The 72089-nt window shown below is 36.8% G+C and overlaps 1 protein-coding gene and 1 long non-coding RNA gene across 2 annotated transcripts; both read left to right on the forward strand.

Moving 5' to 3' along the window:
• The first annotated feature begins 1714 nt into the window (after nucleotides 1–1714).
• Nucleotides 1715–4441, forward strand: LOC130466099 (uncharacterized). Its single transcript, XR_008926124.1, has 4 exons — nucleotides 1715–2201; nucleotides 2284–2564; nucleotides 3223–3287; nucleotides 4266–4441. It is a non-coding gene; the product is annotated as an uncharacterized lncRNA (long non-coding RNA).
• A 28528-nt stretch (nucleotides 4442–32969) lies between these two features.
• Nucleotides 32970–38838, forward strand: LOC130465594 (uncharacterized). Its single transcript, XM_056834416.1, has 2 exons — nucleotides 32970–32978; nucleotides 38191–38838. The coding sequence occupies exons 1-2, from the start codon at nucleotides 32970–32972 to the stop codon at nucleotides 38836–38838; spliced, it is 657 nt and encodes a 218-aa protein (XP_056690394.1).
• The last annotated feature ends 33251 nt before the right edge of the window (nucleotides 38839–72089 follow it).

Genomic DNA, 72089 nt, shown 5'->3' on the forward strand with positions numbered 1-72089 from the left:
GTTCACACATGAATACTTAGGGTGCGTTCTGTTCACCTTAAAAAAAAAAGTTTCAGTTCCAATAAGTTCAGATAAGTTCACACATGAATACTTAGGGTGCGTTCTGTTCACCTTAAAAAAAAAGTTTCAGTTCCAATAAGTTCAGATAAGTTCAGATAAGTTTCAATAAGTTCCAAATAAGTTCAGATAAGTTCCAATAAGATTCAATAATAATAATAATAATAATGATAATAATAATAATAATAATAATAATAATAATAAATAAATAAATAAATAAATAAATATTAATAAAAGTAATAATAAAATAATGAATAATGAATAATAATAATAATAAATAATAAAAATAATACTTAATATTAAATAATTATTCTTATATTATTATTCTTCTTCTTAATATTATTATTCTTATTATTAGTGAAATATTACTATTATGATTATAAATAACCCGACACGATATAACCAGAACCGATAAGAACCCAAATTCGGCGAAAATTGACTCATTACATTCAAACCCGATTTACCCGATCTGACATGAAGATGACCGATATGATTCTCAAATCCGTTTAAACCCAACCCCTTTTCAGCTCGTTCCCTTTTAAACCCGTACCTGTTAATACCCGAAACCGTTTCCTACAAATTTTATTCCTACAAATTGAAACCTATAAGAAAAAAAAAAAACTTTATTTAAAAAATTTAAATAACATCCCAATACAACTCAAGTTATAATCGATCTTTTCTACTTAAAAAGTGTCATTTGTCTAACACTTTTTGAAAAAAAAAACATTAGTTAATTAATACAGAAGCGATCAATCAAAATTACAACAACAAAAATAATAAATTACAACAACAAAAATAAGTCCAGCTTCGAATTAGAAGAATATTAGGATCATGGGTTTTAATAGGAAGATCAAAACCATAAAAAAAGAAATTAAGAAGAAAAAAAATTACACTCTATGAACAGTTTGAACAACAAAAACTCGAAGAAAAGAAAATTCCATGCATATCAAAACAGAATTTGAGCTGCACATAATTAAACTTGAATTAACACAAATAATGGGTTGAATCAATAACCAAAACATTAAGCACCTGGTTGAGTCAAATAGATGATCCCGTCATCTCTGCTGTCAACGTTTAAAACATTCTCCAATCTCATAATAACAAACCATCTTTCAATGCAAGTTCATACCAATTTTTCTTAATCTGGTTTCGTGTACCCAATTAACCTATTGCTTATAAAGTGATAATTGATAATTAAGCACAAAATTTCCTCTTTCTCTGCTATTCTTGTTCTTCATCTTCAACAAATCTCCAAAACGCACTCAATTGAAAATAGGAAATGGCGAATTGCAATATAAATTGGAGAAAGAAGATTCTCAATCTGGTTTTTTTTCTTGAAACGAATTTGATGAATTGTTTGAGAATGGTAAGTTGTTGATTATAATATGAAAGGATTGGAAATAAGATTTTTGGAATTGGAAATTTGGGATATTATTGGAAACAAATAATTTAGGGTAGATGAATGGAACATTGGAGCGTTGAATTTTCTTGAGAAAGGAAAGATCGTTCATTTGGGGAACTGAATAGGTGAACGGAATAGCAGCATTTTTTTTAATATGTACATTTGTAATCCCCCATAATTTAATTAAGTTTATTACTCCGTAATATATTTTAACGTATAGTTATTTATATTTTAATGAAATTTATTAATATTTCTTAACATATATTTATTTATATTTAAATAGAGTTGATGAATTTTAGTAATAAATTTATAATTAACACATATTTATTTTATTTTAATTACGTTCTAAATATTTAACGATTTATGAAGTCAAAATAGTTTAGAATTTTACTTTGAAAAGAATTCGAATTTGGAAAACGATCTTAATCGGTTTTGATCCAAACACTCATACTCAAATTCTAATCCTATCCCAAATTGATAAAGCCCAAAACAAATAACCCATAATTGCCCATCATTGTTTTAATTTCACGTAAACAAGAATCTCTCTCCTCCCAATTCACAAACCCACAACAAAGAAAAGAAAAAAAAGAAAAAGAACCACCTCTTTCCCTCCTTCACGTGCATATGCAAACCCTCAAACCTCCCCTTCCCCTCACGTGGACCTTGCTGAACTGTTGCACCCTTGCAGCGCCGCCATAGCCGTCGACCAACCACCACACGGCCACCACTCCTCCACTATTCGGTATTTCTCCTTCTCCTTCTCTCCTTCTCTTATTCCTTCTTTCTTTTCTCTCCTTCTTATTTCATGTTCTCCTTGCTCACAGCCACCGTGTTGTCACTCACCACCACCAACAACGCACCACCGTCGTTGCTGCAGCCCCCTTGTCGCGCCGCACCGCCCAGCCGCGGCCTAGCTTTCCTCTTTTCTCCTCCACGCACAGCAACACCGTTCATTCCTCCTTTTCGTTGTTGTTTCTCCCTGCTCTGCAAGCTGCGCCGCCTGCAAGACCACCGCGAGAACCTGCAACCACCAGTCGCGCCTCCTAGTCCCACTGTCGCGCCTCCCTACCGCCGGCAGTCCCTTCTCCTTTCTCCTCTTGATTTGGTTGATTTTCTTAAACCCTAAGCTAATTAAATGTTTTAATTATGTTGATTAATTCTAATTATGTTCTTGAATTAAATTTATAATCTTTATGGTTTGCATATGATTTTCAGTTTTGGTGTTGATATTATAAACTAATTATTTTCAGTTTTGGTTGATTAAAATATAAGTTAGGGTTTAATCATGTTTTATTAATTCGAATTATGTTTTTTCTTGAATTAAAGTTATAGTTTTTATGATTTAAATTATAGATTTCAGATTATACGAATTATATAATAAAGTTACTAATTTTCAGATTATATTATATTGGTTAAATTAGTGCCTTTAAGTAGTAAAGTGTGACTTTTGAGGTTTTAATGGCTTTAAATCATAATAGAACGATTATATATTATTAAAGTTATTATTTTTATGATTTTAAAGATGTTGAATATATTTTGAGCAAGTTTTTAATTATTTTAGATTGCTGGAAATTTAAAAAGGAAAGTTTATTGGAGTTTAAGATTTGGGATCCTTAATATAATTATTATTATGCTTGGAGGTTAATTAGTTAAATTTCGATATTGGAGAATGTTCTAAATACGTTTGGGATGTGTTTAGAGTACGTTAGTGTTGCTGTAAATTGTTAGAAAATTGATTGGGGAATTTTATTGGTTGTTTTTAGGCGGAGAATTCTTTGTAGGCGACTTTTGAATTCGTTAAAGTGGGCTATCAGTTTGTTTACACAAGGTACGTACATAACTGTGTGCTTGGAATGTGTGTTATTTGTTGAAACCATGTTGAATTTGTTGATGAACTTGGTTATGTTGAATTTGTCGATGAACTGGTTGTGTTGAAATTTACATGTTTAATGTTATTAAACGAACATGTTGAACATATATTTCGTTATGAGAATGATAACATGTTAGTATGGATGATTGATTCAAGCATGTTGGTTGGGAACACTAGATTATTTCATATATAATGGTCTAGATCGATTGATCGTTGTTCCCTTTTAGCTTTTCACTACTTTATGAGGGCGGAGGACCTTGTTTAGTAAGTTGAAACCTTATACCCATATACAGGGGTTGTTCAGTATTAAAGGAAAGGTTGAATTTAATTGGAACGAGTCTTGATTGATACCTTTGTGATCACTTACTTAATTCCAAGATAAAAGCAGTTGTGAATAATTGTTGATTGTATGCCTTATGTGATTGTTGAGTCACAACAGAGTTTAATCTGTAAATCATGTAAAGTGAAACTGAATAGCAATAGCTTTAGACTGTGCACTTCTGAAGTGACGGACAAACAGGAGTTGGGGTTCATGGTGGTAGCCCATGGCCTTTTCTGGGACCGGATTGATCACCGTGTTCTATTTTTATTCAAACGTTCCTCGATATCGCAGGTCACTGAGGTTACGGAGTCGCACCCGTACCTCGTCTTCCATAGTGAAGACTTCTGGTTGGACAACTCTGTCCATTGACTATTTCAATTAAAATAATGTTAATGATACAAAGGTCTAGTTCAGTCTAATAGAGTCTTCAAGTTAATATGTTTTCACTTATGTTTTATTAGTATCATGTTAGGGTTGTTCTCTTAATAGAATCATGTTAGGATTATTATTGTTTTAGTATGTAGTACTTAGCTTTGCTGATTACGTGCTTTGTTTGTGTGTGTTAATCACGACTATGCCTTATTGATCCTGTGATGACCCATTTTGGTGAGCAGTCTCTAAGGATCAATAAGCGTTGCCCATCTACAGGTCTGAAGATGATGCATCATTGGGATCGGGACTAGAGAACTTGTATTTATTTTGTTTTGCTAAGTAACTTGGGTTTGTTAATTTGGATTTTAAACTTGTCATACTATTTATATTTACTAAATCTCGTTGATTGGTTTATGAGATTAAACCCGGCCGTAATCGATTATTTATAAACCTAAAGTTAGTTTTATGTTTTCCGCTGCAAAATTCTGAATAAGCCGTTACGTTTTCACACGGGCGATAATACTTTGATAATTCTCTACGTTTTATATTAAAATGTTATTTTAGAAAAGAGAGAATTGTCGGGGTGTTACAACATTTGGCTGCGAAAAAGGGCCCTATTTTTTTGGGTGACCCTGTGTTGTTGACCAGGATGCACAGGGCCACCACCGGGCCCGCGGGTGATGCTCCACTCGATCTAAATTCCACCTATTTCCATCCCTAGTATTATGTTACAACATTAACGAACAAAAAAAAATGACAGAGGGAGTGTTACTTAAGGAACACACTTTGAATCTTTGATAAGAAGCGACTCATAAGAGTCCTAACAAAATGCTTGGTAAGAATTGACTTAGGGTGCGTTCTGTTCACCTTAAAAAAATAAGTTTCAGTTCCAATAAGTTCAGATAAGTTTCAATAAGTTCCAATAAGATTCAATAATAATAATAATAATAATAATAATAATAATAATAATAATAATAATAATAATAATAATAAAAAATAATAATAATGAATAATAATAATAATAATTATAATAATAATAATTGTTGTGGGAACTTTTACGGTGCTGATGTGGCACGCGCTCCTCGGAGGTATCAAGTATGACTTGGCACGAACTTCTGGCAACCTGCGAAACAAGAATATTCTCGTAGGAATATTCCCTCCGATGCTTAAGTAAGTATAAGCTAGAGAGATAAGTAATTTGTAGAGAGAAGGCAGAGCAAAGATAAGTTTGTTGTGGTTGGGCAAGAATTGAATACCCTTTTACCTTGGGATCTGAGCTATTTATAGTGCTAGGGTTCCTTGGGGACTGCACCCTCAACCCTGACTATGGGACACGTGCCCCTTGGGGATTTAGAACACGTGGCCTTTGGCCTGCAATGATGGGCCTCCCATATTTGGACCGGCTTTTAAAGACAATGGGCTTTGCCCAATGAGACTCTGTCTTTATTCTGGTGGAGTAGCAGGACTTTGGGCCTTCTTTCTAGGCCTGGGCCCATCTGATCAGTATGAGTCGTAGGCTGCCTCTTTGGGCTTTGTGGGAGATTTGTTCAAGCCCACATCATTTGCCCCTCATGAGGAGTGAAAACAGACGTTAGTTTTCACTGCTCTTGGAGTGTCCAACAAGGTGATGACGTGTGGCAGGGGTAATCATTTCTTACCCCTCTATAAATAAGTGGCCAATTTGAGTGATTTCCCCCCTCTTTTCCAGTGATCACTTGAGAGTAAATAGGAGAAAGCGATTTCCGGCGTCTTATATCCACCGACATCCACCGTAGCACCGCCACGATCTTCAAAGTCGTGTTCTTGCAGTTCTTCATCCAAGTTCTTTCACAAACTCCCTTTTGATTTATCAGGTAAAGGTTTTCTTTGGAAAAATGTGTTTGTTGATTTTGATTCTTCCAAATTTTCTTCTTAGTCTTGCATGGGTCTCGTCAAACTGAAGGCGTCATCTTGTCCCTTTGACGTCTTCTGTTTTCAAGTTTGTCCCTGTTTTGAGGCAAGTCTTGGCTTGTTGCAGGATTTAATGGCGCGAATAGAAGACGAGGAGCAGTTTGAAGGAGAATCCTCTTCTCCTATAGAGGACGTCCCAGAAAGCACCGATGCCGCGCCGACTAGTACGTCAGGTGGGGAGGAAGGTCACCTTCATCCCAGCGCCATCTTCCCACTTCAGACGTGGCTGAATTTCCTCACTCTGGAGGGGAAAGCCTATGGGGCGTCTTTGAATCTAGGTTCGGAGTATAAATTCCGCATGCCGGCTGGCATGGACTGCACCAGCTTTGGACTGGTGAAAGGAGAGTTCGCTGTTTACGGCTCGTTTTTGAAGCTGGGTATGAGATTCCCCCCTCACCCCTTTGTAGTGGAGTTGCTGGACAGCTTCAATATTGGCCTGTGCCAAATGTCCCCGAACTCCTGGGCGGGTGTGTTTGGCTATATTGCTCGCTGCGAGCTTGCCGGCATCACCCCTTCTCTTCCGGCGTTCCTAAGAATCGCCTCTATGTCCCAAGTTTCGAAAGCCGCCGCGGGCTGGCTGATTCTTACATACAAAGGGGCCTATCGGACGGTGATGGGGAAGGCGTCTAAGTGGCATCACTGGAGGAAGAAGTGGGTGGTTATCAAAACCACCAATCTGGAGATGTGTGAGAGGATGAGACGCTGAAACGCCAAGCCCAACTTCGTTGGGAAAGGTGCTTCTTTACCTCCCATCTCCGCCGAGCTCTGGGAGCGGATCTCGTCGTTGTTCCTGGTCAAGCCGTTCGTCATCAAGGACAAGACGGCCTACATACCCGAGGGGTGGTTGCCTCATCTGAATCAACTGAGCAATCCCACTTTCCTCTCGGCTGTAGGCCCGTGTCCGTATATGCCGAGAGGTAATGTATCTATACTTCCAATTCTTCTGTTTAATCAAAACCGCACTAATGTATTTATTTAGTTTTGCCAGACGAGGGCATGGGTCAGCTGGATGATGCCTCCAAAAGCCAAGTGGACAGGCCGTCTTGGTTGGCTAAGGTACTCGACGCCAGTACCTTCAGAGCTTGGAAGCGTCAGCAGGCAGCCGAGCACGCCATTCATGAGCAAATGGCTCCCCCTCCTGCTGAGGAGGAGAAGGTATTGATTAAATCTTCAGACGTGATTTCCTTTGTTCTTTACAACTTGTTTTTATTCATCATTTTTTTTTAGAAGACGAGGAAGGCGAGCACGGACGCGGCTCCTACTTCCAAACGCAGGGCTGGCGGCACAGGGAAACCCGTCTTCAAGTCAGTGACGTCGAAGGTTTCTAAGGGGTTTGCCGTCCCCAAGGCTGCATCTGCTTCTCCTAGCTTGGAGAAAACTGGAGGGACAGCTGATCCTCTTGCGGGGATTCCTGAAGTCGTCCGCCGAAACATCCCTTTGAGGGCAGCGGAGAGAGCTAGGAATTCTGGGGGTAAGTTTTACTCCAACATCGTAACCACCTGTCGTTCCTCGTCTAGCAGTTCTATAGTTTCCCCCAGGGATTCTAAGGCCGTTGTTTTTCCCATAGAAATTCCCGATCCTCAGAAAGACATAGATGCTGAATTGGATCAGATCCCTTCTTCGGGCGGGTTCAATTCTCATGACCGTAGGAAGATAATGACGCTGATGCGCAGTGCCATTCCTCCCCAATATGCTGAAACTCTTCCTGAGGCGGCCGAGAATATGCTTGCCGCCATGCAGTCTTCGGCGCTGGACGTAAGTTTCGTTATACCTTTATTTTTACACACTCGTTTCTTTTTTGTTTGACTTACTATTTTTGCGCAGATGTTCATTCTGCTGGACTCGCTGAAAAAGTGGCGTACTGCTTTGGTGCATAAAGAAGCTCGTCACCGTCTTTTGGCCAGTCAGTGTGGTGACCAGCATTTTGCTGCACTGGAGAAGCTTCTCTTAGACAGGCGGGAACAGATTGACGTTGTGGCTACCGCCCTGGCCTCTCAAAATGCTGAGAACACAACTCGTCTCCTGCATATTGATCAGAACTTTTCTGAAATGGAGGATCTTTCCAAGAAGATAAAGGAGAAAGAGGCTGAGTTTTCTCGTCTGGAGACTCATTTTAAAGAGTTGGAGGTTCAACTGGAGGCGGCTAGCAAGGAAGTCGCTTCGTCACAGAGCGTCCTCGACCAGTCGGCCATGCTGGGTGAGAAATCGATCCGAAGGGGTATGGAGCTTGCATGGAATGCTGAATTTGCAAGCGAACGTCCCTTCAGCTGGTTTGTGAAGTTTCTCACCTATCAGATTGAGGTGGAGAAGGCTCAAAGGGAAGGACGCACCCCTCCTGAGTTCGTGCCCAGCGAGGATGAGGAATGAGTTCCTACGCGTCTTTGTTTTTTATTAATGTGTTTTTTTTTTTTTTTTTGCACATGTTCTTTTGACGCCATGCTTGGTGGCTTTTGTGCATAATTCTTGTAATTATGGCTAACTTTTTGGGAATGACATGATGCCCTTTTGAACGTCTTACTGCTTTTTAGCTTTCATCATATTTTTTTATGATTACGTCCGACGCCCCCAATTTGAGTCGTCAGATGTCTGCCCTGGTCTTTTTGCCAAGGTCTTTCGCTACTTTATATAGCTGTGTTAGGAATGTGTAACCCCTGTGTTCTAGGTGATCAGCCTAGTGAGGGTGCTAGTCTGGGCCACTTCTTAGGCCTTTAAACGACTAGTCTTTTTGGGAGAGCATTAGTTTGCATTTCTCCGAGAGTTTTGATGACATTCTTTTCACAAGGATTTCCCAGCAAGACCGGCTTGCAGTGAATTTTTCATTTAATGTTTAAAACATGCTACATGGTGCGTCTAGGCTCTAGACGTCTTTACAATGCATATAATCTAGACAAGTGTCAATCTAGAAAAAGTATTTCTTGAGGTTATCCGCATTCCAAGTACGCAAAATCGGACGTCCCTGCATGTCTTGGATCCGGTATGTTCCGTCTCGAACCTCCTCGTAAATCTCATACGGACCTTCCCAAGTAGGGGTGAGTTTCCCTTGTTCATTGGCGCGTCCGACGACCTCCATTTTCCTAAGCACAAAATCTCCAACTTTAAGTATTCTTCTAGAAACCCTTTTGTTGTATTCCCTTGTCATGCGGAGTTTGTATAGCTGCTGTCGTAGAGCCGCATTCCCTCTGATTTCTGGTAAGAAATCCAAAGCCGCCTTCATTATTTCCCAATTGGCATCTTCATTAAACAACATGACGCGCAGGGTGGGTTCGCACATTTCATTGGGTAGGACGGCTTCAGCCCCATAGGCTAACAAGAATAGTGTTTCTCCTGTGGAATTCTTTGCCGTGGTCCGTATAGGCCATAAAACATTAGGTAACTCGTCGGCCCATAAACCCTTTGCCTCATCAAGCTTCTTCTTCATCCCTTCAGAGATAATCTTGTTGAATGCCTCTACTTGTCCGTTAGCTTGGGGGCGTCCTACTGATGCAAAACATGCTGTGATACCATGGTCGGCCAACCACTCTTCCAATTTGGGCGTCTTGAATTGTGGCCCATTATCGAAGACGATAGACTGAGGCACGCCAAATCTTGTGATTATGTTTTTCCAGATGAATGCTCTCACATCCTGTGCTTTAGTGTTCTTTAAAGCCTCAGCTTCTACCCATTTAGTGAAGTAATCGACGGCTACTATTACATAACGCAGTCCTCCTGGCGCCGTCATATAGGGGCCTAATAAGTCCATCCCCCATTTGGCAAAAGGTATAGGGCTGGTGATTGGCGTCAGTTTCTATGTTGGTCGTCGAATTAGGTGAGCAAATCGTTGGCATTTATCACAACGCTTGACTATATTGAGAGCGTCTTCTTTGAGAGTGGGTCAATAGTATCCGGTTCTTAAAGTTTTTTCGGCCAGGGCCCTCCCTCCTATGTGGGAGATGCATAATCCCTGATGAAGATCTTCCAGTACCTCTTGCCCCTTCTCGGGGGTTACGCAGCGGAGAAGTGGCCGTGAGAAGGCTTTTTTGTATAGTGTTCCATTCCATATCTCAAACCATGTACATTTCTTTTGTAATCTTTCTGCCTGCTTGGGATCATCAGGGAGTACTCCATTCATTTTGAAGTTGACAATGTCATCCATCCAGGTGGCTGTTCGATCCAAGATGTCTGTTCTCGAGGCGTCAATGCTTTTGGACTGTTTTACCTCCCAGAATACAAGACGTGGCGTGTCGTAGGATGCTGAGCTTGCCAGTTTAGATAAAGCGTCTGCCTTGTTGTTTTCAGACTGGGGGATGTGTTTTACTTCAAAGTTAGACAGCTGTTGGGCTTCTTGGCGGACTTTTTCCAAATATCTTATCATGGCCTCGTCCTTAGCCTCATACTCTCCTTTGACCTGACTGACAATTAATTGCGAGTCAGACAAAACTAGGACGTCTGCTGCCCCTGCGGCTCTGCTCATCTGAATTCCACATATCAGGGCTTCGTATTCGGCTTCATTGTTTGACGCCTGAAAGTTGAATCGCATTGCATATTCATAGATATCTCCTTCTGGTGACTCACAGATAATGCCGGCTCCTGACCCGTTCTGAGTAGCAGAGCCGTCCACATGCACTATCCACTGAGTTTTTTCATTCTTCAAATAGGGTGGCTTGGTCAGTTCCGCGATGAAGTCAGCAAATGCCTGTCCCTTTATTGCCTTCCTTGGTTCATACAAGATATCAAACGCGTGAAGCTCAATTGCCCAATTGAGCATTCTTCCTGACGCTTCAAGGTTGGTGAAAGGTCTCTTAAGCGGTTGATCCGTGTATACTACCAATCGATGGGCCAGTAAATATGGACGAAGCTTCTTACTAGCCAAGAACAGAGCAAAACCAAAATTTTCGACCGTTGGATATTTTAGTTCAGCATTCTGCAACATGTGACTGACAAAGTACACAGGTAGCTGCGTTCCCTCCCTCTCTGTAAGCAAGACGACTCTTAGCGCGTATTCTGAGATGGCAAGGTACATATACAAAACTTCCCCCAAGAGAGGGCTGACCAGCCGTGGCAAGGTGTGCAGATGTTCTTTTAGGCGGAGGAAGGCAGCCTCAGCTTGCGTCGTCCACACAAACTGGGTGCCCTTTTTTATGGTACTGAAAAAGTAGTGACACTTGTCTCCAGCTCTAGATAAGAATCGTCCCAAGGCGGCGAGACACCCAGTGAGGCGTTGCACGTCTTTAACCGTCTTTGGCGACGTCATATCAATAACCGCTTGCACTTTGTCCGGATTTGCTTCAATGCCCCTTTCGTCAATCAGGAAGCCAAGGAACTTGCCAGAAGATACCCCAAATATGCACTTCTTGGGATTGAGTCTCATCAGGTATGTCCTGATGGTTTCAAAGGTTTCTCTCAAGTCGTCAAGGTGATCCTTCTTCTGCTTGCTTTTTACAATCATGTCGTCAATATAGGCTTCTATATTCCTCCCCAGCTGCTTTACGAAAACTGTGTTTATCAACCGTTGAAAGGTAGCAGGGGCATTTTTTAAACCGAACGGCATTACTTTGTAGCAGTACAATCCTTGTTCCGTGACGAAAGACGTCTTCTCCTGATCTTCGGGCCATAATGGAATTTGGTGGAATCCGGAGTAGGCGTCCATGAAGCTCATCATGGCATGTCCAGCGGTGGAGTCGACGAGTCGGTCTATCTTCAGCAGTGGGAAGTTGTCTTTAGGGCATGCTTTATTGAGATTAGTGTAATCAACACACATTCTCCACGTCTTATTGGGCTTGGGTACCAGGACTACGTTGGCTACCCAGTCTGGGTACTGGCATGGGCGTATGAAGCCTGCATCTATTAGTTTCTTAACCTCGGCATCGGCGACCAAATTTCTTGCTTCTCCATGATTCCTTTGCTTTTGTCGTACTGGCTTCACAGTACTGTCCACATTCAACTTATGCACGGCCACCGCCGGGTCTATACCGGGCATCTCCTCTACCGTGAAGGCAAATATCTCCTTATATTCTTGGAGTAGTTGCACTAATGCTGCTGACATGGGGTCGTCAGGGTGGACCCCAATGGGGACTGTTCGAGACGGATCCGCTAAGTCCAGAATTATATCATAAAGTGCTCCCACTGGCTCAGGTCGTCTTTCTGCATTGTGCTCTGTCGGTATTTCCCGGGTTTTACGGCGACTCGCTGGAGGTTTAGTTTGTTCCTTTCCCTTTGGAGAAGCTCCCCAGGCCGTTGGCTCCAATGTAAACAAGTAACAATCCCTGGCCAACTGTTGATTTCCATAGAGAGATCCAATGCGTCCGTTGCTTCCAACAAATTTTACCAATAGTAAATGAGGGACGATCACAGCTTTTAGGTCGTTGAGTGTTGGACGACCAAGTATGATGTTGAATGTGGTGAGATTTGCCACTATTATAAACCTGATGACAACTTCTTTGACTACTGGGGGAATTCCAAAAGAAACCGGCAGAAAAATGGAACCAATTGGACGAACGATGCTCCCCCCGAATCCTACCAAGGGCCCGTAAACTTTTTCTATGTCTCCTGGATTGTGCCTTAATTTCCGCAGGCATTGCAGACTGATTATGTCAGAAGAGCTTCCCGTATCCACCAGTACTCTCTTTACCTTAAGATTAGCCACCTTAACCTCGATAACCAGAGGATCATCATCATATGGCGCGGCCGCCCTTCTATAGTCGTCTTCGGAAATTTCTACAGAGGGTAGGTTCTTTTGTGTTGGGCGAAGATGAGGTGGACCTTTTTGTTGTCCCTCCTTACATGGTTCTCCTGCCGCTATTCCTCCTGATATTACCATAATTCTTTCATTTGCGTACTTAGAGGTGGGGCTCGCTTCTTCATGTGCGTCCTCTAGATGGACGTACTGGCGAAGGTGTCCTTCAGCCACGCGATCTGTTAATATCTTCCTCAACATCCGGAAACTTTGGGTGTCATGCCCTTGGTCGTTGTGAAAAGCACAGAAAGGTACTTGTGGGCAGGAGGTGGACGATCGTCGGGGGGACGGTTCTATTCCCAGACTTGGTCCTTCCGCAAGGAGGATCTCGCCAAGAGCCGTATTAAACTTAAAGGGACCTCTAGAAGACGTCCTCCTTCGCCCCCTTTTTTCTTCGGAGCCACAGCCATTCTTCCTTCAAGCGACGCTCTCATGCTGTCTTACAGGAGCCTCTAGAGAGTAACGGTCCGCATTTTTCTTCTGCAAGATTCGTCTCGTCCTTCTCCTGGACGAACCTCCTTGACATGCCGACTAGCTTCCTCCAGGTTGCGTCTCCTCATAGGCGAGTCAGAATCTTCTGACTGAAACTCTACCATCCTACCATTATCATGCTTAGGATTGACTTCGTGAGGACCATCCAGCAAGGGTCGAATAGGAATGACGGCAGCAGGCTGGCTAGCTGCCGTGTCACATTGAGTGTTGGACCCGTCCTTAAACACTCCTTTTCTGGCTGGGAGTTCTGATTTACCCTTGGTTTTTCCGCAGTCAGTTTGAAGTTCAGCCATGACACTGTACCTCCCCACAGACGGCGCCAAATGTTGTGGGAACTTTTACGGTGCTGATGTGGCACGCGCTCCTCGGAGGTATCAAGTATGACTTGGCACGAACTTCTGGCAACCTGCAAAACAAGAATATTCCCGTAGGAATATTCCCTCCGCTGCTTAAGTAAGTATAAGCTAGAGAGATAGGTAATTTGTAGAGAGAAGGCAGAGCAAAGATAAGTTTGTTGTGGTTGGGCAAGAATTGAATACCCTTTTACCTTGGGATCTGAGCTATTTATAGTGCTAGGATTCCTTGGGGACTGCACCCTCAACCCTAACTATGCGACACGTGCCCCTTGGGGATTTAGAACACGTGGCCTTTGGCCTGCAATGATGGGCCTCCCATATTTGGACCGGCTTTTAAAGACAATGGGCTTTGCCCAATGGGACTCTGTCTTTATTCTGGTGGAGTAGCAGGACTTTGGGCCTTCTTTCCAGGCCTGGGCCCATCTGATCAGTATGAGTCGTAGGCTGCCTCTTTGGGCTTTGTGGGAGATTTGTTCAAGCCCACATCAATAATAATAAATAAAAAATAATAATTAATAATTAAATAATTATTCTTATATTTTATTCTTCTTTTTCTTAATATTATTATTATTCTTATTATTATTATTCTTATTATTAGTGAAATATTACTATTATGATTATAAATAACCTGATACGATATTAACCCGAACCGATAAGAACCCAAATTCGGCGAAAATTGACTCATTACATTCAAACCCGATTTACCCGATCTAACATGAAGATGACCGATATGATTCTCAAATCCGTTCAAACCCAACCCCTTTTCAACTCGTTCCCGTTTAAACCCGTACCCGTTAATACCCGAAATCGTTTCAACTCGTTCCCGTTTAATCCAGGATCTGTTAAAACCCGAACCCGTTTCAACCCATACCCGTTAAATCCTAAACCTGTTAAAATCCAAACCTGTTCCAACCCGTACCCATTAAAACCCGAACACGTTAAAATCCGAACCCGTTTCAACCTGTACCCGTAGAAATCTGAAAACGTTATTTATTATTATTAATTATTTTTTAATATATATATATATATATATATATATATTATTAATTAATTAATTTTATTATTATTATTATTAATTATTAATTTTTTTTTGATATAGGCTAAATCTGCATAAAAGAGAAGGTTTACAAAACTAAACATTAAGGTCTTTAAAGACCATTACAAAGAAAATAAAACAAACTAAATGCATAAGTTCTTCTGTTGTCGGCCCTTGAGTGTTGAAAACGCCTTGTTTACACCACCAACGAGGTTTATTCGTGCCAAGGCCACTTGTGGCTGTGATTCGCTTATAAAACGTGGAGGTGAAGTTGGAACAAGAAGCATAAAGAGTCTCCTTTAGTAACCTGTGGAACTTGGATGACAAAGAAAGAAGCGAAAGAGTTAAAATGTCACAGGGTTCTTGAAAAGACCATGTGAATTGCACACATGAGTCTAGAGTCAATAAACATGACTTGGGTAGCATACTATGAACCCCAAAAAAATGGGGAGCAGCGCTCACATAACAAATTTTGAAAGCGTCAAGAACAAATCTCAACACTAACCTAAAATGAGGATAAATCGAAGCTAATCCGATCCCCACACCCACATAACAACTAAACCCCGAGAACACCCAACCTTTCTATTACACACTACTCCTTCCCTCGTCAAACAACTTGACAAAGCTCCAAGCTCCCACCTAAAGGAGCAAGAGGCTTCAACATACTGACCTACACTCCTAAAAGCAAGAAAACACCTTGCTCCGGAGGAAGATACGACTCCACTACTCAATACTTCCTCATACCTATTGATAATTCCCAACTTCTGCGATACCTCAAACCTCCAAAGAATACATACCCACAAGGTATGTCTAACCAAAACACACAGAGAAACCACAATTGATTACCACAATCAACAAAGTCAAAGGAAAACATACCAACAATTTCAAAAGGAACCCATACTACTCCAAAGCAGAACACAAACATTCCTAACATCAAAACAAGAAAACTTAAAAAAAATGAACATTCTACCAAATCACCTAAGCCACAGAAGCTACTCTACCGAAGAGGAGAAAATAGTCACCAAACCACAAATCTCGGTACACACTAACTGAAAAGGTGGCACAACCACCAGAATTAGTCCAAAATTAATACCTGTAGGGGAATACAGTTAAACATAATAACATGTGCGAAACAATTCCCAAAGCCAGGAAACATGTATAAAGCACAGATTAAGCAAACTTACATTCGAAGCGTGTTTTCCACAATAATCTGTCAACGAACACGAACAAAGAACTCCACTTGTCGTTCCTCTACTTGGTTCACCGACACGTCAGATCCGTCTTGATAATCGTAGCTTAGACAATTGATCAAGATACTTTGCTTTTGGGAAGAACTCACTTTGGAGGCACAGAGAGAATTAGGGTTCTCTGTGTCTCTAGGGTTTGAGTGTATGAATTGTGTGTGTGTTGGAAACAAGGTTGTAAGGTTATATTATTAACCTTACTAACCGACCAAGCAAGAAGCAAGGCCGGCTAGCAAGCCGTGCGAGCCAAGCAACACGGACACACGCCTGCGCCCAGCGACACACTGCAGGCCGAAGCCCACAGCGCGCGCGCCGAGCAGCTGGGCCGTGGGCCTTGCTCGCTCGTCGTGCTGTGCGCTATTGCTTCCTGCTGCGTGCTCGCGCCCAATGGGCTTGCCTTGGCTCGCGAACTTGCTGGCTCGTTTGGGCCTTGCACGCTTACGTGCTTGGCTCGACGGGCCGACAACTCCGATGCCTTTCGTATTCGCGATTTAATATATTTCCGATATATTATTTATCGTTTCGTATACGACGAATCACCGTCGTACGATACGATTTATTCGTGTCGCCCAGCTTACGAATATTCGCGATACGATATACGATTCCGACAAAGGTCGTATCGTTTAATACGTTTCCAACTAATTCCCGAAAAGCTATTAAATGAATTTTTGATTCATTTAATCCGGTGATCTGTTACGTGTCATTGGTGTGACCGTGTAGGTTCAGTCAAGAGTAAGTTGTGAGTTCAATATCCATTAGAACTCACTGGTCGGAAGCATTGTTCCAGCTAGCTGTTCCGATCACTTGATCTCACTGAATTAATTGTTCGCAATTAATTTGAACCTTGGTATTAGACTTAATGCACCTTGGGTGAAGAAAATATTTCCTTCAATCTCCCACTTGTCATTCAGACAAGTGTGCATCCACATTCCTTTGTCACTTAGTGTTACTTACTGAATATAAGGTAAGATCCAAGCCATCCTTATTAGGTCCAGAAGTGTTTCTCGGATTACAGAGTTCAACTGTCAAACTTTTGCAGAAGGTTAAGCCTAACCATCCTGAGCACGGCCATGCATTTTACAGTATCTAACTCTCCGAGAGGCCTTGTTACACAACAACACCATATCCTATCAAAGATAGGAGGACAATCCATTCTTGCAATCTATGAACAGTCACTTTGATTCATAGTACGCCCAATAACTGCTTTTATAGCCTCCTTTTACGGTGCGACGTTTAGCTAGTATCAAAGCGAACTAATTCTCAAACGAGCAGACATAATCGCTCATGTTCTGAGGAACGGTTTCTAATCACCATTAATGAGAACTACATATGACATGACTTTAATCTCTTAAAGCGTTCTCATGGTCAATCCGATACAAGATCCAATAAGTATCTATGCAAAAGATTCTGACATCCAGTCACTCTAGTTCAAGAAACAGAACTAAGTAATCTACTTGCAATCTAATCTTCATTAGTCATTGGTCGTCCACCTTTCAATGACCTGGATTAGGGATCCTTTGTGACTTCAATATTCTAGTTCACTTATGGGTGTTTCTTTGTCAAAGAATCCATCTTGACATCCCATTTGAGTGATTTAAATCACATGGACTTATCATTTAATTCTAAACCACAATTAAATGAATATGAAATAAATAAATTTTATAAATTTGAAATGGTTAAACCAATTGTTTTAAACATAGATCTAACAGATGTTCTAAAACAATACTTAGAAAATCAAAGCCATTCTCCAACATGCTTGATTCCCATGGTTGCTACATGTGCGTTGTGTTTCACTTGTGGCAACGGTTTAGTCAATGGATCCGCGACGTTATCGTCAGTTCCAACCTTGCAAATCTCGATTTCCTTTCTTTCAACGATCTCTTGAAGTATATGAAATCGCCGCAGTACGTGCTTGGACTTCTGGTGGCTCCTAGGCTCCTTTGCCTGGGCAATGGCTCCGCTATTATCGCAATACAAAGCCACTGGTCCTTTAATGGAAGGGACAACACCAAGTTCTTCGATGAACTTCCGAATCCAAACAGCTTCCTTTGCTGCTTCTGAGGCAGCAATGTACTCGGCTTCAGTTGTAGAATCCGTAATAGTGCTTTCCTTAGCACTTTTCCAGCTTACTGCTCCGCCGTTGAGGCAGAACACAAACCCAGACTGTGATCTGAAATCATCTCTGTCGGTTTGAAAGCTTGCGTCCGTATAGCCCTTAACAATCAACTCATCTGTACCACCATAAACCAGAAACTGATCCTTAGTCCTTTTCAGGTACTTTAGGATGTTCTTGGCAGCAGTCCAATGCGCCTCACCTGGTTCTGACTGGTACCTGCTCGTTGCACTGAGTGTGAACGAAACATCCGGCCTTGTACAAATCATAGCATACATGATGGATCCAATAGCCGAAGCATATGGAATTCCACTCATCTTTCTACGCTCATCAGATGTTTTGGGACACTGATTCTTGCTTAGATATACGCCATGTGACATGGGTAGATGGCCTCTCTTGGCTTCCATCATATTGAACCTAGCTAGCACTTTGTCAATGTAAGTGCTTTGGCTTAGTCCAATCATCCTGTTAGATCTATCCCTATAGATCTTGATGCCCAATATGTATTGTGCCTCTCCTAAGTCCTTCATTGAGAAACACTTCCCGAGCCAAGTCTTTACAGACTCCAACATAGGAATGTCGTTTCCAATAAGTAGTATGCCGTCAACATACAAGACTAGGAATGAAATTTTACTCCCACTGACCTTCTTGTATACACAAGATTTGTCCTGATTCTTGATGAAGCCAACTTATTGACTGCTTCATCAAATCGTTTATTCCAACTCCTTGATGCCTGCTTTATTCCGTAGATGGACTTCTTAAGCTTGCATACTTTTCCTTGGTTCTTTTGATCGACAAAACCCTCCGGCTGTGTCATGAACACAGTCTCTTCAAGAACACCGTTCAAGAAGGCAGTTTTGACATCCATTTGCCATATTTCATAGTCATGAAAAGCGGCAATCGCAAGGATTATCCGAATAGACTTAAGCATCGCGACTGGAGAAAAGGTTTCATCGTAGTCAACGCCGTGAACTTGCATGTAACCTTTTTCTACCAATCTATCCTTGTGTATGTATACAATTCCATCTTTGTCTTTCTTCAACTTGAAGACCCATTTGCATCCGATAGGCGTGAACCCATCCGGCAAATCAACCAAATCCCAGACTTGATTTTCAGACATGGAGTCTATTTCAGATTGCATGGCCTCTAACCATTTAATGGAGCTTGGGCTCGTCATAGCTTGCTTGTAAGTCAAAGGTTCATCACTATCCAATATGAGAACGTCTAAGTTTTCAGTCAAGAGGACGCCTGTCCATCTGTCCGGCTGAAAAAATAGTTCTATTTGACCTACGAGGGGCAACAACGTTTTGAGGGACTACTCCCACTGGCTCTTCTAAAGACTTTGGAGGTTCATCAACTTGAACTGCTTCTAAAGAGTCCTGAGTTCGTTGTTCGTCTCGAATCTCTTTGAGGTCTATTATTCTCCCACTTGTCAATTTGGAAATATGATTTCTTTCCAAAAAGACACCGTCACGAGCAACGAATACCTTGTTGTCTGACTTGTTGTAGAAATAATACCCCATAGTTTCTTTTGGATACCCAACGAAGAAACATTTGTCAGATTTAGGTTGTAGCTTGTCCGAAATTATTCGCTTGACATATGCTTCGCAACCCCAAATCTTCAGAAAAGACAACTTTGGAAGTTTCCCAGTCCATAATTCGTATGGAGTCTTTTCAACAGCTTTTGACGGAGCACGATTCAGTGTGAGTGCTGCAGTTTGCAACGCATGTCCCCAGAACTGTAAAGGAAGTTCGGCCTGACCCATCATTGACCTGACCATATCGAGTAAGGTCCTATTTCTCCGTTCCGACACTCCATTCCATTGAGGTGTCCCCGGAGCAGTCAATTCAGAAAGAATACCGCATTATTTTAGATGGTCATCAAACTCGTGGCTAAGATATTCACCTCCTCGATCCGATCTTAGAGCTTTGATTTTCTTGCCATGTTGATTCTCTACTTCATTTTGAAATTCTCGGAATTTCTCAAACGATTCAGACTTGTGCTTCATTAAGTAAATATAGCCATATCTACTGAAGTCGTCCGTTAACGTTATGAAATAGCTGAACTCACCTCTAGCTTTCGTACTCATAGGCCCACATACGTCCGTATGTATTAGCCCTAGTAGTTCGCTTGTTCTTTCTCCCACTTTTGAGAAAGGTTGCTTTGTCATTTTGCCAAGTAAACAAGATTCGCATTGATCAATCTTCACTAAGTCGAATGATTCTAGAATTCAATTCCTTTCCGTTGAAGTAATTCCATGCGCTTTATGTTTATATGGCCTAATCGACAATGCCACAGAAATGTGAGATCCGAATCACCAGTTTTAGCCTTTTTGGTATTTATGTTATAAATGTGTTTGCTCGTATCTAGCACATAAAGACCGTTCTCTTGTTGTGCTGAACCATAAAACATTCCATTCAAAGCAAAAGAACAACTATTGTCTTTAAATTGAAAACTAAAACCTTTAGAATCCAAACTTGAAACGGAAATGATGTTTCTGGTAATACTAGGAACGTAGTAACAGTTTTCTAGTTCCAAAACAAACCCACTAGGCAAAGAAATAAAATAAGATCCTTAGGCTAATGCAGCAATCCGTGCTCCATTTCCCACGCGTAGATGTTAGGTTATGATACATATGATATTACATAAATCATGCGGAAACAACCATTAACCCAGGATTACATATTATTTACACATAATCATATAGCATAATTTAGATGCATACTCTTTGTTGCGTGCCCTCCCTAGCTGCGCCCGAACCGAGCAAGAACAAGTTTTTAGGACTCCAAGTGTCGTCCCTCCGTAGATAGTCCACAGCACGTCCGGATCCGCCTTAAGATTGACCAACTAGAATCGCCCTTAAGGTACTAGAATTTTCGGCACTTTTGAGCAAGATGTGTGGCTGAATTTTTCTCTCAAAAACTCACTTTGAATACTTTGAAAACTTGTGTTATAAATTGTGAGCCCTAGCCTCATATTTATAGCGGTATGGAAAGGGAATCGAAATCCTATTCAGATACAAATTAATTAAACCTAGAATCCTACAAGAACTCTAATTTAATTAATTTATCAAATAGAATTAGGAATTTAATCATTAACCGAACTCTGCATGTTTTAGGAAACGTGCACGAACACAAACACTTGCACACACACGCACGGCAGCCACGATGGGCCCCATGCATGCGCGCGAGAAGCAGCCCACTCAGCGCCCGCGCGCGCTGCGCGTGCTGTGCGCGCTGTGCGCGCTGCGCGCTGCGCGCAGCCTGCTGGGCCTGGCCTTGCGCTGGGCCTGGCGTGGCTGTTTGTGCGGCGCGCTTGGCTTGCTGGGCGATGGCCTGGCTTCGTGCTGGGCCTCGTCCGGCAGGCCTCGTCCGATGCTTATTCGTACGATGCGCTTCCGATTAAATTTTCCGATTCCGGAATTCATTTCCGATACGAACAATATTTAATATTTCCGATTCCGGAATTAATTTCCGTTTCGAACAAATATTTAATATTTCCGTTTCCGGAATTATTTTCCGATTCCGGTAATATTTCCGATTCTGACAATATTTCCGTTTCCGGCAATATTTCCGATTCTGGCAATATTTCCATTTCCGATAATATTTTCCGACACGTACCATGTTTCCGTTTCCGGCAACATCTACGACTTGGATAATATTTATATTTCCGATACGATCCATATTTCCGTTTCCGGCAATATCATCGTTTCCGGAGTATTCATTCCTTGCCTGTGACGATCTTAGCTCCCACTGAAACCAAGATCCGTCGGTTCCGAATATTCATAGATGGAGTATTTAATGCTATTAAATACTTGATCCGTTTACGTACTATTTGTGTGACCCTACGGGTTCAGTCAAGAGTAAGCTGTGGATTAATATCATTAATTCCACTTGAACTAAAGCGGCCTCTAGCTAGGCATTCAGCTCACTTGATCTCACTGAATTATTAACTTGTTAATTAATACTGAACCGCATTTATTAGACTTAACATAGAATGCATACTTGGACCAAGGGCATTATTTCCTTCAGTCTCCCACTTGTCCTTAGGGACAAGTGTGCATTTCCTAATTCCTTTGTCGCTCGATGCTTGCTCTTGAACATAAGGTAAGAGTTGTCATCCTTATTATGTCCAGAGGTGTTCCTCGGTTTCAGAGTTCAACTGATCAAATAAACAGATAATCATAGCCTATGATTCATCCGAGCACGGCCATGCATTTCACAGTTTCTAGCTCTCCGAGTGGCCTTGTACAACTTTTAAGCATCTCATCCCGATTTATGGGAGGACAATCCCAATCTTGCGATCTTGAGATTAGACTTCGTTTGATAGGTGATTACCTGAGCGTTGCCTTTATAGCCTCCTTTTACGGTGCGACGGTTGGTCAACGTCAAAGCAACCAGTTCTCAAACAAGTAATCTCAAATCACTCAGGTATTGAGGATTTAGTGTCTAATAATTTAATGAAATTTACTTATGACAGACTTTCATCTCTTACAGTAAAGTTTCATAGGTCTCGTCCGATACTAGTCTTCCCAAAGTAAGTATCTATGCAAATGATTATGACATTGCCATGTCCACATAGTTCAAGAAACAGAACTACTAGTCATCTTGCATTCTAATCGTCTAACGTTTTCTATGCGTCCAATTTTATAGAAAACTCCGATTAGGGACCATTTTCAACCTTTGACATTCAAGTTCACTTGATAGACATTTCTTAGTCACAGGACTGGTCCTGACAGTCTATCTTGAATATATCGTCAAATTGAAGGGACTCATCATTTAATAAACCACAAATTAAATGGAAAAATGAATTCTTTTCATTTATTGTGAATGATTAACCAATAATGTTTTACAAAGATTTAAACTCTAAAACTTTAAAACATTAAACAGAGACATCAAAGCCATTCTCCAATATGCTTGATTCCCATAGCTGCAGTGTGCGAGTTGTGCTTCGCCTGCGGCAGAGGTTTAGTTAATGGATCTGATATGTTGTCATCAGTTCCAATTTTGCTTATCTCGACTTCTTTTCTTTCAACGAACTCTCGTAGAAGGTGAAATCTACGAAGTACATGCTTGACTCTCTGGTGGTGTCTAGGCTCTTTTGCCTGTGCAATAGCTCCGTTATTATCACAATACAGGGCTATTGGTCCTTTAATGGAGGGGACTACACCAAGTTCTCCTATGAACTTCCTTAGCCATATAGCTTCCTTTGCTGCTTCATGTGCAGCAATGTACTCCGCTTCAGTTGTAGAATCCGCAATGGTGCTTTGCTTAGCACTTTTCCAGCTTACTGCTCCTCCGTTGAGGCAGAAGACAAAACCAGACTGTGATCTGAAATCATCTTTGTCGGTTTGGAAACTTGCGTCCGTATAGCCTTTAACAATTAATTCATCATCTCCACCATAGACCAGGAAGTCATCTTTGTGCCTTTTCAGGTACTTCAGAATGTTCTTGGCAGCAGTCCAATGCGCCTCTCCTGGGTCTGACTGGTATCTGCTCGTAGCACTGAGTGCGTACGCAACATCCGGGCGTGTACATATCATAGCATACATTATTGAACCAATCAATGATGCATATGGAATCCCATTCATTCGTCTACGCTCATCAAGTGTTTTTGGGCACTGAGTCTTGCTTAGAGTCATTCCATGAGACATGGGTAGGTAGCCTCGCTTGGAGTCCGCCATCTTGAACCTATCAAGCACCTTATTGATATAAGTGCTTTGACTAAGTCCAATCATCTTTTTAGATCTATCTCTGTAAATCTTGATGCCCAATATGTACTGTGCTTCTCCTAGATCCTTCATCGAAAAACATTTCCCAAGCCAAATCTTGACAGAGTTCAACATAGGAATGTCATTTCCGATAAGCAATATGTCGTCGACATATAATACTAGGAAAGCAATTTTGCTCCCACTGACCTTCTTGTATACACAAGATTCGTCCGCGTTCTTGATGAAACCAAAGTCACTGACTGCTTCATCAAAACGTATATTCCAGCTCCTGGATGCCTGCTTCAATCCGTAGATTGACTTCTTTAGCTTGCATACCTTTTTAGCATTCTTTGGATCCTCAAAACCTTTAGGCTGTGTCATAAACACAGTTTCTGTTAAAACGCCGTTTAAGAAAGCAGTTTTGACATCCATCTGCCATATTTCGTAATCGTAATATGCAGCGATTGCTAACATTATTCGAATAGACTTTAGCATTGCAACTGGTGAAAAGGTTTCATCGTAATCCACACCGTGGACTTGCCTGTAACCTTTTGCAACCAATCTAGCTTTGAAAACTTCAAGTTTCCCATCCTTGTCCTTTTTCAGTTTGAAAACCCATTTGCTTCCAATGGCTTGGTAGCCATCTGGCAAATCGACCAAATCCCATACTTGGTTTTCAGACATGGAGTCTAATTCAGATTGCATGGCTTCTTGCCATTGCTTGGAGCTAGGGCTCGTCATAGCTTGCTTGTAAGTCGCAGGTTCATCACTTTCAAGTAATAGAACGTCATAGCTCTCGTTCGTCAAAATACCTAAGTACCTTTCCGGTTGAGATCTATATCTTTGCGATCTACGCGGGGTAACATTTCTAGATTGACCATGATTCTCACCAGATTCTTCTAAAGATCTCTGAGTTTCATCCTGAATGTCATCTTGAGCATTCTCTAGAGTTTGTTGTTCGACTCGAATTTCTTCGAGGTCTACTTTTCTCCCACTTGTCATTTTGGAAATGTGATCCTTCTCCAAAAAGACACCATCTCGAGCAACAAACACTTTGTTCTCAGATGTATTGTAGAAGTAATACCCCTTTGTTTCCTTTGGATAGCCCACAAGGATACATTTGTCAGATTTTGGATGAAGTTTGTCTGAAATTAATCGTTTGACGTATACTTCACATCCCCAAATCTTAAGAAAAGACACATTTGGAGGCTTTCCAAACCATAATTCGTATGGAGTCTTTTCGACAGCTTTAGACGGAGCTCTATTTATAGTGAGTGCAGCTATATTTAGTGCATGTCCCCAAAATTCTAATGGAAGTTCGGCCTGACCCATCATTGACCTGACCATGTCTAGCAAGGTTCTGTTCCTCCGTTCTGACACACCGTTCCATTGTGGTGTTCCAGGAGGAGTCAATTCTGATAGAATTCCACATTCTTTCAGATGGTCATCAAATTCATAGCTCAGATATTCACCGCCTCTATCAGACCGCAGTGCCTTAATCTTCTTGCCTAATTGATTCTCTACTTCACTCTGAAATTCCTTGAATTTGTCAAAGGATTCAGACTTATGCTTCATTAGGTAGACATAACCATACCTACTGAAGTCATCAGTGAAAGTGATAAAGTAGCTGAAACCACCTCTAGCATTTGTACTCATTGGTCCACATACATCTGTATGGATTAAACCCAATAGTTCATTTGCTCTTTCTCCAACTTTAGAGAAAGGTTGCTTCGTCATTTTGCCAAGTAAACATGATTCGCATTTACCATAATCCTCTAAGTCAAATGGTTCTAGAATTCCTTCTCTTTGAAGTCTTTCTAAGCGTTTCAAGTTTATATGGCCTAATCGACAATGCCACAGATAGGTGAGATCTGAATCATCCTTTTTGGCCTTTTTGGTATTTATGTTATATACTTGTTTGTCGTGATCTAATAAATAAAGTCCATTGACTAATCTAGCAGATCCATAAAACATCTCTTTAAAATAAAACGAACAACTATTGTCTTTTATTATAAAGGAAAATCCCTTAGCATCTAAGCAAGAAACTGAAATGATGTTTTTAGTAAGACTTGGAACATGGAAACATTCTTCCAGTTCCAAAACTAGCCCGGAGGGCAACGACAAATAGTAAGTTCCTACAGCTAATGCAGCAATCCGTGCTCCATTTCCCACTCGTAGGTCGACTTCACCCTTGCTTAACTTTCTACTTCTTCTTAGTCCCTGTGGATTGGAACATAAGTGTGAGCCACAACCTGTATCTAATACCCAAGAAGTTGAATTAGCAAGTATACAGTCTATAACGAAAATACCTGAAGATGGAACGACTGTTCCGTTCTTCTGATCTTCCTTTAGCTTCAAGCAATCTCTCTTCCAATGCCCCTTCTTCTTGCAGTAGAAGCATTCGGATTCAGAAGTGGGTTGACTGACCTTTCTCTTTGCAGATTTGGCGCCAGTTTGCTTAGTTGGGCTGGCTTTGTTGCCACCTTTCTTAGCATTCTTCTTCTTTCCAGATTTCTTGAACTTGCCCCAACGCACCATAAGCACATCCTGCTTATCACTTTTGAGCGTCTTTTCAGCGGTCTTCAGCATACCGTGAAGCTCAGTGAGCGTTTTGTCCAGACTATTCATACTGTAGTTCAGTTTGAACTGATCATACCCGCTATGAAGAGAATGGAGGATGGTGTCTATAGCCATTTCCTGAGAAAATTGCTGATCCAGCCGACTCATATTCTCAATGAGTCCAATCATTTTGAGAACATGTGGACTTACGGGCTCGCCTTTCTTAAGCTTGGTCTCAAGAATTTGCCTATGAGTCTCGAATCTTTCGACTCGAGCCAGATCTTGGAACATGTTCTTCAACTCACTGATGATTGTGAAAGCATCTGAGTTGATGAACGTTTTCTGCAGATCCGCACTCATGGTGGCGAGCATTAGACATTTTACATCCTTGTTGGCATCAATCCAACGATTGAGGGCTGCCTGAGTGACCCCGTCGCCTGCAGCTTCGGGCATCGCCTCATCTAGGACATACTCCTTTTCTTCCTGCATAAGAACTATTTGCAAGTTCCTTTGCCAGTCAAGGAAGTTTTTCCCGTTCAACTTCTCCTTTTCGAGAATTGATCGAATGTTGAATGAATTGTTGTTTGCCATATTAAAAACTACAATTGAAAAGAATAAACAAATAAATAACCATTCACAGTTTCTCTTAATAAACTTAAATTCTAGCATACATGCATAATTCAATGTTTATTAAGCATTTTATTCAAATTATGTGTTCCGGCAGGTGTGAATAAAATGATTCCAAGACCCTAAAATCATTGAAGAACTAAGCACAGTTTGTCGACTTAATCCTAAAACATTTTAGGTAAGCAAAAGCCTTTTGCTAATAGTCTAGAAACTACTCTTGGTTGATAGGTACGTCTAAGAACTTATTAGGTAAACCTATCGATTTTGCCACGACATAAAAGGACTCCTTACTTATATCGCTGAGTTTCACCAAAACTAACGTGTACTCACAATTATTTGTGTACCTTGCCCCTTTAGGACCAATAAGTAACACCTCGCTGAGCGAAAACTATTACTAGATTGATGTAAAGGATATCCAAGCAAGTGTATATTTTGGCATGGCACCTTTTAACTCAATTTTTAAGTTTGGAACTTAAGCTCTTACTATGTTGGTTAGATTTTAAGTGAACTAAAATCCTTAATCATGCAACATAATCAAGCTTTTGATCTCATGCATTTTAAGACATATTTAAAACAATAAATAACTTAAAGCATGCATAAGATAAATGTGATCTAGTATGGCCCGACTTCATCTTGAAGCTTTGACTTCAAAGTCCGTCTTGAAAATCTCCGTGGGAGGCACCATTTTCTTCAAATAGGATAAGCTATAACTAATTACAACTATTTGATGGTACGCAGACCATATTTGAATTGAAAAATAACTTTGGTACTTTAGACCAATTACATTCAAATTAATGGTACGTAGACCATATTTTCTATCCTATTTGGGCCATACTAGTCACTTCATAACCTGTAAAACAGTACATATACAATATATACCATTCACCCATTCATTATCATGAATGGCCCACATAGCTGGTTAGTAAAACACATTATGCATCACGTAAACATTTGCAGCAATTAATCAAGGGCACCAATAATCTACCAATTATTCAGTCCTTATTAATTCTAATCAAGTTGTTTTAACCTTAAGGATTTGTAGACCTAATCAAGAGTTTATGACTAAAAAGCGCTCCCACTTAAACCAATAAATTCATATGCTTTACCAATTTTAAACATAAAAATGTATTTCTAGTCTAACCGGAAACATACAAATTTAATTAAAATTTAAAGCTCATATAAATTTATAATTGAATCCAAAAGGTTTAATTTAATTTCAGTCGCATTTAAATTAATTCATGATTTTAATTTTAGTAAAATAATTAGAATAAATAACATTTATTATAATTATAATATTCAAAATTAAAATCCAAGAAAATAATTTAAATTATTAATTTTAAAATTAATTAAAATTACGTGAACTGAAATTTTCAAATTAAACATTCAAGACGATCTAATCGTAACGCAAACACCCTACGCATTGCACGCCCATGGGCCGCACGCACACAGCCATTGCTGGCCATGTGCGCGCAGCCCATGCGCTCGTCGCATAGCTGCTGCATCCCTATCGCAAGCCTCCGCACGCATTGGTGCTCGCTGCGCGCGCCAGCGCTCATCGCACGCGGGCTATCGCTCGCAGTGCGCGCGCGACATCGCTCGCTGGGCGCGCGAGCCATCGCTCGCTGGGCGCGCGACATCGCTCGCTGGGCGGGCGACATCGCTCGTTGTGCGCGCGAGCAATGCTAGGCGCAGCGCTCGTGGCACGCGAGCTTGCGCTCGCTGCGCGCGAGGCTGCGCGCTCTTGTGCGAGGCAGCGCGCGTTGTGGCGCAGCTCGCTTGCTGCCCACACGCGACTGCCTTGGCTCGCCCTACGCCCATGCCCATTCGTCCATTGGTCGTGGCACACGACACAAGGCAGGGCTGCTGCCTTGTGCTCGTGCACTACGCCCTTGCTCATTGCATTCGTGCCGCATGGGCGACGAGCTCCCTTGCTCGTCGTCGCATGCCCGCATTATACAACACCCCTTAAGGGTAACACGAAGCGTCCATTGCTTCGTGCGTGCAAGTTATATGAACGAATCGCATAAAAATTTAAAATTTATATTTAAAATTAATGACAAATTAATAAATAATATTAATTTCATAATTTTAGGGCGAAAAATCGAAAATTTATTATCCAATTGATTTCCGATTGTTATGGATTCAAGTCTAGGTCATAAAAATTTAAAATTTATCGTAAATTTACAATTTTTATGGTGGTTTTTAATCATAGGTTTCTAATTAAATTGCAATTAATTATGAAAATCAAATTAATTCTAAATTATTCTAATTTTCAACAAATTAATCATAATTACAAATTAGATTGCATAATTAACAAGACTAGGCATTCAAACTTGTTAAACATATGCAGTAGGTCAATCAAAAATTCAAGATTTATCAACAAGAATCGCAAATATTTAATTTAACATCTTAAATTTACGAAATTTTGCATTCGAAAAACTAAAACCTTCGAAAAGTCATAGTTAGGCTTCGAATTTGAGAATTCTGGGTTCGGCAGAAAATTACTATTTTTGTCAAAATTTTAGAATTCCTTTTACATGCGGAATTGACACAAAAATCACTCAATTCGGATGAGTAACGAAGAAACTGCCGAAAAACTGCGTACGTATAATTAAATTAACGCAATTTGCAATTAATTAACAATTACGAAAATTAATCACCCCTTTTAATTCTTACAAATTTGTAATATTTAACCATGTTCATGCAATTTAGATTATGAAAATAATAAGGGGCTCGTGATACCACTGTTAGGTTATGATACATATGATATTACATAAATCATGCGGAAACAACCATTAACCCAGGAATACATATTATTTACACATAATCATATAGCATAATTTAGATGCATACTCTTTGTTGCGTGCCCTCCTTAGCTGCGCCCGAACCGAGCAAGAACAAGTTTTTAGGACTCCAAGTGTCGTCCCTCCGTAGATAGTCCACAGCACGTCCGGATCCGCCTTAAGATTGACCAACTAGAATCGCCCTTAAGGTACTAGAATTTTCGGCACTTTTGAGCAAGATGTGTGGCTGAATTTTTCTCTCAAAAACTCACTTTGAAAACTTGTGTTATAAATTCGTCTCGAATCTCTTTGAGGTCTATTATTCTCCCACTTGTCAATTTGGAAATATGATTTCTTTCCAAAAAGACACCGTCACGAGCAACGAATACCTTGTTGTCTGACTTGTTGTAGAAATAATACCCCATAGTTTCTTTTGGATACCCAACGAAGAAACATTTGTCAGATTTAGGTTGTAGCTTGTCCGAAATTATTCGCTTGACATATGCTTCGCAACCCCAAATCTTCAGAAAAGACAACTTTGGAAGTTTCCCAGTCCATAATTCGTATGGAGTCTTTTCAACAGCTTTTGACGGAGCACGATTCAGTGTGAGTGCTGCAGTTTGCAACGCATGTCCCCAGAACTGTAAAGGAAGTTCGGCCTGACCCTTCATTGACCTGACCATATCGAGTAAGGTCCTATTTCTCCGTTCCGACACTCCATTCCATTGAGGTGTCCCCGGAGCAGTCAATTCAGAAAGAATACCGCATTATTTTAGATGGTCATCAAACTCGTGGCTAAGATATTCACCTCCTCGATCCGATCTTAGAGCTTTGATTTTCTTGCCATGTTGATTCTCTACTTCATTTTGAAATTCTCGGAATTTCTCAAACGATTCAGACTTGTGCTTCATTAAGTAAATATAGCCATATCTACTGAAGTCGTCCGTTAACGTTATGAAATAGCTGAACTCACCTCTAGCTTTCGTACTCATAGGCCCACATACGTCCGTATGTATTAGCCCTAGTAGTTCGCTTGTTCTTTCTCCCACTTTTGAGAAAGGTTGCTTTGTCATTTTGCCAAGTAAACAAGATTCGCATTGATCAATCTTCACTAAGTCGAATGATTCTAGAATTCAATTCCTTTCCGTTGAAGTAATTCCATGCGCTTTATGTTTATATGGCCTAATCGACAATGCCACAGAAATGTGAGATCCGAATCACCAGTTTTAGCCTTTTTGGTATTTATGTTATAAATGTGTTTGCTCGTATCTAGCACATAAAGACCGTTCTCTTGTTGTGCTGAACCATAAAACATTCCATTCAAAGCAAAAGAACAACTATTGTCTTTAAATTGAAAACTAAAACCTTTAGAATCCAAACTTGAAACGGAAATGATGTTTCTGGTAATACTAGGAACGTAGTAACAGTTTTCTAGTTCCAAAACAAACCCACTAGGCAAAGAAATAAAATAAGATCCTTAGGCTAATGCAGCAATCCGTGCTCCATTTCCCACGCGTAGATGTTAGGTTATGATACATATGATATTACATAAATCATGCGGAAACAACCATTAACCCAGGATTACATATTATTTACACATAATCATATAGCATAATTTAGATGCATACTCTTTGTTGCGTGCCCTCCCTAGCTGCGCCCGAACCGAGCAAGAACAAGTTTTTAGGACTCCAAGTGTCGTCCCTCCGTAGATAGTCCACAGCACGTCCGGATCCGCCTTAAGATTGACCAACTAGAATCGCCCTTAAGGTACTAGAATTTTCGGCACTTTTGAGCAAGATGTGTGGCTGAATTTTTCTCTCAAAAACTCACTTTGAATACTTTGAAAACTTGTGTTATAAATTGTGAGCCCTAGCCTCATATTTATAGCGGTATGGAAAGGGAATCGAAATCCTATTCAGATACAAATTAATTAAACCTAGAATCCTACAAGAACTCTAATTTAATTAATTTATCAAATAGAATTAGGAATTTAATCATTAACCGAACTCTGCATGTTTTAGGAAACGTGCACGAACACGAACACAAACACTTGCACACACACGCACGGCAGCCACGATGGGCCCCATGCGTGCGCGCGAGCAGCAGCCCACTCAGCGCCCGCGCGCGCTGCGCGTGCTGTGCGCGCTGTGCGCTGCGCGTGCTGTGCGCGCTGTGCGCGCTGCGCGCAGCCTGCTGGGCCTGGCCTTGCGCTGGGCCTGGCGTGGCTGTTTGTGCGGCGCGCTTGGCTTGCTGGGCGATGGCCTGGCTTCGTGCTGGGCCTCGTCCGGCAGGCCTCGTCCGATGCTTATTCGTACGATGCGCTTCCGATTAAATTTTCCGATTCCGGAATTCATTTCCGATACGAACAATATTTAATATTTCCGATTCCGGAATTAATTTCCGTTTCGAACAAATATTTAATATTTCCGTTTCCGGAATTATTTTCCGATTCCGGTAATATTTCCGATTCTGACAATATTTCCGTTTCCGGCAATATTTCCGATTCTGGCAATATTTCCATTTCCGATAATATTTTCCGACACGTACCATGTTTCCGTTTCCGGCAACATCTACGACTTGGATAATATTTATATTTCCGATACGATCCATATTTCCGTTTCCGGCAATATCATCGTTTCCGGAGTATTCATTCCTTGCCTGTGACGATCTTAGCTCCCACTGAAACCAAGATCCGTCGGTTCCGAATATTCATAGATGGAGTATTTAATGCTATTAAATACTTGATCCGTTTACGTACTATTTGTGTGACCCTACGGGTTCAGTCAAGAGTAAGCTGTGGATTAATATCATTAATTCCACTTGAACTAAAGCGGCCTCTAGCTAGGCATTCAGCTCACTTGATCTCACTGAATTATTAACTTGTTAATTAATACTGAACCGCATTTATTAGACTTAACATAGAATGCATACTTGGACCAAGGGCATTATTTCCTTCAGTAGATCCATCTCGCCTTTATCAAGCTTTCTACTTCTCCTTAGTCCCTGTGAATTGGAACATAAGTGTGAGCCACAACCAGTATCTAATACCCAAGAAGTAGAATTAGCAAGATTACAATGTATAACATACATACTTGAAGGAGAAGCAACGTTTCCGTCCTTCTTCTCTTCCTTTAGTTTGGGGCAATCTCGCTTGTAATGACCAATTTCATTACAATTGAAACATTGCGATGTAGATGGAGAACGATCCTTCTTCATCTTCCTCTTGGATGGCGCCATTTGTCTTCCTGAAGTAGATGGAGATGCACCCTTGCTTTGGATCTTCCCCGGAACCTTTTTCTTGATTTTCTTACTCTTTACTTTTAGCGATGCTTGCTTATCACTTACAAAGTCCAATTCGTACTGATGAAGCAGGTAAATTAATTCACTAAGAGTATTCTCCCTTTTCTTGGAGAAATAGAGTAGTTTGAATTTCTTATAACCAGGGTGAAGAGAATTCAAAAGTATTCCCGCAGCTGCAGAATCTGGGTATGGATCACCAAGTAACTCAAGCCGGTTGAGAAGCCCAACCATTTTCTTTGTATGAGTTCTGATTGGCGTCCGTTCTGTCATTTCAAGATCAATGACCCTTTCCCTTGCTTTTTGTCTTTCGACGTCAAAGCAACAACCCAGTGGAGCGTTAAGCTTTAGATCCTCAAATGAATTTACCAATTCAAAAACATTTTGGTCGACATGTTGACCACCATGTTAGAATCTACCACGACATATATCCCTAAGATGCCTTAGGAGTTCCCATGGCTCATATGCAACGAACCTTGCACTCCAATCATTGGGGATAGAGCCAAGAATAAGATCCATCACTAGCGACACGTGGCTTGCCCACGTACAATGCTTTTCTGGAGTCATATCCTTTGAGTAATAGCTGGGGATGGGATGGTCAACTACATATTCAATGTTGTTCCACCTGAGGACTTGCCGAAGCTTCCTCTCCCAATCAAGAAAGTTTGATAGGTTCAATTTTACATCCAGAATTTCAGTTACTTTGAGTTTTGTTTTGATCGCGGCCATTTTGATTACTACAATCGAAAAGAATTTGCAATAAATAACCATTCATACAATTCAATAACTTTGAAATAAAAGCAAAAACATGCCATCGTTAAAGCTATTAAAAACATCTCATTCATGCAAAAGCAAAAAACATGGTCCAAAATGAATGAAACGATTCCAAGACCCCAAAATTTCTAAATCCTTAAGCAGCTTTAGCATGTCTTAAGTAGTTTAAGATTTTAGGTAAGCAAAACCTATTGCTAGTAATCTCCAAATTACTCTTGGTTAATAAATTAATGCCATAATTTATCCCATTGCCACAACTTAATGCCATTGTTGTTTGAGTTGCAACCACAATCAACGTGCTCCTTTAGGACGCCTTACCACCTAAGTCAACTAAAATAGCACCTCGCTTTAGCGTAAACCTACTATCTTAGATCCCTAGATTTTTGTAAGTGTTGATTTGGAAGGCAATTTTTTAAACTCAATATTACTTGGACCTAGTTGTTTCTATGTTGGTTCAATTATTTAGTGAACTTAAAACTAATCGATTCATAGGAAACAATCTGTTCATGCAAAGCATACATACATTCATACATTCACGCATAATATATATATAAAAGTGCATAAATAAATGGTGATCTAGTATGGCCCAAAACTTTTGTCTTGAAGCATCCAATCTTCATCACCTCCTTGTTAGCTTGGCATCGTCTTGAATCTTCGTTCAAATGCTAACTTAAAGTTCTAAACTTAGAAATACTTGAAAATAATAAAATTACATCAAAATTTCCATGGTACGCAGACCATATTTAAAACTTTGCATTCAAAGATAGAACGGTACGCAGACCGTATTAACTATCCTAAATTGGCCATACTAGTCACTTGGAGTACCTGCATTACATAAAATAGATATTCTATGCATTCACCCATTCGTATGCTAAAACGAATGGCCCATATTAATATGCAAGTATTTACGTGAATTAATTAAAATTCACGTTCACATAAACGCGTCCTAAAAGATTAATCAATTTCCAAATTATTAATCCTTAGACTTTATTCTAATTAAAATGAATTTAATTAAAATAATGCGACCTACGAAATAATTAAAAATAATTATTTCATTTTAATTTCATTTAGTGGCTCCCACTCAAACCAATAATTATTCCGGATAATTAATTATGAAATATTAAATTAAAACTCGCGGCCCGGCCCAAGCAAATAAAATATTAAATTAAATATCCCGTTAGCCCAAATTAATGCAAATATACGAAGCCCAACGAATTAAACGATTTTTAATAAAAAAAAAGTCCAATTGCTAAATCGGGCTAGGCTTGCGCCCAGCCCCGCCTCGCGTGAGGCCCAAGAGCACACGAGCAAAGCTCGCGCACCCCCAGCCCCATCGCGCGCGCGCGCGCGCACCGCGTCCCCGCAGCATCGCTGCCCCTACGCTGCATGTTGTGCATCGTGAGTGCTAGACGTCGCAAGGCTTGCGCCTCGCTTCGTCGCAGCCCCGCAAGCTACCTCGCCTGCCCCTTCCTCGCCTAGCGCGCACGAGGCACGCAGCACAGCTGCTGCTGCCCGTGTCGCATGGCTCGGTCGAGCACAATGGCCTCGTATGGCTCGACGAGCCATACTTCCACCATGCTCATGTTCGTGCCTTTGGTTCGTAATACGGACCAACTTAATTAAAATTAAATTTAATTCACGAACTTGCATTAATTTTATTTTTCAAAAAAGTTACGATTTTTATTTTCGAAAAACAACGATTTTTAACGATTTAATAAACTTTAACGACAATCCAATTTCGTAAAATTAATAAATCAAGGGGTAATAATATTCAAACTTTCAAGAACAATCGAATCAACTTTAAAGTTTGAACTTTTAATTAATAAAATCCGAAACTTTATATCGTTCATAAACAATTAAATTTCAGATTATTAATAATTTGGTTTAAGTGCGATTAAAATTAACGAAACCATTCAAAATTTTAATCCAATAATTTTTAAAATTAGCCACTGACCCATGAAATTATATCCCCTTTCCCAATTAACCGAATTATTAAACCAAAATTAATTAAAATTCAATTAGGGTTTCAAATTTTACGAATTGGGGAAAGGAAAAATTAGGGTTTATACTTATCGGAAAAATCTGAAATTTTACCATAGATCAAGCATGTACCCATCAACATTGTGTCAAAATTTCAAGCAATTCCGAGTGGTTTAAGTCGATCTTTTAATTTAATTACTGTCCGACACTTTTAACTTTTAATGAAAAATTAACAAAAACGCCCATAAAACGATACTTCGAGGCCTGTTTTCGCAATTCTATTCGCATGAGTTGATCTTAGAAAATCGTTTTCCATCAGATTAGGGTTTTAAAAATCGAAAAAGCGATGATTTTTGATTTCGGACCTGATTATACGCAATTCATCCAATAATTCGTAAAAAATTCCGAAAAATCAACAAAAAATCCAAAATTTCGACAGATGCAAAAACAATAATAATCATGCTAATTCATGCTTTGAATACATAAGGCTCATGATACCACTGTAGGGGAATACAGTTAAACATAATAACATGTGCGGAACAATTCCCAAAGCCAGGAAACGTGTATAAAGCACAGATTAAGCAAACTTACATTCGAAGCGTGTTTTCCACAATAATCTGTCTGATTATACGCAATTCATCCAATAATTCGTAAAAAATTCCGAAAAATCAACAAAAAATCCAAAAATTTTGACAGATGCAAAAACAATAATAATCATGCTAATTCATGCTTTGAATACATAAGGCTCATGATACCACTGTAGGGGAATACAGTTAAACATAATAACATGTGCGGAACAATTCCCAAAGCCAGGAAACATGTATAAAGCACATATTAAGCAAACTTACATTCGAATCGTGTTTTCCACAATAATCTATCAACAAACACGAACAAAAAACTCCACTTGTCGTTCCTCTACTTGGTTCACCGACACGTCAGATCCGTCTTGATAATCGTAGTTTAGACAATTGATCAAGATACTTTGCTTTTGGGAAGAACTCACTTTGGAGGCACAGAGAGAATTAGGGTTCTCTGTGTCTCTAGGGTTTGAGTGTATGAATTGTGTGTGTGTTGGAAACAAGGTTGTAAGGTTATATTATTAACCTTACTAACCGACAAAGCAAGAAGCAAGGCCGGCTAGCAAGCCGTGCGAGCCAAGCAACACGGACACACGCCCGCGCCCCAGCGACACACTGCAGGCCGAAGCCCACAGCGCGCGCGCCGAGCAGCTGGGCCGTGGGCCTTGCTCGCTCGTCGTGATGTGCGCTATTGCTTGCTGCTGCGTGCTTGCGCCCAATGGGCTTGCCTTGGCTCGCGAGCTTGCTGGCTCGTTTGGGCCTTGCACGCTTACGTGCTTGGCTCGACGGGCCGGCAACTCCGATGCCCTTCGTATTCGCGATTTAATATATTTCCGATATATTATTTATCGTTTCGTATATGACGAATCAACATCGTACGATACGATTTATTCGTGTCGCCCAGCTTACGAATATTCGCGATACGATATACGATTCCGACAAAGGTCGTATCGTATAATACGTTTCCAACTAATTCCCGAAAAGCTATTAAATGAATTTTCGATTCATTTAATCCGATGATCTGTTACGTATCATTGGTGTGACCTTGTAGGTTCAGTCAAGAGTAAGTTGTGAGTTCAATATCCATTAGAACTCACTGATCGGAAGCATTGCTCCAGCTAGCTGTTCCGATCACTTGATCTCACTGAATTAATTGTTCGCAATTAATCTGAACCTTGGTATTAGACTTAATGCACCTTGGGTGAAGGACATATTTCCTTCAATACCAAATTAGAAACCCTAACCTAATCTTTACCTTTACCGTTAAGATCGGGGTAACCGACACTGCAAAACGGCGGCGACAAGGAAAGCTTTGGTATTAACGAACTGAAAATTCCAGGAAACTAGAGGAACAACCCGAAACAGAGGAAGCCCTATCCTAAACAGAATTCCTTACCCCGAACTTTACCTTTACCGGCGAGATTATCAACGGCGGTGTTCGGGTTGCTTTATAGGAGGACCCAAGGTTGTACCTCACACCAAAAGAACTCCTCCCTACTTCGAGCAAGGCAGAGGTGAAAGGTGATTACGAGATCCGGCGAGAAGAAGCGCACTAAGAGGAGGTAGAAGCTTCCTTTCCGATCTAACTTGGCTCCATTGATCTTCTTCTTCCTACCAGAAACACAAAGACACGAAACTATGATAAGGGTGGCAGGCTCGCCAACGGCCGATTAGCGAGGGGTGGCCGCCAGCGAGCCGCCAAAGAGGACGGCGATGGTTAGGGTTTATGTTCCTTGTTTAAAGAGAAGGTGGAGGAAATATTTTAGAGAGAGAAATTCGTAACGGAATCTTAAGCAGAGATGATGGAATATTATTTTTTTATAATTATTATTATTATAATTATTTATTTTTATTTTTATTATTATTATTATTATTATTATTATTATTATTATTTATTTTAATAATTTTTTACTGTTATTAATAATAATCATTATTGGGTGCGTTGGATTCATCAGTATTATGTGAAGGGGAATAATATTATCACTACGTTGGTGCCACATCAGGCCTCATGGGTGATTAAAAAGATCTTCAATGCCAGAACTTATGCTCCTGGTAACTCGACTATTGTTCTGAAACACAAGCTTTCTATTAGTCAAATTTATAGGGAATTACGAGGTAATTTCCAGAAGGTTTCTTGGAGAAAGATGCTCTGCAATAATTATGCTCCTCCTAAATGCACTTTCATAACTTGGCTTGCAATCATGGGTAGACTTGCTACATGTGAGAATTTGCTGAAGGTTGGAGTGCACTGTGACCAGGTTTGTAGCCAATGCAACAAGGAGAACGAAACTTTTGAGCATCTTTTCTTCTTATGTGACTTCTCTTATGAGGTTTGGAGTGCTATCCTACGATGGATGGGTTTTCGAAGGAATGTTGAGGCCTGGTCTGTTGAATTGCAGTTGTTGAAGCAACACAACAACAACTCTGTCTCACATAATGTCTACAGAATGGCTATCTCTATGACTGTTTACTTACTGTGGAAAGAGAGAAATGCAAGACGGTTTTCTCAACTGCTGCATACTCCGAATATGATTGTTAGGCATGCTTTAATGTTAATCTATACTAGATGTTATAGTGTTAAGAAATTTGCTAGCGTAGTCTAGGTTTTGGGTGCCTTGCTGCTGTTGTAGTTAGCTTTTGTTGTTTTTGGGTAGTTCCTGCCTGTTGGCCGTTTGGAACTTGTGTTTGTATGACGTTTGTGCTTTCGTGTTTTTGGAAATATATCTCTACTATTTACCAAAAAAAAAATATAATAATAATAAGAATAATTATTATTATTATTATTATTATTATTATTATTATTTTTATTTATTTTAATTATTACTTTAATTATTTTTATTTATTTATTATTATTAGTATAATTATTTTAATTTACTAATTTACTAATTTAATTATTATTATTATTATTATTTATTATTATTATTATTATAATATTAATAATAATATGAAGCGATTACACAAAGTTGGATGGGAGCCTAGCCACTAATTGGGCTCCGACACCCTTATTCAAAGCAAAACACAAACGATGAAAAAGAAAAGAACGAAAATAATTTTTTATTATTATTATTATTATTATTATTATTATTTATTATTATTATTATTATTATTATTATTATTATTATTATTATTATTACTATTAAAGTTTCAATAAGTTCCAATAAGTTCAAATAAGTTCAGATAAGTTCAGATAAATTCATATAAATTCAGATAAGTTCAGATAAGTTCAGATAAGTTCAGGTCAAATAAGTTGAACAGAACGCACCCTTAGAACTTTTAAAGTGGTAAAATATTCTAACCTCTCTATACAAGATTGTACAAAGGAATCTACAGTTGAAATATGTAATACCATTTTGAAAATTTTCGTGATTTGCATAATTGCATTAAAGATGCGATCCTTCAGTTGTCAACTAATTAATGTTAACTACGAAGGAGTGAAGTACTCCGTACTCGTTATTTAGATGAAAACATTTTTGGAATGCAGCACAAAATATAGAAGCATTAAATTTCTTGAACATTAATTTGTATAAATGCCATTATTTAATTTGTCGTTCAACTCCTTGACTCCTCTAATTACTAGTCTTATATGCACGCGATGCGTGCGATATTATGATAGAATATAATATAAAGTCAATAGTCTTTAGCATTGATTTTGTAAATAAATATAATAAAGTCAATAGTCAATAGTAGCTCAATTACTTGATTGTAAGCTAATTACATTCTTGTACGTTACACTCTTATCGGAGACCCTGTTCTAACCCATAAAATGAGGCCCCTAATACAAACAAGTTTTCCACCATACAAAACTTTGCCACAATTCAAATACTATTTTATTCCGCGTTACTATCACATTCCGGTAAGTTTGAAGCATACAACAAATAAAAAAAATGTGCGACAAATTAAATTAAATTTTAATTTTTAAATAATATCTCATAATACAAATAAACAGATGTGAGATAATCAAATTCCCGCCTTGCCGCACTTCAATGTTCAACTCCGAAGCCCAATTTGATGAACACCATTAGCAATTAACGTATCAAACTCCAACGTCTCCAATGCCTATCGTTCTACCTTAAGAAAAATGCAATTAAATTATTAACCACTAATCCCAGCCTCGCAAAATCTCAAATTCAGGTAGATAAAACTTAAACAAATATACACAAATTAACAATAAAAACATAAAATTACTGAAATTTATACCGCAAGTCCTCTGCCATCAAATCTTCAAGCACTGCAATTTCCCAAATTGAAGATTATGATTGACTCGATGGTGAAATTGTAGTAAGGAGAATTGGATAATACTTCAAATCAATCCCATGACATTTATTTATGAATATGATTTATTGTAAAATTGAATTAATTTGTTCATTGACTGTAATTCAAGGAAATATTGTCCTTACTCACAATTGCCCTCATGAGTTACCTTCCTTGTGGAAACAAAAGAATTAATGCATTGAAACAATTATGAATGCCTAATACAACCATGTATTACTCCATCTTATTTTAGGAGATGTGACATGGTTTCGAATTCAAAAATAATATGGAAAAGGTAGTTATAATTTGATTAAATTTTAAAAGAAAGTCAAATTAATAAAAAGTAAAGAATAACATTTCCATAATTTGCTCCGCTTCTGGTGGACGCGTGGAATAGAAGTATCATATATCAGCAGTCAACCCTTTCTCTTTTTCTCTAACGCGGTTTCTCAACACGATTTTTCTTCCCTAATTCACACCATAATTCATTTTCCCCTCTTTTCTCTTTTTCATCCTTCAATATCAACCAAATCCCACTCACCTAGATTCCCAAATCAATCTCACAACCCCATTCTTCAGTTAAAAACCCATCAATTTTGTAGCTTTTTTCTGGGTTTCAAGTTTTAACCAAACCCCATCAAAATTTGAATAATTTCTAGGTTTTAATCAAAATCGAAATTCCTTCATTTTTTACCAGAAGATATTTTAATTGTAACTTTACTAAAATAAATAGGAAAATTTGTAATTATTAATCCAACCTTTGCCCGTTTTTCTTTAATTAAGCCTACCTATGCGATATTTCTAAATAATCCAACCTTTATGACCCAACTACTATTATTAAGCCTGGATGACCGGTTACCTGCTACAAAGTCAAGGAAAGTTTGTAATTATTAATCCAACCTTTGCCCAATTTTCTTTAATTAAGCCTACCTATGCGATATTTCTAAATAATCGAACCTTTATGACCCAACTACTATTATTAAGGCTAGATGACCGGTTACCTGCTACAAAGTCAACGTGAAAAACGTTGACAACCTAAAGTTGGTTTCCCTCCTAAAATATGTTAGGTTATGATTCATATGACAGTTCATAAATCATGCGGAAAAACCATAAAGCCAGGAAACATATTATTTACACATAATCATTTAGCATAGTTTAGATGCATACTCTTTGTTGCGTGCCTTCCCTAGCTGCGCCCGAACCGAACAAGAACAAGTCTTTAGGACTCCAAGTGTCGTCCCTCCGTAGATAGTCCACAGCACGTCCGGATCCGCCTTAAGATTGACCAACTAGAATCGCCCTTAAGGTTCTAATATTTTCGGTTAGGTAGGCAAGAATATTGGCTGATTTTTCTGCTTAAAAATCTTAGTTTTGAATACTTAAAACTTGTTGTATAAATAATGACCCCTAGGCCTTTATTTATAGAGTTATGGAAAAGGAATCGTAATCCTAGTAGGATACGAATTAATTGAAATTAGAATCCTACATGAATTCTATTTAATTAATTTATCCAATTAGGAATAGAAATTTAATCATACACTGACTCTTGTAGATTTAGGAATCACGCATGAGCACAAACTCACACACACACGGCAGCCACAAGGGCTGCCCATGCGCGTGCGAGCAGCAGCCCACGCAGCGCGGCCCACGCATCCGTGGCCTTGGCGCGCGCTGGGCCTGCCTTGCGGTAGGCCTGGGCGCTGCCTTGGCTGGGCTTGTGGCGCGCGTGCTTGCTGGGCGATGGCCCGGCTTCGTGATGGGCCTTCGTCCGGCAGGCCTCGTCCGATGCTAATTCGTACGATACGCTTCCGATTAAATTTCCAGTTCCGGAATTTATTTCCGATACGAACAATATTTAATATTTCCGATTCCGGAATTAATTTCCGTTTCGAACAAATATTTAATATTTCCGTTTCCGGAATTATTTTCCGATTCCGGTAATATTTCCGATTCTGACAATATTTCCGTTTCCGGCAATATTTCCGATTCTGGTAATATTTCCATTTCCAATAATATTTTCCGATACGTACCATGTTTCCGTTTCCGGCAACATCTACGACTTGGATAATATTCATATTTCCGATACGATCCATATTTCCGTTTCCGGCAATATCATCGTTTCCGGAGTATTCATTTCTTGCCTGTGACGATCTTAGCTCCCACTGAAACCAAGATCCGTCGGTTCCGAATATTCATAGATGGAGTATTTAATGCCATTAAATACTTGATCCGTTTACGTACTATTTGTGTGACCCTACGGGTTCAGTCAAGAGTAAGCTGTGGATTAATATCATTAATTCCACTTGAACTGAAGCGGCCTCTAGCTAGGCATTCAGCTCACTTGATCTCACTGAATTATTAACTTGTTAATAAATACTGAACCGCATTTATTAGACTTAACATAGAATGCATACTTGGACCAAGGGCATTATTTCCTTCAGTCTCCCACTTGTCCTTAGGGACAAGTGTGCATTTCCTAATTCCTTTGTCGCTCGATGCTTGCTCTTGAACATAAGGTAAGAGTTGTCATCCTTATTATGTCCAGAGGTGTTCCTCGGTTTCAGAGTTCAACTGATCAAATAAACAGATAATCATAGCCTATGATTCATCCGAGCACGGCCATGCATTTCACAGTTTCTAGCTCTCCGAGTGGCCTTGTACAACTTTTAAGCATCTCATCCCGATTTATGGGAGGACAATCCCAATCTTGCGATCTTGAGATTAGACTTCGTTTGATAGGTGATTACCTGAGCGTTGCCTTTATAGCCTCCTTTTACGGTGCGACGGTTGGTCAACGTCAAAGCAACCAGTTCTCAAACAAGTAATCTCAAATCACTCAGGTATTGAGGATTTAGTGTCTAATAATTTAATGAAATTTACTTATGACAGACTTTCATCTCTTACAGTAAAGTTTCATAGGTCTCGTCCGATACTAGTCTTCCCAAAGTAAGTATCTATGCAAATGATTATGACATTGCCATGTCCACATAGTTCAAGAAACAGAACTACTAGTCATCTTGCATTCTAATCGTCTAACGTTTTCTATGCGTCCAATTTTATAGAAAACTCCGATTAGGGACCATTTTCAACCTTTGACATTCAAGTTCACTTGATAGACATTTCTTAGTCACAGGACTGGTCCTGACAGTCTATCTTGAATATATCGTCAAGTTGAAGGGACTCATCATTTAATACTAAACCAAGATTAAATGGAATATGAAAATACATTTCATATATGATAAATGTTCAACCCCAATGTTTTACAAGCATGGGCCTCAAACCCATCTTCTAAAACAGTTCATGGAATTCAAAGCTATGCTTGATTTCCAGTGCTACAATGTGAGTGTTGCTTCTCACTTGTTGCATAGGTTTAGTTATCATGCTTTGCCAATCTTAATATCCTTTTTATCGAATGTTCTTCGAGATATGATGATAAGATCTTTTCGAGTTTGTTTATTATGTGATCTAGTCTTTCTTAATTCGATGGTGGTTTTACTCATTTTGCAATGAAGAACCATCAAGTTAGCAGACGTTTTTCTTGCTTCAAGAGTGGTTCTACGCATTTTTCAATGAAGAACCATCGAGCCAGCAGACAGGTGATCTACCCAAGTTCAGTGAAGAACTTTAAACAACCCTGTTTTATTGCTTCTTAGGCAATAATTACTTTTACTTCAACTGTTTAGGTTGCTAGTGATGCTTTGTTTGGATTTACTTATCCAAGCAGTTCACAGATATGTGGAAGACTTTCCAGCTGTATCTTAGAACATAGAAATTAATATTTTAAATTCCCACGCAACAACTCATGGTCTCCAACCCATGTTGCCATTTCAAAACACGATGCTCTATAGCTCGTCCTTATCAATGGTTAACTCCAAAGGGTCTTGCTTGATCCTTTGCCAGTGTTTATGCGTGTAGCACCAATATTTAGCATATCTTTATTTCCTTGAATCAAGAACTATTCCTATGTACCTTTTCAAGTACCATAAGTATTCTTGATCTCAATCTAGTTGATCTTCACTTAGATCAATAGAGACTGGTATATGTTCGTCATGCCTAAAGTCATACGATACGTTTTTGGCGATCCTCATATTATATCATACATGATAAATTTTTTTGCAGAATAATTCCCAATTTGAATTCTATTCATGTAACTTTAGCTCATTCAATTTCAGTAGATACTGAATCCAGCTAAATTCTTTGACATATAATATAGGTGAAGAATCTCATTAGATTCTTTGATGTTAACTTAGTAAATGCTTATACATAGTTCAAACATTCTTTTACTTAGATTTATTCACATGGGTCGAATATCTCCAATGGAGACTTTCGTGTTTGATTTAGTAAATGCCATTACTTAATCTAAAACAATATGATAAGATCTTTGTAAATAGATCTTAATACCCAGTATGTACTAAGTTTCGCCATGGTCCATCATTGATGAATAATTTCAAATCTAAGTCATTAGAATTTGAATGTTATTTCACAATAGAGAGATATGTGTGTGATACACATAGGACCAAATAAGTTTTTATGTACTCCCACTAAACTTCTTATATATCTATAAGAATCATGTACATTTTATGAAACTAAAATACTTATTAGCTTCACTAAAATACATTTCTAATTCCCAATTGCTTGCTTAAATCTGTACTTAGATTTCATAAGCTAGCTTTCTTTTTCAAGCATTTATTTGGATCCACAAATCCTATGACATACCATGTACATAGTTTATTCCAACATTTGACTGAGGAATACGTTTTGTCATCCAATTGCTATATGTACCAATATGCAATCATTGCTTGAATTATAGACTTGAGCATTACGATTATGCATGAGGTTTCAACACAATTCACACCATGAATTTGCTTGTAACCTTTAGCAACTAATCTAGCTTTGTGTGTGAACACAATTCCATGTTTGATGGTTTTTATCCTTAAAGCAAACTTGCAACCAATAGGTGTGAACCTATTCTTGCAAATCAACAAAATTTCAATTTTGTCATCAAAACATTGAGTATGTTTTATGGCCTCTAACCATTTAAAACATTTGAGTCTATATATGGCCTCTAACCATTTTAGGGAATCTAGGTTTCGTCATAGCTTTCTTACAAGTCATAAACTCATTAATCTACATGATAATAGTTTGACTGCAAGTTGTAGGTTTCTTCACTATCGAATAGAAGAATCTCATAGTTTCATTGACCAGAACTCTATGTTTCCTTACTATCTAATAGAAGAATCTCATAGTTCCAGTGACTTGAACTCTATGCCTACTTGGGTATAGAACATCAAACAATAGAATATCAACAGGCACTTTGAGAGTCCTTTGAATATTCTATTCTCCTTGAAGCACTTGTAAAGTCTTCTAAGAGATGTCTATTCTTTAAAAGCTACTTCTAAAGTCCTTTCAGAATAAGTTCGGATTTTCTGAAGCACTTCGAAAAGCCTCCGGAATGTCCGTTTATGTTTGTTGTTCGCCTCGAAAACTTTCGAGGTCTATTTTCTCCCACTTGTCATTTTGGAAACGAATCTCCAAAAGGACATTATTTCGAGCAAACAAACATTATGTTCTCAAAAATTCGTGGTAGAAACAATACCCTTGTGTCTCATTTGAATAAATCACAATGAAACATATATCTATACTTGGGCCTTAGTTTGTTGAATAACAAACACTAAGCTCCCACTGAGTTTAGCAACTCTTTAGATATATATAATTGAAAAGATATCCTGAAATTACTTTTCAATAGCTTTGACGAATTTGGTTTAGTTTGGTGGTAGTTGAGCATTTTGTTTTAGAAATTATAGGAAAAGTCTTTATGATCCATCATTGATCGAATCAAGTACTAATTGACTTCGATTATTCCAACTAAGATATGCCATATCTTATGGACCTAGATTGTGAAATTACAACACACAATCATTGATGATCATATTTGGTCTCAAGTAATCATCAACATGATCTAACCTAGATCTTTATGATTTCTTGCCAAGTGGATTTTATACTTCTGAATCTTTGAACTAGCCAAACAGATTCAACTTATATCACATTTGAGTAAATAAACCTATATTCACTCAAATCCATGTGAAATAATAAAGTCATAAAACCTTTCTTTAGCTTTGAACTCTATCGTCTAGGTGTTCTAACAATAGTTCATATTCTTTGTTACTTTCAACAAGTAAGACTAGCTTGTCTTAAGTTGATCTAGAAATCAACCAACTTTCAAAAAGTCCATCAAAATAGAGCTTATGAATGTTAACTTGTTGATATGGTCTAAGCAACAATGCCAAAGATTAATGGAACTCAAATCAAGGGTTTGATTTGAACCTAGTAAAGTTCTTTAAAGAGTTGTTTGTTTTAATCAAGCATATTGACTCAACCTGTAATTGACCATTTCATTCAAATAAACAAACAAGCATTGTTTTTGTTCTTCTGAATGTGAGTCTTTCTGTGTTTGAAGCAGAAATTTAGGTATGCTGATTATGGAACAAAACAGCCATTAAGTTCCAGCCTTTGAAAGGACTTAAAACAAACTAGATGACCCTACAACTAATGTAGCATTTCCATGCTTCATTTCCTACTTGTAGGTCATTAGTGTATCCTAGCTTCCATTGTTTGAGTTATTACCGAAGTAAGAACCTCAAGCGGTATATGATACCAAGGAAGTTTGATTGCTAGGTCACTTCTCTTTAAACATAAACTTATAGGTAGAAACGGAATTGTAAATTCCTTTCATTTGTTCCTTGTTTTCCTATTTCTTGTACCCTTTCTTATAGTCTTAAGAATTGAATTCTTTAGCGTTGACTTTTATACTTTGTTAGACATGTCCAATGTCACCCACAAGGTTCTTTACCATTTTAATTTATGTTGAATATTTTTGTTTCAACTAGATGATCTTACCAGAAGCTTCTAAAGTTCTCTAAGCATCGATCTATTCGAATGTCTAGGGACTAGACTCATTCGAGAATTAAATGGACAAAGATATTAGGTTGTTAACCATTGGTAAAGCTGAGCGTATTAAACTCAATGCTTTATGATCTCAAAACTACAGTGTATTTTGAATTCACAAGCACCAATTGGTTTGCCATTCGATTTTGATATTCGAAAACAACCATAAAAGTCGATATAAGAAACGTACATTTTAAATTGCTCATTTTCTCTCATTTCCGTGAATCGTTCTTGGATTCACTACCAATCGAGGAAATTTACTGTTACCTTTCTAAAAGGATTTATTGCAGTGCAAGATATTTAATTATAAACAATAATTAAAACATACATTGAAGCATGCAAAGTCTAAACATTTATCATGAATAATAACTTGAAATTAAAGCAACCATGCAATTCAAACAAGTTATTAGCATTTTATTCGATTTTATTGTTCCGGCAGGTGTGAATAAAATGATTCCAAGATCCTAAAATCATTGAAGAACTAAGCACAGTTTGTCGACTTAATCCTAGAACATCTTAGGTAAGCAAAAGTCTTTTGCTAATAGTCTAGAAACTATTCTTGGTTGATAGGTACGTCTAAGAACTTATTAGGTAAACCTATCGAATTTGCCACGACATAAAAGGACTCCTTACTTATATCGTTGAGTTTCACCAAAACTAACATGTACTCACAATTATTTGTGTACCTTGCCCCTTTAGGACCAATAAGTAACACCTCGCTGAGCAAAAACTATTACTAGATTGATGTAAAGGATATCCAAGCAAGTGTATATTTTGGCATGGCACCTTTTAACTCAATTTTTAAGTTTGGAACTTAAGGCTCTTACTATGTTGGTTAGATTTTAAGTGAACTAAAATCCTTAATCATGCAACATAATCAAGCTTTTGATCTCATGCATTTTAAGACATATTTAAAACAATAAATAACTTAAAACATGCATAAGATATTTGTGATCTAGTATGGCCCGACTTCATCTTGAAGCTTTGACTTCAAAGTCCGTCTTGAAAATCTCCGTGGGAGGCACCATTTTCTTCAAATAGGATAAGCTATAACTAATTACAACTATTTGATGGTTCGCAGACCATATTTGAATTGAAAAATAACTTTGGTACTTTAGACCAATTACATTCAAATTAATGGTACGCAGACCATATTTTCTATCCTATTTGGGCCATACTAGTCACTTCATAACCTGCAAAACAGTACATATACAATATATACCATTCACCCATTCATTATCATGAATGGCCCACATAGCTGGTTAGTAAAACACATTATGCATCACGTAAACATTTGCAGCAATTAATCAAGGGCACCAATAATCTACCAATTATTCAGTCCTTATTAATTCTAATCAAGTTGTTTTAACCTTAAGGATTTGTAGACCTAATCAAGAGTTTATGACTAAAAAGCGCTCCCACTTAAACCAATAAATTCATATGCTTTACCAATTTTAAACATAAAAATGTATTTCTAGTCTAACCGGAAACATACAAATTTAATTAAAATTTAAAGCTCATATCAATTTATAATTGAATCCAAAAATTTAATTCAATTTCAGTCGTATTTAAATTAATTCATGATTTTAATTTTAGTAAAATAATTAGAATAAATAACATTTATTATAATTATAATATTCAAAATTAAAATCCAAGAAAATAATTCAAATTATTAATTTTAAAATTAATTAAAATTACGTGAACTGAAATTTTCAAATTAAACATTCAAAACGATCTAATCGTAACGCAAACACCCTACGCGTTGCACGCCCATGGGTCGTACGCACACAGCCATTGCTGGCCATGTGCGCGCAGCCCATGCGCTCGTCGCATAGCTGCTGCTTCCCTATCGCAAGCCTCCGCACGCACTGATGCTCGCTGCGCGCGCCAGCGCTCATCGCACGCGAGCTATCGCTCGCAGTGCGTGCGCGCGACATCGCTCGCTGGGCGCGCGACATCGCTCGCTGGGCGCGCGAGCCATCGCTCGCTGCGCGCGCGACATCGCTCGCTGCGCGCGCGAGCCATCGCTCGCTGGGGCGCGACATCGCTCGCTGGGCGGGCGACATCGCGCGCTGTGCGCGCGAGTAATGCTGGGCGCAGCGCTCGTGGCACGCGAGCTTGCGCTCGCTGCGCGCGAGGCTGCGCGCCCTTGTGCGAGGCAGCGCGCGTTGTGGCGCAGCTCGCTTGCTGCCCACACGCGACTGCCTTGGCTCGCCCTTCGCCCATGCCCATTCGTTCATTGCTTGTGGCATACGACACAAGGCAGGGCTGCTGCCTTGTGCTCGTGCACTACGCCCTTGCTCATTGCATTCGTGCCGCACGGGCGACGAGCTCCCTTGCTCGTCGTCGCATGCCCGCATTATACAACACCCCTTAAGGGTAACACGAAGCGTCCATTGCTTCGTGCGTGCAAGTTTTATGAACGAATCGCATAAAAATTTAAAATTTATATTTAAAATTAATGACAAATTAATAAATAATATTAATTTCATAATTTTAGGGCGAAAAATCGAAAATTTATTATCCAATTGATTTCCGATTGTTATGGATTCAAGTCTAGGTCATAAAAATTTAAAATTTATCGTAAATTTACAATTTTTATGGTGGTTTTTAATCATAGGTTTCTAATTAAATTACAATTAATTATGAAAATCAAATTAATTCTAAATTATTCTAATTTTCAACAAATTAATCATAATTACAAATTAGATTGCATAATTAACAAGACTAGGCATTCAAACTTGTTAAACATATGCATTAGGTCAATCAAAAATCAAGATTTATCAACAAGAATCGCAAATATTTAATTTAACATCTTAAATTTACGAAATTTTGCATTCGAAAAACTAAAACCTTCGAAAAGTCATAGTTAGGCTTCGAATTTGAGAATTCTGGGTTCGGCAGAAAAATATTATTTTTGTCAAAATTTTAGAATGCCTTTTACATGCGGAATTGACACAAAAATCACTCAATTCGGATGAGTAACGAAGAAACTGCCGAAAAACTGCGTACGTATAATTAAATAAACGCAATTTGCAATTAATTAACAATTACGAAAATTAATCACCCCTTTTAATTCTTGCAAATTTGTAATATTTAACCATGTTCATGCAATTTAGATTATGAAAATAATAAGGGGCTCTAGATACCACTGTTAGGTTATGATTCATATGACAGTTCATAAATCATGCGGAAAAACCATAAAGCCAGGAAACATATTATTTACACATAATCATTTAGCATAGTTTAGATGCATACTCTTTGTTGCGTGTCTTCCCTAGCTGCGCCCGAACCGAACAAGAACAAGTCTTTAGGACTCCAAGTGTCGTCCCTCCGTAGATAGTCCACAGCACGTCCGGATCCGCCTTAAGATTGACCAACTAGAATCGCCCTTAAGGTTCTAATATTTTCGGTTAGGTAGGCAAGAATATTGGCTGATTTTTCTGCTTAAAAATCTTAGTTTTGAATACTTAAAACTTGTTGTATAAATAATGACCCCTAGGCCTTTATTTATAGAGTTATGGAAAAGGAATCGTAATCCTAGTAGGATACGAATTAATTGAAATTAGAATCCTACATGAATTCTATTTAATTAATTTATCCAATTAGGAATAGAAATTTAATCATACACTGACTCTTGTAGATTTAGGAATCACGCATGAGCACAAACTCACACACACACGGCAGCCACAAGGGCTGCCCATGCGCGTGCGAGCAGCAGCCCACGCAGCGCGGCCCACGCATCCGTGGCCTTGGCGCGCGCTGGGCCTGCCTTGCGGTAGGCCTGGGCGCTGCCTTGGCTGGGCTTGTGGCGCGCGTGCTTGCTGGGCGATGGCCCGGCTTCGTGCTGGGCCTTCGTCCGGCAGGCCTCGTCCGATGCTAATTCGTACGATACGCTTCCGATTAAATTTCCAGTTCCGGAATTTATTTCCGATACGAACAATATTTAATATTTCCGATTCCGGAATTAATTTCCGTTTCGAACAAATATTTAATATTTCCGTTTCCGGAATTATTTTCCGATTCCGGTAATATTTCCGATTCTGACAATATTTCCGTTTCCGGCAATATTTCCGATTCTGGTAATATTTCCATTTCCAATAATATTTTCCGATACGTACCATGTTTCCGTTTCCGGCAACATCTACGACTTGGATAATATTCATATTTCCGATACGATCCATATTTCCGTTTCCGGCAATATCATCGTTTCCGGAGTATTCATTTCTTGCCTGTGACGATCTTAGCTCCCACTGAAACCAAGATCCGTCGGTTCCGAATATTCATAGATGGAGTATTTAATGCCATTAAATACTTGATCCGTTTACGTACTATTTGTGTGACCCTACGGGTTCAGTCAAGAGTAAGCTGTGGATTAATATCATTAATTCCACTTGAACTGAAGCGGCCTCTAGCTAGGCATTCAGCTCACTTGATCTCACTGAATTATTAACTTGTTAATAAATACTGAACCGCATTTATTAGACTTAACATAGAATGCATACTTGGACCAAGGGCATTATTTCCTTCAAAATATTGGACACGTCATCATCACTTACCACCTAAACAAGGATTTCATTTTTTTTTTCAAAAAACCCTTAACCCTTCTCTTCTATGTACCGTGTTTCAATTCCTCTCTCCTCCATTACTGTTGCTTCAACCACAATTGTACTGGTTCATGACATCATCATCGATTTTCTTGTGGAAATAGGTGACTTCATCCACGCGCATTCAAATTTCGTCTCCAAAATCGTACAATTGAAGATGAACTTACGAACCTTAGCGTTTTTGTTCCTTTTTGGTAAATTTTGAATTTTGGGCTTCCTTGATGGTCAGTTCGTAAAAACCCGAGTTGTTGCAATAATATAGTTTTTTTTTTTATGTTGTGGGATGTTGGTTATTGTGGTCTTGTTGAAAATTTATAAAGAAAAAATAACATTGAATTTGAAGATGATCCAGATCCAACAGGCAATTGCTTTACCCCAGCCATAGCAATTGCTGATTATTTTTGATGAACTTCGAATGGAGAGGTATGACCGTATGAGGGATCGACAATGGTGGAGAAGAGGTAGAAGAGAAATAATGGAGAGGAGTGCAGAGATGAAGCAGAAAATCGCAGAGGAGAGAGGAACGAAAATTAAAATAGCAATTAAAGAAAATAAGGGGAAAAAAAATTTAAAAAATAATTATAATTGTTATATGCCACGCAAGGGTGAATACCGCCTATAGAAGGTTAGTAAATTGTTTGGCTTAATAATAGTAGTTGGGTCATAAAGGTTGGATTATTTAGAAATATCGCATAGGTAGGCTTAATTAAAGAAAATCGGACAAAGATTGGATTAATAATTACAAATTTTCCAAATAAATAATTATAACTTACTACTTCCTATTTTTTAGGCAACAACAATTTATAAATGTAACAAAATTAAGAGAAGTAATGATAATAAAAACGATATTTAATTTAACAAAATTAAGAGAACTAATAGTCTTAGTTATTCAAAATTAAATATCATGTTCTTACTTCATCACCAGAAACATCGAATTGAAATTAAACACGATAATCGATTTTTTTCAAAGGAAAAATTGAAATTTTCAGAAGAAAACCAAATCAGAATCAAAACCAAATAGATGCAAAGAAAAGCCAGGGGCACAAAATGTCATTAACTCCGTTAAACCAAAAGCTAAAAATTCAAAGATATTGAAGAGCATTATTTCAGATTTATTTATTTCAGAACATTAAAACAACAATGCCACAATTGGTAACTCATTAACTTCAAAGAATATCCTAAGAATCAGAAACCTGATAAATTACCTGATAATGAGTAATAATTTTTTGCCTGTAATCCTTAAGCTTCAGAGCCTGCTAAGAAATTCAAACAAAAATCGGAAAAAACACATCAAATCAACAAAATCTCCAGAATCAATTGGAAAAAAAATGAAAATTCAAACAAAAACGGAAACAAATAGCAATTAAAATCCGGCCATGTCCTAAATCAACCAACCAACTGTCCTAAACAACAACCCAAGTATTGTTCAATTATGGCAATCCGAAATCAATAATCTGAAATAAAAAAAAATGAAGGGAACTATAACCAAAATCGGATCAAACAACTAACCTTAGACAGAAGGAGATTCTTTGGAAGAAGTTTAGCAACTTCATCTGGAAGAACTACGTGCCTGAAAAAACTTAATCTGGAAGAACTACGTGCCTGAAAAAAAAAATCAAAAAACGAAAAAAAATTATCAAGAACTAATTAAAAATCCTAATAATTATCAAAACAAAAAAAAATCCCCAAATATTATATTATTCAAATTCAAAATCCATACCTGAGTAAAGGATCTGAGCCATTTTCTTCTTCAATCGCACAAATAAAATTTGTGAAACAGTGCCTAGAGATTCACCTGTTAGGGTTTTGAGCACCAAATCAAACCAAATATCAAAATCAATAATCAATCTGTAATTTTGGACCCCATAACTACTACTACCTTTCAAGTTCTGATGTTAGGTTTCAATTCAGGACTCACTCAACGATAATGGTGGCGATGAAGCATGACGGCGGCGGCGATTTCAAAGAGAGAGAGCCTAACCACCATTAGATTTTGAAGAAATCACTGCCGACACCTCGCATTCCGTTACAAAGAATCAATTATTAGGGGTTTGTAAATAATAATAGAGGAAAATGAAGATTAACGACGGAAAAAGAGAAAAATGCTATGGTTTACCTTCGTGAGTTGATAAAATGACAGAGAAATCCTCGCCGCTCTCCTCTACGCAGCGTTCTCGGACACGTCGCCGTCGCAAGAAGTGCCTGGCTCTGCCGCTTCTCCGGTGATTGTGTATCCGCTAGGTTAATGGTCCAGAATTTACAGGAGGGGAGAGAGGGAGGGGAGAGATTTGAGGAGCAGAAATTTCAAAAAACTAAAATGTGAGAGGAGAGAGAAAGGGAGAGATGAAGAAAGGGTTGAATGTGAAGAGGGAGAAAGAGAAGAAAAGTAAGGCGGGAGAGAGGCAGGTGGGAGGAGAGAAATGAGATAAACGAAATGTCAGAAATCTAACCCTAGAAACGTAGGCTCATCAAGCCGGATAAGCAACACATTGAGGGTATTTTAGTCTTTTATGTTGGGGACACGAAAAGTGATATTACGAAAAAGTCCTCAGTTGTTCCTTTATATAATAGAGATATTCACCTCTTCAAGTTTTTTTTTTTATTAATATTTTTATTACTCCGTATTTTTTATTTACATTGGTAAATTTTACATTAATCAAAACGAATTCACAAAAAAACACAACAAACAACAAATGATAAATCCAAGAAAATTTTCACTTCTGATATAAATTTCTTTGGAAGAAGTAAAATTTTCCTTGAATTCATCACCTCCCTATTCCCCACAAGGCCACAACAACATACTCCCTCCGTTTCTTTTGGAAAAGACTACATGTACACCTAGTGTACAAGATTCTCTTGTACACCACCATTAATTTGTTGACACATCATCAAACCTACTAAAAATGAGAATGAAAGACAATAAATATGTCATTTCAACGAATAGAAAAGCATGGTGTATAGGATGCCTTGTACACTAAGTGTACATGTAGTAGGATCCGTTTCTTTTTGTTGGTTACGTTTGGACTTTTGCAGGTTTATTAACGTATAATAAAGATTAATTTTTTTATTAAAAAAATAAACTCAAGTAAAACATCAATCCACTAATCATTACAACAACAAATAAGATTGTTTTATTTATCAAAATGAACTAATAATGAAAAAGCACAAAGATTGCTAACTTAACATACTTGGGAAATTGTAAAGAAATTTAATGAGTTGAAATAATTGGACCAATTAAAATTAAAAATTGGCACAAAAAGTGATACAGTAGTATAATAAATTTATAAAAGAAAAAGATTCTCCCATATTACAAATATTGTGAAACACCCTAAAAAAAATATGTAATAAAAAAAAAAAAACGGAAGGAGTACTACATAAACTTGGAGGGCCACTTAAGACTTTACATATCTGAAACTTCTAATACGAGGGCTATTAGTTTTTACAAACCACTTTATTTGCAAAACATTAAAAAATGTAGGGAAAGTTGTTGCCTTTCTTTTTGGCCCTTGATTGTTAGAGTCATCTTGTAAACCCCTATTCCCTTTTCTACTTGGGTTGAAGCTTGGGCCATGTACACTAAGAAGAGCCTTTTAAACCTGTGCCTCACGAGGTCGTTTCTTCAAGCCTATTATGGAGTACTATTGTGTTATTTACTTACTTGTGTATTGTACAAATGCTACTCCATTATCCTCTGTTCCAAAATCGTTTTCTCATTTATTGTTCTAACATAATAAAAATTGGATTAAGTTCATATGTTCAATAGATACAAATAAGTATTTAAGTTTTGAGTCGGACACACTCTCTATCATCTTAATAAATGTCGTTTATTTTGGAAAATGACATTTATTTACCTATTGAGAATTGGAAAATAATTTAATTATAAATCTCAATCATAAAGTTTATTTTTGATTAGAAATCATTTGCTACTCTTGCAATTGCCCTCATTCTAACATGCAAGTCACCAATTTCATCCCAAAAAATAAAATTAGTACTCCCTTCGCCCCAAATGTGTTTCCCGTTTTCTAATAAGGTATCCCAAAATTATCTTTCTCATTCTATTTCTTTCCTTTTTAATCTTCTCTTTGTAATCTTAACCTTGTAATTCTATTGGTTTGTCAATGAAAGACATTGTAATCTCATTGGTTGGTTTAAGTTTGGCTGGATTAATGAGTTGTCACTTTTATTTCTTAAAAGTTTTATTGGCTCACAAATAGACCTGTCAAAAATCGACCTGACCCGAACTGAAAACCACCTGAACCTGACCCGAATACACTGGGTCTTGAACAAGATTTTGTGACCCATAACCCGATTTTATCCGCATCCGAGCAACCTGAAAAGTAATGAGTCAAAATCCGACCAAACCCGTTTTTTACCCGACCGATTTATAATCATTTTATTTATATTAATAAATGAAATTATGAGGAACTTTAAGCATATAAAACACATTGTTGTTATTATTGTTGGGTGTAATATGATTATGATTTTAATTATATGTCACTTTATGGTTGAATTGACTAAATATAAACTTGTGTAGGAAAGTTTGTTAATTTGTACCCATATTTTGTATATTTATTACCTAAATTGATGAAAATATAATACGCGTTTTAAAATCTCTCAACCCGTTGGGTCGACCCGAATCCGAAAGTTCTATGTCTTGAACAAGCATTAGTAAACACAAACCCGAAAGTGACGACCTGAATTAACCCGAAGCCAAAAATATAATTTTACAACCCGACCCGACCGACCCGTTTGACAGGTCTACTAGTCACAACCCTTACAATTATTTTGTTTTTTTTATGAAAATGAAATTAAAAAAACAACAGTTTTCCATAAAAGTACAACAGTGATAGTTAATCTTGTAATGTCCCATTTTCCTTAATAACAACGTAAAATGACAAAAGGGAAAAACATTTAGGGACAAAGGGAGTATAGTTTTATTGAGTTGGGACAGTAAACGAGACAGGAATTTGAGAAAAATGATCCCAACACATTGTAGTTATTCTTTACCGGACCCGTATTGATTAACGCCCATGGCAATTCCCCATTTGATACACGTTCTAATTAATCTATATAAAAGAGAGGAAATCAATGTGGTGATGACAAATGTCACCTTATGATTCGCTTCTCTTTTAATATAAAAAAATAATTAAAATAAGTAATCTAAATTTACTTTGTCTTATTTAAGGAAAAATATGCACCATGAAAATATTTTTCACTGCTCTTAAATAATCTGTTAATAATAAATATTCTAAAAAATTTACGTAAAAATAAAATTACCAATATATTTTAATTCTTAAACATTCATATATTATGTTTCTATCTCTTTTATTTTTCCTAAAACTAAAAGTCTGACTACTTTATATGTTACCAGATTAAATAAATAAATAAAAAATTATTACGGAATAATAAACATACTCTATTTATTATGACATGTGATTGTGTCAATTATTTTAAAACAAATGGAGCATGTTTATTTATTTGCAAGGACCAACATATTATCAAACCCAATTTACATTTTTCTTAAATCAATATATACTTTTAAGTGAATTAGACATACAGTGTACTTAGTATTCTACTTCCTCTCCCGAATGATCTTTACATTAACTATTTGCACTATAATTAAATGTTATACATTATGTTAAATATCATATCTCTTAATTTACCCAAAAAAAAGAGTTATCTCTGCTATTTTTTAGTCTTACTACTTTATATTTACTCCATTTAACAAAAAATAATATAGAAAATTGTTACGGAATACTCCATATGTCCCTTAATACTCGCACCGTTTTGACTTTTTGCACTATTCACATAATTCATTTTGACCCTATTTTATTTATAGTATATGAAAACAAATGTTAGTATAGAATATATTGTTTTCTTCATCTTAATATAAAATTTTCAAAATTATTAATATTTTTATAAGTTTTTATAATATGTAGTTAGAGATATTGGTGGTCAAAGTTGTACATTGGCAAGCGTGTCCAGTCAAAACGGTGCGAGCATTGAGGGACGGAGGGAGTAACAAACATGCTTCATTTAATATGGCATGTGACCGTATCATTTATTTTAAAATAAATGAAGTATGTTTATTTATTTACAAGGACCAACATATTTATCTAACTGAATTTACAATTTTCTTCAATCAGTACATACTTTTAGTTGAATTAGACTTAGTTAGAATTCCTAGCTCCGTTCCCGAATGATCTTTACGTTAACTATTTGCACCATAATTAAAGAATTTTGGTAAGTATGTGATGATATATATGTGCAAATAGGAAAATGAGTGACTATAAGACTCTGTTTTATTAGACTTATTTTAGATAAGTTCAAATAAGTTTAGATAAGTTCATTTAAGATAAGCTCAGTTAAGATAAGTTCATAAAAAAAAAATCATACATTTTCACACAAATAATTTTATTTCAAACAAACAAGTTCAGTGAGTTAAGTGAAGTTTAGATGAGTTCATACATGTTTAGATAATATAAGTTCAAACAAAATAAGTTGAATGAAATAGAACCTAATTAAATCAACAATGCAAGTGGTTGAAATCTAATATTAAAGTATTGTGAGTGAGTAATTTGTGGTTGACGTACTCCTATAATAAAATCTTGTAAGTTGTATGTTGTGGTGGGGAAAATGAGGTTATAAATGTAAAATTTACATGCCTAAAATGAAACAAATCAGAGTGGAAAGAACTTTTAGGAAATGACTAAAACATAAAGAATAAAGATCTTAAGTGCATGAACGAAGACAATTGTAGAAATGATGAGTTTAGAGAATGTTTGTCTCACATCTGTGCTAGCTAGAAGGGAATCGGAGAAATATGGGGATAACATATTTGTCAATATAATAATAAAGAATGATTTATTTAAGGTTCCAAACTCACATGCGACACATATTTGCTCATTCTAAATACGAAATATTAATTTAATTTGTAGTTTAAGAATAATTTTTAAATAGCTAATTTAATGTCTATATATATTCTCAAAAGCATAAAGGGTTAATATAGGATTAAAAGGTGATTTAGATAAAAATTAAATAAATTAAAAAGAAATAAAAGGTGGTGGGTAATATGAATCTTTGGTCGAAAAGGTGGGTGGACATTTTAATGGTATGTTTATGAATACATCACTTTCGGGAGGTGGCGCAATGATAATTTTGAAATTTCTAACTCCATAAGTTAGACTTTATAATGGTTATATCTTATAAAAGGTTTATATTATTCTATTAGTTTAATAATATACTACCTCCGTTTCAAAAAGATCTTTACAGTTACTATTTGCACGGACTCCAATGCAATATTTAACTAATAATATATCCCATTTTGTATGTGAAAAAATTATAAAAATTTGATATTCTGAAAATACATCTCGAGACTAATCTAATAAGATCTTACATGTAACGTTTTGATGTATATAATGGTGAAAATTTACGGTCAAAGTTTTTATACTTTGGACACATTTTCCAAAGCGTAAAGAACTTTCTGAAACGGAGGTAGTAATAAGTTAATATTATTATATTTAATTGCAATTAACACAAAATAATTATTAATATGTAAATGTAAAATGGATTGTAGTATCATTTATACATAAAAAAATTGCAAAATTATTTTGATATGTAAATTGTTCATCAAAACTTGGTGACGGGGAATGTTTGTATTTATTGATTTGGGAACACTCGCCACATCCAAAAAATGTAGAGATTGTGATAGAATTTTAGATATACTGGACATGCCCTCCATGGATCCATCTATCCTTAATCTAATTGATTGTTGGATATATCAATATTTTTTATCACTATTAACCTACATATTATAATATTTTTTGTTTACTCGATTAACCTAATTAGACAACCGAATGTCAAATACTCTAGAATAAAAATTTCAGAATTCTCTTACCCAAACAAATGTCCTCTCTAGGGTTAGGTTTGAGGCGGATGTGGATACACGGGTATGAGACGGAGCGGGATGGGGATGAGTATCATACCTATCGTAGTGAAGGGTACGGGGATACGAATTTTAAGTGGGTACAAGTGTGGAGGGACCATCCTCCACAATAGGCCTCCCTTACTCAAAGTCATATGTAGCTGAATAAAGTATATGGTGGAGGTAGGTGTTAAATAATCTGGGTAATGATTTAGATGGTTGGACGAGTATTGGGTGGTATGACTATAGAAATAAAGGGCCGGTGAGAATAATTTTATGTTTGACATGGGTGATGAAAGGTAAGAAAATAAAATTATCTATGTACAATTTTTAAAATAAACAAATAAGACAAAAAAATTATCTATCCAGCTCTATTTTGATGGTAATTGTCTGTAATATAAGTTTAGATGACTGCATATTTGATATTCTATTATGATAATCGTGCATCACACGGGTACTAAGTATCACTATAATTATCCAAGAAGAAGAAAAAGATAAACATAGATGATTGACTAATAAATAGATGATATTGGTGGACGGTTATAAAAATAATATGTAACCACTATTGTCACAGGGCGAGTTTGGACTTATTAGATTTGAGAACACTTACCCCATCCTAAAAAAGTATAGTCGTATTTAAATATTTTTGATCAATAACATGGTGTTAAAAATAAAATAAATTTATGTCAAAATACACAAAATTTAGCTGAAAGGTGAGGTTGATTTTGACCAAACATACTGATATAGAACCCCCTACCCCCCATCCACCCAAGTTTGCGGGCATGAAGGAAAGTGGTGGGTGGTGGACATAAATCATTTGATATATCTGTTGTAGGGTAACAATGCGATTATGATATGGATTTTATATTGCATATGTCTGTCTCGCTTATCCTTCATCTAATTGATTACGAATATTTTTAATATTTTTTTACTACTAATTAACCTACAAATGATAATGCTTGGTTTATGTACTCGATTACTTTAATCAGATAACAAAATTGCCAAATACTCTAAAAAAGAGTTTTAAAATTAAAATTCTCTTACCAAAAAAATGATGTCGGGTGTAGGCAGTGGCGTATCCAAAATAATATAGTAGTGAGTAGAAGAAAAAAAAATAGTAGGTGCAAATTTCCAAAATTGATTTTATTATTGAAAAACTACAAATTTTCTGATTTTTTTAAAAATTTATCAAATATCTACATTCAAATGGGATCAAATGACCCCACATCTTAAACACTAGCTCCTCCCCTAGGTCTAAAGCTAGGTTTGAGGCAGGTGTGGATACACGAACGGGTCATGAAGTGGGGATAAATTTATTTTTCGTCCGCGAGTCGGGGATTAGGACGGGGATGAGTATCGTATCTATCATGGTGGCGGGCAGAGGATGCGAGAATTTAGGGACCGACCCACCCCGATTCGAAGTTATCTCTAGATGATTAAAGTATATGGTGGGGGTTGGTGTTAAATGATTTGGGTAATGATTTAGATGATGGGGGGAGTATTAAGTGGGTATAATACTATTGAAGTAAAGAGCATACGAGAATAAATTTATGCTTGAAACAGGCGATGAAAGGGGAAGAAAGTAAATTTATTTATGTATTCTTTTTTTTTCTTCAAATTTTTAAATAAATTGCACACGGAATGAGACAATACCCATTACTATTTTTAATAAGAAGATTATCTATAAGCTCCATATTAATGATAATTGTCTATAATTGTAGTTTAAATATGCAAATTTAATATTTATATCATAAATCGTGCATCGCACGGGTACTATACTATTCTATATAATATACTAAAAGAGAGAAAATCAACGTGATTATGACAAATGTCACTCATTGATTGGCCTCTCTTTTAATATAAATAAATAAACTTGAAATATAATAATTAATATACTTCGTACATTTTTTACTTAAATCTTCTAATTACTTATGGTAACAAATCAAATAACTACAAAATACTTATAAATTACCTATGGAAATAAATTTCTTTATTTAAATATACTAATAAAATAACATGTTGAAAGATACTGTGTATATCATTGACTAAAAAAAGTCTACTAAGAATCTAATTCATTATCACAATATTTACAATATTAAAATAATCTGTTCAAAATAAAAATAAAAATATATTTTTTTAACAAGGTTGTCTAAAATATAATTTTATTTAAAATATTTTAACATCTCTTAACATGTATTAAAATATTTAACTTAAATTTACTAATGACTAATTGCATGTATTGTTAATTTTATTTAAAATATGTGTCTTATATTGAATGCGGATATGTTAACGAATATTGACTTTTTGTTTAATATTTGAAGTAGTATTTATCAAGGTTGTGTAAAACATGCTTAATGGAAAAAAAATTGTTAATAACTTTGTATCTTTTCTTTCTTAAATTTATAATGTCTACTTATCATTTTATTTAATAGTCCTTTAATATTTTAAATGGAAAAAAAATTATGAGTTTTTTAGTTTCATTTTATATTATTAGTTTATTTGTCTTTGATCATTTGATGAGTAATATATGTGACTTAATTTTATATTGTATCTAATAAAAAATCTTTGCGCACAATTTCGGATAACGAAATCGATATAGAGCTATGGTGCTCTTTGATTTCCCCCTCTTATACTTTATTCTATATAAAAAAATCCCACTATCTCCCAACAGACCTGTTTTTCTATTAAATTATAATATATAATCTTATAATAAATTATCGCATAAAACTCCGTGAAAAGACTATTGCACCGATTAATTTTAGACATAGAGAGTACATATTGTAGTGTTTTGTTTATTTACTCAATTACTCTAATAAGACATGTTAGAATTGTAGAAGAATCTAGGGTTGAATTTTAAAATTCAAAACTGAGGTTTGAGGAGAGTGTGGATACACGGGTGGGTGATAGATCGGGGATGAGTTTTATTTTTTACCCGTTAAGAAGGAGTTTGGGAGGGTTGAGTACCTTTCTTATCGTGGGTGACGGGGATAGGGATCGTAATTTTAGGCGAGTACGAGTGTGGGACCACGACCTGCCTCAAAGTCATGACTAGATGAATAAAGTAAATAGTGGAGTAGGTCTGTAGGTGTTAAGTGATCGGGTAATGATGCATGTAAATATAAAATGAATAAGTGTGTATGACTATCGAGTGGATTAAAATAACACTACGATTGACAAATGTGATGAATGGAGATGAAAATAATTTTGTTAATGTATCCTTATTCATTTTTGTTTTTTTAATAAATAAGACACCATAACAAATTTATCCATCATTAATTTTAATTAGCAGAATATCTATAAGGTATATGTGTCAAGTATAAAGTATAATGTAATAAGACAACCAAATATTTGTGGATAGAGTTTTAAAATTCAAAACTATCTTACCAAAAAATTAAATAATGTCGGGTCCAATCGCCTAGGGCTAGGTTTCACACATGTGATTAGTGGGGATGAAAATAATTGTGTCTATGTATATTATTTGTTTCGATCTTTTAATAAATAATACACTGAATGGGGCAATTACAAATTTATTCATCATTAGTTTTAATTAGGAGAATATCTATAAGCTATATGTGTCCAAAGTATAATGTTATCAGACAACCAAATTGTCACATACTCTTAAAGTTTTAAAATACAAAATTCTCTTATCAAAAAATAATGTGATTTCCTACGTCCAGGGTTTGGTTTGAGGCGGGTGTGGATACATGGGCGGATGATGACGCGAGGTAAATTTTTATTTTCCGCCCGCGAGACGGGGATGAGTATCGTACCTATTGTGATGACGGACATGGAGATGAGAATTTTAGGCAGGTACAGGTGTTGGTGGTCTTAAATGATCGGGTTATGATGTAGATGACATGGGAGTATTAAGGGGTTATGACTATCAAAGTAAACAATAAATTTATGTGTGACATGGGTTATGAAAGGGGAAGAACGTAAATTTATCTATGTACCATTATTTTATTTTATTTCAATTTGTTAAAAAAGTAAGACACAAAATGGGGCAGTAACATATCTATCCATCATTAGTTTTAATAAGAAGTTTATCTATAAGCTCTATTTTGATGATAATTTTCTATAGGTATAGTTTAGATACTTAAATTTAATATTTATATCATAAATCGTGAATCGCACGGGCACTATACTAGTCTATGAATTATTCTAAAAGAGAGAAAATTAATGTGGTGATGAAAAATGTCACTCATTGACCGACCTCTCTTATAGATACACAAAAATATAAAAAGAATAAAATACTTGATTCTATAATTATTTTTGTTAACTTTTAACTCAAAAAAATATATTTGATTCTCTTTTCATCAAAATAAAAAATAAAAGATTTCATTTTATACATGGGGAAAGTTTTTTTTAAGTATATATATCTTTTCTATATTTGGTAACAAATATAACCAATATAAGGTTATCTTTTTATTAAAAATTAATACATTTATACGGAGTACGTAGCATGATTTTTAGAAAAATTTAAGAGTAGTATACTTATTTATATTTCGTACTTACATAATTCGAAAACAAATAAATTAGAAAGTCAATCAAGTATGAATAAGAGTATAAAAAAATTATAATAGTACTCTATAATATTTTAACAACTATATGCGATAATTATAACCGTCATTGATTGTACTATTTTATCGTAGTATATTTAGCAACTAAATTCGATAAATATCACTGTCATTGATAGTAATATGTTACTACTTTAAAAAAAATATGTAACTTCTTTAAACATAATCAAAGCTTGTGTAATCTAATCTATCTACTACTTTACTACGTAATTTCTAAATTTTTTAGATGCAACTATTTGATTTTTACACTAGCTATTATATTCACATACCTCTACTTTTTCTGTTTTTTTTGTGATTTTTAATACTTTATGATAAACATAGCCTTGTACTCCGTAGAATTTGGTTGGATTTTTCTAAATACTTACATATTACTACCATTTTCTAAAATAATTTTTACTAATTGATAATTTAAGATATTAATAGTTGAAGTTATGTAATAACAACCGTGAAAATAAAAGTGATTTATCCCAAAAAAAATGGAAGTAGTAAATAAGAAAAATTTGAGTGAGTACGTAGTCCTGTCTACTTCAAAAGCTCCTCCAAATATTTTTGGCCAAACAATTGACTTATATTTTAGTCGATTTTTAACAAACATCTGTATACGGATTACTATACTAAAAGAGAGGCAAATTGATGTACCAACTGATAAATGGCACTCTAATTTGCCTCTTTTATAATATTGGTAACTAACTTATAATAAAAATAATTAATATACTTTGTATATATTTTACCTAAAATCTTCTAATTACTTATGGTAATAATCGATTATACTACGAATTACTCATGTCAATAAATTTCTTAATATAAATCTATATACCCCGTACTATACTAACATAAATCTATATACTCCGTACTTATTTACTCATAGAGAGAGTAGAGATGACAAATGTCGCTCTCTGATGTGCCTCATAACATAAATAATGACTAATTGTAAGCACTATCAAGTTTAGTTTAGAAATTGTGTCATATACTAAGTACAGATATGTTCGAACGTTTCATAGATCGTTTATTATTTGTAATACAATGAAAATTCTTTGCATATAATTTCTGATAACCATATAGAAATCTTATAATAGTTTAATTTGGACTATCAATTATGTTATTATAATACTATCAACTTTTTAATAATTTGTATCATATAATGAATACGGATATGCACAACAAAAGTTAACCATTGATTTAATGTATTTAACAAGGTCATCTCAAACATTTTATAGGTCATTTGTTTAGTACGAAGCTTATACTTAATCTTAAATATCAAAAATAACTTTTGCCACATTCTCATTATCGTAACATTTTTATGGGGAACACGAGTTATAATTTATTCGCTCATATTATTGAAGTCTTAAGAGCATGTTGATTGAAATTTTGACTAATATATTGTAATCAACTATGTCCAAACTGATAAGATCTCGATGATTAAGTTTCTTTATTATTAATATGTTTGCTAATGTAAATGATTGCAATATCACTTTAAAATTCCCTAAAAATAAAATTTATATATGTAAATGGTGAATCGCACTTGATGATGTGGAGAGTTTGGATTTTAGATTGGTCTACCGACAAAGTTAAATGTAGATGATTGACTAACAAAAGAGATTTTTGGTGGATGGGTATAAGGATAACATGTACTCACCTTGGTGATGGGGCGAGTTTGAATTGATCAGATTTGAGAACACTCACCCAATCCCAATTATGTATATCACTTTTAAATATTTTGTTCAATATTATAGCTAAGGCTCTGTTCCATTTCACTTATTTTGACTTATTTCAGACAAAATAAGTTCAGATAATATAAGTTTAGAAAAATAAGTTTTTTTTTCCAGATATTTTTACACACAAATAAGTTTACTAAATAATTTTTTTCAAATAAAATAAGTTAAGATAAGTTCAGATAATATAAGTTTAGCCAAAATACGTCCAATAGAACGAAGCCTAAGAAAATCAATTTTAATACTTCGTAATAAACTTATGTCAATATATTTAAAGTTTAGTTGAAAGAAAAAATGGATCATTTATCTAATATAGGCATGTCAGCTTGTTAGTGGGACGGGTTATTCGGGAGATCCCCTTATGCATCCGCTCCAAGTAGACAACGATGGAGGAAAGTTTATTGGGTGATGGGGTTAAAAAATGTATTCGTCGTGGATGAAGTGGCGATGATGATTTTAGACTGGACCCCTCTGAGTCGTCAATCCTTCATCTGATTGATTATGAATATATAAAAAAGTATTATTAACTTATATGTTATAATGTTTTGTTTATTTACTCAATAACTCTTATTAGACAAACTAACTTTCAGAGACTCTATAATAGAGTTTTAAAATACAAAACTCTCTTACCAAAAAAAAAAAGTCGAGTCTAGGGGTGGGTGTGGATACACGGGAAGGGAGGTGATGAAGCGGGGATGGATTTTATTTTATACCTCTTGAAACGGGGGTTAGGAGGGATGTGTATCGTTCCTATCTTGGATGTAGGGGATGAAGATGATAATTGTAGGCGAGTGCGGGTGTGCAATCCCTGCCCCGCCTTAAATTCATCTCTAACTCAATTAAGTAAATGGTCTAGATAGGTGATAAGTGATCGGGTAATGAGGTTGACGAGGGGATTGTGCCAGTATTAAGTGGGTATTACTATTGAAGTGAAGGGCGGGTGAAATAACTTTATGTTTGACACAAGTAGGAAATGAGAATGAAAATAATTTTATCTACGTACTCTTATTTATTTTAATTGTTTTAATAAGTAGGACAACGAATGAGCAATACCAAACTTATCCATCATTGATTATTTTTTATTTGCAAAATATCTATAAACTCTATTTTTTATAATTGTCTACCAGATTTCATACAAATTAATATTTTGATTATAAGTCGTGCATCGCACGGGTACTATACTAGTAATATACTAAAAAAGAGGAGATCAGTGTGGTGATGACAAATGTCACTCCATGATATATTTGCCTCTCTTATCGATTAAAAAAAGTAATTAAATTAATATTTTTTTACCTAAAACCTTCTAATTATATTTATGGAAATAATCGATTATACTATGGAATACTTATTTAGTTATAGAAATAAATTTCTTAAATTAAATTTAACATGATTTGATACATATGCAATATACATAAAGAACCTTGATTGAAATACTTATATTGAGAATTTACTTCAATATATACCACAAATCTATATATATTACAATATTCACAACCATAAGATAATATTTTTATAAAATAAAAATAAAAATATGTTAACATGTTTTAAAGAATTATAAGTAAAAAAATATTTACACAATGAATAAAAAAATGTAACCGCGTGAGACTTTATTAAATTCGTTCAACGTGAGTACACCAAGATACCACATGACTATATTACTCCGTAGTTTTTCTATAGGTAATTGAAAATTGATGGGTATAGTTAATTTTCAAAGTTTATTTAAGCTTAACATATAATGAAGGGTGGATATCTTTTTGGAACGAGGAGTTAAAAAAAACGGATTTTTCATGAAATACCCCTTAATTTTCACGAAATTCACCAAATGCCCCTCAACTTTCAGAAATTCACCAAATGCCCCTCACCTTTAATATAATACCCAAACTACCCTTACTAATGACACGCTGTTAGTCCGCCGTTAGCCTACTTTTCTAATTCACCAAATGCCCCTACAATGTAACTTATTTCACCAAATACCCCTATTTCAAAATATAATTCACAAAATGCCCAAATGTAAAAATTACCTTTTTAAAGCCCAACGGCTAGTTTTTGGGCATGTGTATGTCGACCAAAAAGATGGAACAATCCTTGTTGGCTGGTGTTACGGGGGAGGAAATTGATGAAGCAGGTTCTCCGTGCTAATTTGTTGGTGGCGTTTCTGGGTTTTCTCCGGCTAACAATTGTCCATTGGTTGGGGTTGGGGTTTGGTTGGGGTTGGGTTCTCTCTCTCCATTTTTTTAAGACAAGTGAGAGTCTTTTTATTATTAGATGCGAGTACAACATTAGTTTACACCATAACTGAGCTTAATCATAGTTTGGGGAAGTTGCTGTCAAAAATCCGTAGCTCTAGCGACAACCACATGTCCATAATAGGACTAGACATCGAAAGACACTACTGTCAAGATGACACCAAACGCCAACTTGCTGAAAAAGTTGCCATAGTGAAGCTGTGTTTCTTCGACAATTGCTTGATTATTCAGTTGTTGCGGATTAATAAACCTATTTGTTCACTGGCCTAGGTCTTCCAAAGACAAGAGCTTACCTTTGTTGCTTTTAAAATGAACAACTGTCTTAAAGCGTTGAACAGAGATTATGGGATTCAATGCAGGAATGCTTTTGATTTGGGTGAATTGGTTGTAACTGTTAAACAAGATAAAAAACAGACCAATGAAAAGTTCAAAACATTTGGATTGCAATATTTGACGAATCTATTTACACCGGGTAAAGAATTGTTTTTGTACGTGCTTAAAGGTCCTGCAGCACCTCTAGGAAGTTGGGGTGCTACTATGTTGTCTTTACAACAAATTGAAGCAGCTACTCGTGATGCTTACTTGTGCTGCCTTGTTGCGTATTTCTCTTGTTAATTACTCCATATTTGGGAAATAAACTGCTTCCTCATGAAATTGTAATCAATCTAGCATTTCTGCTGCTAATAGTTTCAGATGTGTCAGAAATAAAGTGTACTAAAAATATCAGCAACAGATTAAGCATATTCAACACACAAAAAAACATCACTTATCAAACTAGATTAAGCATATTCACCATTCAAAAACATCATAATTATCATATTCACCATTCAAAAATAACTTCATATAGTGACAGATATACTGAAACAATATGTAGTATGGATAAAAAACATCATAATTAAGCATATTCGCCATTGTTGCTTGGATCACGCTTGTAGTATACCCTTTGTGGATTGAGTGTTGTATCGGAGCTACGAATGACAAATTTCCTCCCACGATAACAGATTTTATTTGGGACTCTAACATATGTGGACTCATTATGTGTGGATGATGATTTTGAATGATAACTCATGACATAAAATGAGATGAAACTACAACAAAAGAATTTGGTGACTAAATAAACACTCAGAACAGGGTTATTTATACTAAAACAATAAGCTACGGCTATTTTTCAATCCCAAAAAACTAGCCGTTGGGCTTTAAAAAGGTAATTTTTACATTTGGGCATTTGGTGAATTATATTTTAAAATAGGGGTATTTGGTGAAATAAGTTACATTGTAGGGGCATTTGGTGAATTAGAAAAGTAGGCTAACGGCGGACTAACGGCGGACTAACGGAGCGTCATTAGTAAGGGTAGTTTGGGCATTATATTAAAGGTGAGGGGCATTTGGTGAATTTCTGAAAGTTGAGGGGCATTTGGTGAATTTCGTGAAATTGAGGGGTATTTCATGAAAAATCCGTAAAAAAAATATACTCGTACTTCCTAAAGAAAAAAGAAAGTAGATTTTTTTTTTTTTAAACTGATGCAAACACACCTTCTTTTGTTGCATATATCAAACTGCTCTTTTTGCTTTATAGCTCACTAAAAATGAAAACGAAGACGTATGGGTTTTTATTTTTTTACAGGGAGATATTTGATAAATCTTTGTCTTTGTACTTTACTGTACTCTTTGGTTCAGCTGTGTTAGGTAAATTATGATTTGATATTCGGTTGTTTTCTTCCAATTGTTTTGAAATCTTTTCTTTTTTCCATCTTTTAGTACTCCGTATTTGTGTTTATTATGGTCGTTTATACGAGCTTGGTAAGTACGTAGTGTGATACTCCCTCTATCCCTTAATATTCGTACCGTTTTGACTTTTCGCACTATTCACATAATTCACTTTGACCATATTTTATTTCTAGTATATGAAAACAAATGTTAGTATATAATATATTGTTGGCTTCATCTTAATATATATTTTCAAAATATTAATAATTTTACAAGTTTTTATAATATATAGTTAAAGATATTGGTGGTCAAAATTGTGTATTGACAAGCGTGTCAAGTAGAAACGGTGCGAGTATTAAGGGACGGAGGGAGTAACTTTATAACTCTAATGTTTAATACGAGCATGTAAAATGTGACATTCCTTTCGTATGATTTCTAGTAGGTGAAAGGTCATGACTAGACCTGTCAAAAATCGACCCGACCCGAAAACCGACCCGAACCCGACCCGAAAATAATGGGTCCTGAACAAGATTTTGTGACCCGTAACCCGATTTTATCCGAACCCGAGCAACCCGAAATGTAATGGGTCAAAACCCGACCGAACCCGTTTAGGACCCGACCGATTGAAAATCATTGTATTTATACTAAAAAATGAGATTATGAGAAAATTAAAGCATAATAAACAGGTTGTTTTTACTATTGTTGTGTGTAATATAATTTTAATTTGAATTATACGCCATTATATGGTTGAATTTGACTAAATATAAACTTGTGTAGGAAAATTTGTTAATTTTTGCTCATATTTTGTATATTTATTACCTAAATTAATGAAAATATAATGCGCGTTTTAAAATCTCTCAACCCATTGGGTCGACCCGAACCCGAAAGTTCTGGGTCTTGAACAAGCATTTATAAACCCGAACCCGAAAGTGACCGACCCGATTCAACCCGAACCCGAAAATAATTTTTTACAACCCGACCCGACCGACCCGTTTGACAGGTCTAGCCATGACCTATACGAGCCTAATTTTCTTAATTCAACACGATGCAAACATAAACGTACTGTACCGTTAAGTATGAGTTATTACTTACGGAGTATTAGTGATGAAATTTAGACGATGACTTAATAATTGAACTTATAGGATACGAGGATTGAATAAGTCCATTTGAGGGCGCCATAAGATTAATCTTAGAGCAACGTGATTGAAAAAATGACTTGTTCACAAAGAATAAAAAATATGTAAGAATGTAATTAACCATTGGTACTTCAATGACATAAGCAATTATTATAATTTTGTACCTATTTTGAGGAGGTAGATCACGAAAAAAAGTGAAAAAGGTAAAATAAATAAACTTGTATAATACTCCGTATTAAATAAATTAAATTAGGCAAATTTGCCTTTTATAGCCTAAATTTTGCGAGAAATGACCTTATATAATATTTTTTGTAAAAACACATCTTAATTTATTTATTTTTGCGAAAGACAACCAAAGAAAAGTTTTCGGCATTGACTGAGCTTTTCTGGCCATTGACTTACACGTGAGCATCATATGTGGCTTCATTTTATATGTTAACTTGTGAAAACGAGCATGTTTAGTCGAAACGAAACAACTTCCCTTAAACACGACACAATATATCAAAATTGAGCACTACCAAAATAAACAACACTTTAACAATGCGTTTTGTGGAAAATGTAGCAAAATGAAGCTACACATGCTTCTCACGTGCAAGTCAATTGCCGGAAAAACTCAGTCAATGCCAGAAACTTGCCTTAGGTTGTCTATCGCAAAAAAGATTTACTGTCATTTCACAAAAAAAAATTATATAAGGTCATATATATCTCGCAAAATTTAGGTTATAAAAGGTCCTAAATTTAATAGCGAA

The sequence above is a fragment of the Spinacia oleracea genome, chromosome 1 (assembly GCF_020520425.1).
Source record: "Spinacia oleracea cultivar Varoflay chromosome 1, BTI_SOV_V1, whole genome shotgun sequence".
NCBI classification, from domain to species: Eukaryota; Viridiplantae; Streptophyta; class Magnoliopsida; order Caryophyllales; family Amaranthaceae; genus Spinacia; species Spinacia oleracea.